At 49.5% G+C, this 70,178-nt stretch overlaps 1 protein-coding gene and 6 non-coding genes across 12 annotated transcripts; 4 read left to right on the forward strand and 3 right to left on the reverse strand.

Moving 5' to 3' along the window:
* Positions 1-6,020: 6,020 nt before the first annotated feature.
* Positions 6,021-6,092, forward strand: TRNAC-GCA. Its single transcript has one exon. It is a non-coding gene; the product is annotated as a tRNA-Cys (tRNA).
* Positions 6,093-10,191: 4,099 nt separating this feature from the next.
* TRNAC-GCA lies at positions 10,192-10,263 on the forward strand. Its single transcript has one exon. It is a non-coding gene; the product is annotated as a tRNA-Cys (tRNA).
* Positions 10,264-13,052: 2,789 nt separating this feature from the next.
* On the reverse strand, positions 13,053-13,124 carry TRNAC-GCA. Its single transcript has one exon. It is a non-coding gene; the product is annotated as a tRNA-Cys (tRNA).
* Positions 13,125-24,533: 11,409 nt separating this feature from the next.
* Positions 24,534-24,605, reverse strand: TRNAC-GCA. The gene has a single exon. It is a non-coding gene; the product is annotated as a tRNA-Cys (tRNA).
* Positions 24,606-29,446: 4,841 nt separating this feature from the next.
* TRNAC-GCA lies at positions 29,447-29,518 on the reverse strand. Its single transcript has one exon. It is a non-coding gene; the product is annotated as a tRNA-Cys (tRNA).
* Positions 29,519-32,959: 3,441 nt separating this feature from the next.
* Positions 32,960-33,031, forward strand: TRNAC-GCA. Its single transcript has one exon. It is a non-coding gene; the product is annotated as a tRNA-Cys (tRNA).
* A 5,700-nt stretch (positions 33,032-38,731) lies between these two features.
* KRBA1 (KRAB-A domain containing 1) lies at positions 38,732-60,860 on the forward strand. 6 transcript variants are annotated; one of them, XM_043464039.1, is made up of 18 exons: positions 38,733-38,963; positions 43,384-43,510; positions 44,385-44,504; positions 45,171-45,308; positions 45,900-46,049; positions 46,962-47,093; positions 47,247-47,432; positions 48,287-48,442; positions 49,046-49,270; positions 49,912-50,085; positions 50,522-50,695; positions 52,149-52,292; positions 52,743-52,925; positions 53,731-53,925; positions 54,010-54,141; positions 54,819-54,923; positions 55,357-55,602; positions 57,250-60,860. In XM_043464039.1, exons 1-18 carry the CDS (start codon positions 38,793-38,795, stop codon positions 58,128-58,130), a joined length of 3,639 nt encoding a protein of 1,212 aa, XP_043319974.1. In that variant the 5' UTR covers positions 38,733-38,792; the 3' UTR covers positions 58,131-60,860. The 6 variants fall into 6 exon arrangements, with proteins under 6 accessions (XP_043319977.1, XP_043319974.1, XP_043319975.1 ...); XM_043464040.1 differs by having other exon boundaries at positions 54,822-54,923; XM_043464041.1 differs by having other exon boundaries at positions 43,402-43,510.
* Positions 60,861-70,178: the final 9,318 nt, after the last annotated feature.

Genomic DNA, 70,178 nt, shown 5'->3' on the forward strand with positions numbered 1-70,178 from the left:
GAAGGAAGAAGGAAACGAGTAAAGTAAAAATTTTACTGAAAAGTACATGCTGAAAGGCGAAGGGCAAGCTCAGAGAGAGTCACGCCTTTGGGAAGTTTAAATCCTTTATAAGGGGGCAGTTCTACGGGTCTTTGATTTCCCTTGCCTTATTCCCCCTGGTTAATTTGTCTCAGGACCTTCCTCTTGGGTGTGCACACCTTAGCCAAGATGGATCTCAAAGTGAAGGCTTCTGGGAGGAGCAAGACTCATTCTGGCCTGGAATTATCCTCTGACTTTTGACCCCAAGTCTCTCTGAGCATGTGGAGTGTCCTCTTATCTTTTACTCAGACAGGAATTTTTTCTTCTCTTTGTCCTTGCCACAATTATTCCCTTGAGGTGTTTACAAGAGACTAAGACTGGCTACTTACCAGTCAACAGGGGGCTGATTGTAAATTCCTCAACTGAAGCCCACCTATCTCTTATCTCAGGAAATGCAAAGAGGAGGCTGGCTGATGGTAAATGTCCAACGTGGAGCCAATCTATCTCCTAACCTCAAGAGGAGGGAAAGTAGCTGCTGGCGCGTCAAGGCCCCAAGGGGGAAGCTGATGGGTGAGAGGGAGAGATTCCAAAAGTGGGAGAGACAGTTTGTAGAAAAGAAAGTTTACCCACTCCTTGGCGTGGAGATGGAAGGTGCCAATTAAAGTGAGTTCATCTGACGCCTTTGCCCACAGATCACAGAGCCTCTGGTAGAATGTGGATCTTCTCCAGCAGCATTTCTTGGTCTTAGATTTATGTTAGCTTAGGTCCATTCATGATCTAGGGGATTCCTAAATCTACTCAGCCACCTTACATTACGTTACATTCAGTCGCTCAGTCGTGTCTGACTCTTTGCAACCCCATGGACCGCAGCATGCCAGGCCTACCTATCCATCACCAACTCCTGGAGCTTACTCCAGCTGATGATCTTCGAGTAAGTGACACCATCCAGCCATCTCATCCTCTGTCGTCGCTTTCTCCTCCTACCTTTAGTCTTTCCCAGCATCAGGGTTCTTCCCATCAGGTGGCCAAAGTATTGGAGTTTCAGCTTCAGCATCAGTCCTTCCAATGAATATTCAGGACTGATTTCCTTTAGGATTCACTGGTTTTCTCTCCTTGCAGTCCAAGGGACTCTCAACAGTCTTCTCCAACACCACAGTTCAAAAGCATCAACTCTTCGGTGCTCAGCTTTCTTTATGGTCCAACTCTCACATCCATGCCTGACTACTGGAAAAACTATAGTTTTGACCACATGGACCTTTGTTGGCAAAATAACATCTCCGCTTTTCAATACACTGTCTAGATTTATCATAGCTTATCTTCCAAGGAGCAAGTGTCTTTTAATTTCATGGCTGCAGTCACCATCTGCAGTGATTTTGGAGCCCTACAAAATAAAGTCTGTCACTGTTTCCACTGTTCCCCCATCTATTTGCCATGAAGTGATGGGACCAGATGCCATGATCTTAGTTTTCTGAATGTTGAGTTTTAAGCCAGCTTTTTCATTCTCCCCTTTCACTTTCATCAAGAGGCTCTTTAGTTCCTCTTCGCTTTCTGCCATAAGGGTGGTGTCATCTGCATATCTGAGCTTATTGATATTTCTCCTGGCAATCTTGATTCCAGCTCTTGCTTCATCCAGCCCAGCATTTCCCATGATGTACTTTGCATAGAAATTAAATAAGCAGGATGACAATATACAGCCTTGACATACTCCTTTCCCAATTTGGAACCAGTCTGTTGTTCCATGTCCAGTTCTAACTGTTGCTTCTTGACCTGCATACAGATTTCTCAGGAGACAGGTAAGGTGGTCTGGGATTCCCATCTCTTGAAGAATTTTACACAGTTTGCTGTGATCCACTTGCAAACCATTTCAGTATTCTTGCCTTGAGAACTCCATGAACAGTATGAAAAGGCAAAAATATAGGACACTGAAAGATGAACTGCCAGGTCGGTAGTTGCCCAATATGCTACTGGAGATGAATAGAGAAATAACTCCAGAAAGAATGAAGAGACAGAGCCAAAGCAAAAACAATGCCCAGTTGTGGATGTGACTGGTGATGGAAGTAAAGTCCAATGCTGTAAAGAACAATATTGCATAGGAACCTGGAATGTTAGGTCCATGAATCAAGGTAAAATGGAAGTGGTCAAACAGGAGATGACAAGAGAGAACAGATACATTTTAGGAATCAGAGAACTAAAATGGACTGGAATGGGTGAATTTAGCTCAGATGACCATTATATTTACTATTGTGGGCAAGAATCCCTTAGAAGAAATGGAATAGCCCTTATAGTCAAGAAAATAGTCTGAAATGCAGTACTTGGGTGCAATCTCAAAAATGATAGAATGATCTCTGTTTATTGCCAAAGCAAACAATTCAATATCATAGTAATCCAAGTCTATGCCACGACCATCAATGCTGAAGAAGCTGAATGGTTCTATGAAGACTTCCAAGACCTTCTACAACTAAAACCCAAAAAAGATGTCCTTTTCATCATAGAGGACTGGAATGCAAAAGTAGAAATTCAAGAGATACTTGGAGTAACAGGCAAATTTGGTCTTGGTGTATGGAATGAAACAGGGCAAAGGATAACAGAGTTTTGTCAACAGAACACACTGGTCATAGAAATCACTCTCTTTCAACAACACAACAGAAGACTCTACACATGGACATCACCAGATGGTCAATACCGAAATCAGATTGATTATATCCTTTTCAGCCACAGATGGAGAAGCTCTATACAGTCAGCAAAAACAAGACCAGGAGCTGACTGTGGCTCAGATCATGAACTCCTTATTGCAAAATTCAGACTTAAATTGAAGAAAGTAGGGAATACTACTAAAACATTCAGGTATGACCTAAATCAAATTTCTTACAATTATACAGTGGAAGTAACAAATAGATTCAAGGGATTAAATCTGATAGACAGAGAGCCTGAAGAACTATGGACGGAGGTTCATGACATTGTACAGGACGCAGTAATCAGGACCATCCCCAAGAAAAAGAAATGCCAAAAGGCAAAATGGTTGTCTGAGGAGGCCTTACGAATAGCTGAGAAAAGAAAAGTGAAAGGAAACCGAGAAAAGGAAAGATAGACCCATTTGAATGCAGAGTTCCAAAGAATAGCAAGGAGAGATAAGAAAGCCTTCATAAGTGATCAATGCAAAGAAATAGAGGAAAACAGTAGAATGGGAAAGACTAAAGATCTCTTCAAGAAAATTAGAGATATCAAGGGAACTTTTCATGCAAAGATGGGCACAATAAAGGACAAAAATGGTATGGACCTAACAGAAACAGAAGATATTAAGAAGAGGTGGCAGGAATACACAGAAGAGCTATACAGAAAAGATCTTCATAACCCAGATAACCACAATGGTGTGATCACTCACCTAGAGCCAGACATCCTGGAAAGTGAAGTCGAGTGGACCTTAGGAAGCATTGCTACGAACAAAGCTAGTATGAAATTCCAGTTGAGCTATTTCAAATCCTAAAAGATGATGCTGTAGAAGTGCTGCACTCAATATGCCAGCAAGTTTGGAAAACTCGGCAGTGGCCACAGGACTGGAGAAGGTCAGTTTTCATTCCAATCCCAAAGAAAGGCAAAGCCAAAGAATATTCAAACTATCACACAATTGCACTCATCTCACACACTAGCAAAGCATTGCTAAAAATTCTCCAAGCTAGGCTTCAATAGTACATGGAACTGTGAACTTCCAGATGTTCAAGCTGGATTTAGAAAAGGCAGAGGAACCAGAGATCAAATTGCCAATAACCATTGGATCATAGCAAAAGCTAGAGAGTTCCATAAAAACATCTACTTCTGCTTTATTGGCTACGCCAAAGCCTTTGACTGTGTAGATCACAGCACACTGTGGAAAATTCTTCAAGAGATGGGAATCCCAGACCACCTTACCTGTCTCCTGAGAAATCTGTATGCAGGTCAAGAAGCAACAGTTAGAACTGGACATGGAATAACGACTGGTTCCAATTGGGAAAGGAGTATGTCAAGGCTGTATATTGTCATCCTGCTTATTTAACTTATATTCAGAGTACATCATGCAAAATGCCAGGCTGGATGAAGCACAAGCTGGAATCAAGATTGCCGGGAGACATATCCATAACCTCAGATATGCAGATGACACCACCCTTATGGCAGAAAGCGAAGAGGAACTAAAGAGCCTCTTGATGAAAGTGAAAGGGGAGAATGAAAAAGCTGGCTTAAAACTCAACATTCAGAAAACTAAGATCATGGCATCTGGTCCCATCACTTCATGGCAAATAGATGGGGGAACAGTGGAAACAGTGACAGACTTTATTTTGTAGGGCTCCAAAATCACTGCAGATGGTGACTGCAGCCATGAAATTAAAAGTCACTTGCTCCTTGGAAGAAAAGTTATGACCAGCCTAGACAACATATTGAAAAGCAGAGACATTACGTCGCCAACAAAGGTCCATCTAGTCAAAGCTATGGTTTTTCCAGTAGTCATGTATGGATGTGAGAGTTGGACCATAAACTAAGCTGAGCACTGAAGAGTTGATGCTTTTGAACTGTGGTGTTGGAGAAGACTGTTGAGAGTCCCTTGGTCTGCAAGGAGATCCAACCAGTCCATCCTAAAGGAGATCAGTCCTGGGTGTTCATTGGAAGGACTGATGCTGAAGCTGAAACTCCAATACATTGGCCACCTGATGTGAAGAACTGACTCAGTGGAAAAGACCCTGATGCTGGGAAAGATTGAAGTCAGGAGAAGGGGATGACAGAGGATGAGATGGTTGGATGACATCAGTAACTTGAAGGACATGAGTTTGAGCAAGCTCTGGGAGCTGGTGATGGACAGGGAGGCCTGGTGTGCTGCAGTCCATGGGGTCACAAAGAGGCGGACATGCAGAGACTAAACTGAACTCAGCTGTTGTGATCCACAAAGTCAAAGGCTTTAGCATAATCAATGAAGCACATGTGGATATTTTTCTGGAATTCTGTGGCTTTTGCTATGATCCAAGGGATGTTGGCAATTTGATCTCTGGTTCCTCTGCCTTTTCTAAATCCAGCTTGAACATATGGAAGTTCTTGGTTCATGTACTGTTGAAGCCTGGCTTGGAGAACTTTTAGCCATGCTTTGCTAGCGTGTGAGATGAGTGCAATTGTGCGGTAGTTTGAACATTCTTTGGCATTGCCTTTCTTTGGGATTGGAATGAAAACTGACCTTTTCCAGTCCTGTGGCCACTGCCGAGTTTTCCAAACTTGCTGGCATATTGAGTGCAGCACTTCTACAGCATCATCTTTTAGGATTTGAAATAGCTCAGCTGAATTCCATCACCTCCACTAGCTTTGTTCGTAGAGATGCTTCCTAAGGCCCAATTGACTTTGCACTCCAGGATGTCTGGCTCTAGGTGAGTGATCACACCATCGTGGTTATCTAGGTCATTAAGATCTTTCCATAGCTTTGCCTTTTTCAGAATGTCATATAGTTGGAAACAGACAGGATGTATCCTTTTCAGATTGGCTTCTTTCACCTACTTCTGCCTGTTCCTGGGGGTGGTGACTCTTCGTGGTCACATCTCTATTAACTGAAGAAACAGAGGTTGGTACGGTCATTTGTGTGCTTGACTGAGTTTACTAGAAAGTTCCCTGAACTGAGTGTCAGCCCCTGAGGGTTAGACCCTCATGAAGTGAATTTAGACAGACACTTCCATCGCCTCCAGTTTCTGTTCTTCAGTTGCCCACCATGATGGGCACAGTCATCTGACTCTGAAGGCCATTCTGCAATGTCTAGGCTTCTCCAGGCTGCTGCCCACACCCTGAGGCTATAGGCTGGGGGCAGGGCTGGGTGAGACAGGGACACAGGCTGTGTGGTTTTTGAGGAGGGAGCTGGCTGCCTTTTCTGTAGCAGGTTGATGAGTTTTCAAGCAGCAGATCTATCAGTTTCCAAGAGAGGTCCATCCTGAAGTGGTGTACATGTAGTCTGGGTGCGGCTGGATAGACAACATTAATTAAGTCATACCATCACAGAAGGGGGTATAGCTCAGGGGTAGAGCATTTGACTGCAGATCAAGAGGTCCCCAGTTCAAATCTGGGTGCCCCCTACTTATTCTTAACTTTTCCCTTTTGGTACTGCATTTCAGCTTCTTCCTTATTAGAGGTCAATGTAAAGTTTTTTGTTTTTGTTTTTTTTAGAACCAGAAAATTGTGAAGCTTTACTATGGTAGTTGGCAGTTCTTAACTTTGAGTGTAAATTAGAATCCCTTGAAGAGTCTATAAAAGTACCATTTCCCAGGCCCCACCCCAGACCAATTAAATCAGTGTATTTGAGGTGGAGCCCAGGTAAGGTAAACTCTCCCCAGAGCTCCTAGTCTGCAGCTAAGTTGAAACCACCTTTAGTAGAGATTTTAGAAGCCTTCTCAGAGTGGTTCCTTCATCCCAGCTCTGTCTGTTACTAAGTCCAAGTGAATCTGAGAGAAGAGGTGTTGAGGCAAGGAATATTTTATTTGGAAAGTGGCTGACTGAGAAGATGGCAGACTAGTGTCACAGAGTAACCATCTTGTTGGGGTCTGGATGCCAGGTTCTTTTATAGAGTCAGAGGGAGAGAAGACAATGAGGAACTAAAGTCAAAAGGCAGAATAGAGAGGGGGAGGCAGTGGAGAAGTAAAGTGAAAGGGTCTTCAGCCTTTCAGTCTTCAAAATCATCTCTGGGAATGGCCAGCCTTTGGAAGGGGTGCGTCAATCTCTTCTTTTTCTTGTAGCTATTCACAAGGTGGTCAGGGTCAGATTATCACTCTAGGAGCTGAGCAAAGGCACTTTAGTTTACAGAGAGGCAGAGGGGCATGGTTCTCTGAGGCAGGCTATTATGTGTGACTGCAGGTGGCACTAGTGGTAAAGACCCCACCTGCCAATGCAGGGGACGGAAAAGTTTCGATTCCTGGGTCGGGAAGATCCCCTGGAGGAAGTCATGGTAATCCACTCCAGTATTCTTGCCTGGAGAATCCCATAGACAGAAGAGCCTGGTGAGCTACAGTTCATAGGGTCGCAGAGTCGGATGTGACTGAAGCGACCTAACACACACACACACACACACACACACAATAACAAAAGCAACCAAAAGCAAGCCAAAGAAATAGTTTCCAACATGGAGTCAGAAGTAGCTTCTTCTCTGCAATATGTCTGCCCAGCATCTTGTGTTCTGGCTCTCCTCCATTCTTAAGGATATTGTTTGTCACTTGACCTTAAAGTCATCCTCCAGGAACAACTGCTGTTCCAGCATTTCTTGGTTTCCTTCATTTTTCCCTGTCTCAGTCCAGTCATTCTCTGTGGGACAAGGTGGAACTGATCTATTTCCAAGCCAAACCACCAGGACACATCACCCCCTGAGAGAGCCCTCCCTGCGAGGGGCTCAGAGAGTGTACAGAGGATGTGAAACACATGTGAAAGTGTAAGTTTGGGTTGTGTAATTATTAAAGACAATTTTATGTCTTGTTCAAGCTTTAAAAGTAAACTTCTGCAGAAGGGACCAGTAAATAATATCAACTATCTCAAAACAAAAGAACTCTGACTTTCTGGCTTGGAGAACAAACGTTTTGGTCTATGATCTAAGAATTCATTGTGGGTTCAGAGTTTAGCATGTAATTCAGAAGTACATTTCATGGGAATTTTATCATTTGAATTTTATCTTCCCCAACACTAACCAGCTTTTATGACCTTTCTTACAACTACCTGAAATGCATTTCATGATGTTTCAGGTTATATAAACAGCAGAAGTCTATATGGGTTAAAAATAGCCTCTCATAATAAAACTATTTGAGTGCAAGAAAGTCTTAATCTCTTTCTATTGAATGGCCGGAAAACACAATACAGAGAAATGGCCATTTAAGACAGAGCATGGTCAACTCTAGTTTTCCTTGAGACTTTGTCTAACTTGATAAGTTGGCAAATAGCTCTTTGTCTAACTTCCTGTGTTGCAACTATTCTGTTCCCTCCGATTTGTCTTATCAACATATACATACGTGCCTGTACAAACAAAACTTCTTTAATTTTCAGGGCTGTGCTTTAATTCCTCATCATTAAAGCTCATTGATTTTGTTAACAAGAGACTTGAATTTTTAAATTAGTGTTTTTTTCCTCAGGGAGGTGGCGATTGTTATTCCAGGTTCATAAGCACTGGGACTTCTGGCTTAGAATCTGGTTGCTGGTCCCTTTCCTGTCCTTGCCCTCCCTGGATGCCTCCTGATAGTGAAGGTTATCTTACTGATGGCAGCCTCCGTCTTGCCTCCTCTTGGCTCCTTTTGGTCCTGCAACCCGGCCCATCAGCCCTGAAATCAGTCTGGAACCCCACTGACCGGGGTGATTCCTTCCTTCCTAACCTTTCCCATAATGTAATGGGCTGTGTGCTCAGTCGTGTCCGATTCTGCGGCCCCTTGGACTGTAGCCTGTCAGGCTTTTTTGCCCACGGAATCTTCCAGGCAAGAATACTGGAGCGGATTGCCATTACCTCCTCCAGGGGATCTTCTTGACCCACAGATTGAACCCAAATCTCCCGAGTCTCCCACATTGGCAGGCGGTTTTGTTTTTTTTTTAACCACCAAGCCATCAGAGTCGGACAGGACTGACCATGCAGGCTGTGCATGGGAGGCAGTAGCATCCGCCTGTCTCCTGCCCTTCAGGAGGCTCCCTGGGGCCCGCCCCACCCCCAGCTGTCTCCCTCTGGCTGGGGGGAGGCCTTGTCAGCTGTGTATATAATTTCATCACTTAGCTGGGGCCTGGCCCTTCCTTGAATACCTTGCTCCAAGAATGAATATTAAAAAACTTTCTCTGCCTTTAAAAACACTGCCATCCACATTTCGATTTACAGTAAGTCCCCTACATACAAATGAGTTCCATTCAGAGAGTGTGTTCATAAATCCAATTTGTTCCTGATTCCAGCTAAGTTAGCCTGGGGACCCAACTAATACAATCGACTATCTAGTACTACATTGTAATAGGCTTATAATACTTTTCACACATGTAATATGTACATAAAAAAACAAAAAATAGAACATTTTAATTTTATAGCACAGTACCTTGAAAAGTACAGTAGGGCACTGCAACAGCTGATATATCAGGGCCGGCATGCATGTTCTCATCTTTGAAAGTTCAAAACTTGAAGGTTTGTATGTAGGGGGCTTACTGTACTGCAAAGCTCAACTAGCCTCAGAGTTGAGGTTTCCTCTAATTATGCTCAGACATCTACGCGGGGATGGGTGCAGGAGTTCTGTTTCTTGACCAAGGATCGGACCTGAACCTGAACCTGTGTCTCCTGCACTGGGAGTGTGGAGTCTTACCCACTGGACCACTAGGGAAGTCCCCACAGTAGCTTTTTAAAAAGCCCAAATAAACTTACAGCATACCTGCATTTGTCATGCAATTTGCTTTTTTTTTCACATAATGGTATCGTTAAGCATCTTTCCATGACACAGCTCTGGGCCAATTTTCTCTTTTCTTGTTGCATCATATTCCTATGACTGTATCTAATGTTTATAGCCAGTCCCCTTTCAATGGATATTTAGGTGGTTTCCAGTTCACTGCTAATACATAAAAAGGTTGCAGTGGGTCTCTACCACTCACTGTGCATTCATGAGTCTTTCTGAAAGATGCATTCCTACAAGTGGCACTCTGCTAGAGTATCATTTTTCCTAAGTAACATTTTTATTTTTACAATGGCAGCATGCTCAGTATAGAAAAGTTGAAAGAGAAAAACACACAAAAAGTTGAAATCACCTATAATTCTCAGACACACTTTCGTAACTGCCTTTTCACTTGATGAACTCTCATAAACATTATTCTATGTCTTTAAATAACTCTTAGGCATAGGCTGTGAACTTCTTTCAAGTGGGAGAAGACAAAGTCACCATGTCACAGTTACGTTGTCATCCCAGCCTGCCTGACACACAGTAGATGCTCAGTGACTATTAATACCCAAGAGGATTATCTGGATCATTTGAAATGTCTCCCCACCTGTAAAGGTCAACCAGGCTACCACGGGGTCTCCAGCCAGATGCATATAGAAGTGATGGGGGAACAAAGGCTGGTCCCTGGCACCTAGGAGGCCAGGGTTCAAAAAAGCAGAACTGACCAGGACATCCCAACGAGCAAGATGGAATACTGGTATGTCAACACAGTAAAAGGTGTTAATTATACCGCTCTACCAGGTTAGGGGGTATAGCTCAGGGGTAGAGCATTTGACTGCAGATCAAGAGGTCCCTGGTTCAAATCCAGGTGCCCCCTCCCTTTTCTCACTTTCAATCCCAAAGTGGGTCTGACATTACCTGTCCACACCCCTCTTCCCCAGATCAGGACACCTGGAGAAGAAAGACAAAGCTATTTGAACCCTTTGACTCACAACTCTTGGGAAAGACTCGAACTGAATTTAAAGGTGCTCCTTTGGGTGACTTGTATGAAAACGGAAGTGTACAAGGCACAGATCCCTGCCTGTTTCAGCCCCTCTGGCTCAGTCTCAGCTCCAGCCAGAGATTTCAACCTTCCACAGATCCGTACGTCCTCCACAGAGATGGCTGGTGTGTCTCCATCACACCCGACATGGGTTACGATGCAGAAGAATTGAACCGACAGGAGCCTCTGAATTATCTTCCTAAGCCCCTTGTGCTGGGCTGCGGGTCAGACGTCCTGGACTGAGGGTCCATGTCCCCAGGTCCTAAAGCTCCCACTGGGTCTGCTCTGACTCTCAGACCCACACAGAGCAGGGCCTGGGGAAGAACAGGATCAGCCGATCCTTCTCAGCTGTGGGATTAAAGCCAAGGAGTGAGGGGGTGGCGGAAGGACGGGCCTGACCCTCCTTGCCTCTTTTCTCTCTCTCCTCTGTGCCGCACCATTGGCTCTGGCCAGGGGAAGGAAGCTGGAATCACATTCCAAAATTAGCGACAATGTAAAAATAAGAACAGGGAAGACGCAGCTGTCCTTAAAAGCTCATCTCTTTGTTCCGGCCAAACGGAGACCCCTGGCCTCTGTGATTGTATCCAGCATTCCTCCAGACACTGAGCTGCCCTGTGTCTAGTGAGCCCAGGAGCCCTGCTCTATTGCACCCAGAAGGCATCCCCACTTGCCATCCCCTTCCGCACCATCCTCTGCCCCCGGCCAGCCATCCAGGGCCAAACCATCAGTAGAAGTCCATGGCTGCATCATGGAGGGCCTCTGGACTAAACTAAGGCCACAGTGCCCCAACTGGGATGCCTGTCGCACATGAGCCTGTGAGGTAGGAAAGCAGGATGTGCTTTCATGGATAAGAAGTTCAAGGCTCCAGGTCAGACCTCCTGAATCAGAAGGGTTGGCCATGAAATTAAAGAACTCCATTTAAAAAAAAAAAAATTTATTTATGGCTACGCCAGGTCTTTGTTGCTGCATGTACTTTCTCTAGTTGTGGCAAGTGTGGGCTACTCTATAATTTCGGTGTGTGGGCTTCTCACTGCGGTGGCTTCTCTTGTTGCCGAGCATGGGCTCCAGGGCTTGTGGGCTTCAGTTGTTGACATACTGGGGCTTAGTTGCTCTGTGGCATGTGAAATCTTCCTGGACCAGGGATCAAACTCGGGTTCCCTGCATTGGCAGATGGATTCTTAACCACTGGACCACCAGAGAAGTCCTCTACATTTTTAAATACAATTTTTGGGGCAAGATCATTTCTTCTGAATTTTAAAAAAAAATTTATTTGGTGGCACCAGGTCACAGTTGTGCCATGTGGGTTCTAGTTCCCTGACTAGGAATTGAACTTGGGCCCCCTGCCTTGGGAACAGAGTCTTAGCCACTGGACCAGCAGGAAAGTCCCCAAAGACTATTTTTAACAAACTCTGGAGAAGATCCCCAAAGAAAGGGAGAATTGGGAATCACCAATTTAGTTTTGTGTTCCATATTATAGGCTTGAAAAGAAGCCATAATTAAGAGATGTGCCTGTGCACACACGCCTGATTAATAATAGGGTTGGGACCAGATCCGCATGGTTGGTTCTCAGGCTCTTCCTGCCCTCCCACATCCCCCCCCCTCCCGCCCCCGCCAGGGCAGGGCACAAGCTCGCCCACTGCCTTCATCCACTGCCCACTTCTGTGGCCGATCCCTGACCGGGTAGGGTGAGATAGACCTCCCCCAGAGAAGACCCGAAAGGTTTCCACTTGATGTGCGCATGTGTGTGTGTGTGTGTGTGTGTGTGTGTGTGTTCAGTTGTTCAGTCGTGTCTGACTCTTTGTGAACCTGTGGGCTGTAACCTGCCAGGCTCCTCTGTCCATGGGATTTCCCAGGGATCTTCCCGACCCAGAGATTGAACCTGTGTCTCTTACGTCTCCTGCATTGCAGGTGGATTCTTTACCACTGAGTCACCTGGGAAGCCCTCCACCTGATGTCTGGTACTAAATGAAATAAACTTGTAGGGGCTTGAAAATCCAACCCTCTTAATCTGCAGTCAGAGGCCCCTCCCCTGAGCCAGGAGCCCACTTCCGACTCTTTCCTATGTGACACTGTTTCGTGATTGTGGCCTTCCCAGGCAGGGTCCTCCAGTCTCCCAGTCATTGTATTTTAAGTTTGTATTTTTTAATCTGTTACAATATTGTTTGTTTTATGTTTTGCTTTTTTGGCCTAGAGGTATGTGGGATCTTCGCTCCCCAATCAGGGATTGAACCTGCTCCCCCTGCAATGGAAGGCAAAGTCTCAGCCACTGGACCACCAGGGAAGTCTCTCCCCACCCCAGTCATTTCTGTTTCTCCCTGGTCGGCTCTATGGCCTGGCTGACCCACCCTCTTCTCACCATAAGCTCTTCCTCCAGGTTCCTCATTTGAGTGCTCAGAAGCTTCTGCTAAAATAGAGGAAAACGTTCCGGTGATGGGTTGGCAAAGAATAAGACAAAAGTCCGCCAGAAGCCATGAGAAAGGGTCTGACCAAGTGCAGTAGGGCTGGGTGTTGGAACCCATCTGGCTTTATGACAAAGGAAGAGCTGTAACCATCTCTTCCTGTCCTCCTAGAGATCTCAAAGTTGGGGGGACAGAGCTGTTTCAGGGGATAAAAGCACACTCATTAGGGGGCACCTGGATTTGAGCCAGGGACCTCTTGATCTGCAGTCAAATGCTCTACCCCTGAGCTATACCCCCTCCTTAAAGTGGCTGTGGTTTATTGCTATTAACCAGTGTGCTCCCCGCCCTCACCAGCACTCTGTCATTCCTGTTTGTCCCTGGTCTGTGCCTGGGCACCTGGCAGACGGACCTCACTCTGGCCATGAGCTCAGCTCTCCTGTGCTTGTGGGGCCCGGACACTCCTCGGCCCTGACCCGAAGCTCCCCTCTCTCAGCACCCACCTGGGGCCTCTAGACTGTGCCCTCTAGAAGCACGGGTGGGCTTTGGGTCTCCACGGCCATCTCCTCCTCTGTGGTGTTTCCCTCATCCGCGGCCAAGTCCAGGGCCTTGGCAGAGTCTGCAAAGGCTTGGGGGACACCAGGGCAGGTATTTGGCCATGAAACCTGCAGCCTCCCCAAGAGGCCCAAATGCAGCTCCAGCTTTCCACAAGAGGCCCAAAACCAGCAGGTTGGCCCGGCTGAAGAGCTGACCCCTCTGGGGTCCTAGAGACCAGGCCTCTCCTTGCCAAGCCCTGCTCTGCAGCAGGACAGACCACCCACCACCGAAGGACAGGCTCCAGCGATGTCACTGACTGATCCTTCTTAGCAGCTAAAACATCAGATGGTTGCCACCCAGAGGGACATGGAGGAGTGTGGCAAAGGTGTGTTAGGAACAGGACTCATTATTCTTTAACATGGCTAAGTTCTGGGAGGTAAAAAGAAGAAGGGGGTGGTGGGAAGAAAATATTCCTTCTTGCAGCCATCTCGGATTCCAGGCTGAAGGCACTGTTTGTAAAGCCATGGCTTGTAATTGGTACTGAGACTCCCTCCATCCTGCGCTATATCCATTCTGACCCCTTCAGGACCCTGCCTTCCCCACGGCCTCCTCCTGGGCTCCACCAGACAGAAGTAGGCTTCGGCTCACATCTGCTGCTGTTCTTCCTCCCTCTGGTCCTCGGCTTTGATGAGATCCTCCAGGGGAGGCTATTAGCTCTGATTGTGGTGGTTCAACAGGGCGAGGTATAGGATGTCGTCATTCCTGGGACATGCTGATGTTCCCTCAAACATTAGACCTCCAGAAGTTTCACAGAGTCAATAGACACCTATAATCTGGAAGATACATGGGTATTTGTCTTTCCCTAGTAAAGAGTTTCCAGGTAAACAGCTGAAAGGCGCTTTGGGGAAATATAGGAGTGAGTTCACATCCTGCGGTTGGATATTTTGGAAGAATCCTTTACTCAAGTTTACTCAGATTTCCCTTTCAAGAGATGCCGGGCCTCTGAACTGGTTCAGATCTGGGAACCGAGTGAGAGGTCAGGAATCTCCTTGTGCTACAAGTTGAGGGGGACGGGGGTGGGCCTCCCATCGTCAGCCCCAGGGACCTCAGGACTGGTCAAGCACAGCCACGGATCAGAGAGTAACCTCCAACCAGCATCTGGAGGTGAAGAGTCACTCTTTTTGAACTCTAACACCCTAGGAGCCTCCCCACTGAAATCAGAGAATCCCTCTCCACTGTAAGATCTCCAGTGAGCATCCCTGTCTACAGAGAACAGCCACTAAAATGTATTTTGAAGATATAGATGCTCCACACACCCACGCATCTCTTAAGACTTTAGCGAAGGGAATCATTGTTGTTTGAATGGGCAAGTCACACATGATAAGCAATTCTTTTGGTCTGAGAACATGGGATATCTTTCCATTTCTTTGAATCATCTTCAATTTCCTTTGTCAATGTTTAATAGCATATGTCTTTCACCTCCTCACTCAGATTTATTCCTAGGTGTTTTTTAAAATGTGATCTTTAATGGGATTTTTTTCTCTTTCTGATATTTCATTGTTAGTGTAAAGAGATGCAATAATTTCTGTATGTTAATCTTGTATCCTGCTACCTTGCTGAATTTATTATCAGTTCTAGTAGTCTTTGTGTAGAGTCTTTAGGGTTTTCTGTATAGAGTATCATGTCATCTGCATATAATAATAATTTTACTTCTTCCCATAATCTGTATTTTGATTAAGGATTTCACAGTAAATTTTGAAAGGCTTTATTTAGACCACATGTGAACTTGGTATACATTAATAAAATGGAATGATTTCTAATCTGCTAAACAATGATAAGGAAGTCAGTGGAAATATTACAATTCTAAATCTAAATGCACCCAGTAACATAGTATCAAAACATATAAAACATAATGGACAGAAATAAAAAGGAGAAATAAACAAATCCTCAGTCATAGGGTTGAGGAGACTTTACCTTTCTCAATAAGTTACAGAACAGGTAAATAATATGGCAGTAGGGTGTGGAGAATCAATAAAAGAGATGATGAACATGACCTAACTGATACACACATGCTATTTTCACAAAGATCAGGATACAAGTTAGAAGGGAAGATGTTGTCATAAGTAAAGGGGACACAAGTGGATCCTGAGGTGGCCTGCAGGATCCTCATGGGATCCTCCTGCAGGGGATCTTCCCGACCCAGGGATCCAACTCGCATCTCTGGTAACTCCTGCATTGTAGGCAGAATCCTTACTGCTGAGCCACCAGGGAAAGGGGTGGCTAGCAATGTTTTTTTTATTTTTCCCTTGGCAGTGGATACATGGGTATCTTTCAGTATTTATTAAATACTGTATTAAATAGTACCTGTAAGTTTTCTATATGTATATTTCACAATTAAAATCTATTTGCTGGTACTTTCAGACTCTGATGTTGACAGTGCATATCTATATATCTTTTCTGGAGAAAAATTTCACAATATAATGGCTTAAACATGTATATGCAGAAATCCCATGTCTAGGAATTTATGATAAAGCAAAATAAGATGAAAAACAGAGACACATCTTCAATAAGACCCTTTGCAGAGCTGTCTATAGGAGTGGAATTAGAAGCTGCATAGATACCCAACAAAGAACGGCTGGCTAAATAAACGGTAGCAGCAGCCACACAGAATACTATGCAGCGACTATGCAAGGTGTCCTGGAAGTTTTTTGTTTTATTGGCATGAAAAAGTAATCAAGACTTCTATTGTTAAAAATCATCATAAAACAGGAAGAAGAGTTAATTATTGTAAGAATATTATACGCATATTATAAACATGTATTATCTCTGAAATGACTTCTTTGCTTTTTTCCAGACAATTCAGCCTTGCTTTTTAAAACAGCAATGGTTTCAATCGTCAGTGTCACTTAAGAAATGCTTTTATCTGAAAAGAAACTGATTTGAATAAGGATTAAAATGGGTCAACGGAGACAGGTCCTGGCTGCCCAGATTTCACCTTTCTTCCTGATCGTGTTGCACAGAAGACACAGCATCTAGACTGATGTCTCATCGTGCAGTGACACCCGATTCAGGTTCTCTGACCTCATTTTGGTGACCCCAGTGGTTTTATTATTTGAGAAAGTTTTTGCATTTCTGCAGAACCAGATAGGTTTTTCTTACAAAGCTTCTGACCCTCATCCACCACTGGTCCAAGCACATCACTGCTTTGATCTTCCAGTTGCCAGAAAGTAAGAAGAGAGTTTAAACAGTTGTATCCATCTTTCAGCGAACTTCTTTTCGTCATTTAAGAGTGATTTATTGGAAATGCATCACAAACTTGCTACGACAATGTGAAAGGCAGGACCAAGTAAAACTCCAAGATTCTGAAGTCAGGTTCGAAGACTGCAGTAACAATCTCACAGCCAGGCTGGAGTAGTCAGGGAAGTGCATTTGCAGAATCCAGAACCAGCCAATCTGGGTGCTTTGTCTCTTGCCCAAGGCTCAGATTCCTTCCAAGGAGGGACCATTTGCATGACCCAGTTAGCATCAAGGCATGCCCACTTCTTAGTTATAGAAGGTCTGAGATTCCAGTCTTACCAGACTCGATCCAAGTGAAAACCGGAATGCTATTAGGATGGGGAAATGAAGGTTGAGAAGTCAGAGTACTCCCACCCGTCCACAACGTTAGTTATTATTGAGATATTTGCATCAAGAAATTGAAGAAGCGATCGCTTTGTTTGCAGTACAAGAATAGTTGTTGTCACAACTGGACATGTGAGAGGATAGAGAAATTGGGAGATCAGTGCTTTCCTAGTCTGCATTTTTTGCTTCTGCCAAATATCCCTTTGAACTCAGTACCAAGGCTCTTTCTCTTTCTGTTGTGGTTTAGTTGCCAAGTCATGTCTGACTCTGTCATGGGATTTCCCAGGCAAAAATACTGGGGTGGGTTGCCATTTTCTACTCCAGGGGATCTTCTCGACCCCGGGATTGAACCCACATCTCTTACATTGCAGGCAGATTCTTTACCACCGAGTCACCTGGGAAGCCCTTCTCTTATTACAAAACTCAGTTTATTATTAGATGTTATTGGTTGAGAAACAGAAAGTCTAAGCTACCACAGACATTCAAATGGGAGATGTCAAAGTTGTGTGTGTGTATGAGTTAAATATTTTTTTTAAAAAGCTTTGGGATTACTACAAATATAAAAACATATGTACATAGATGTAGAACTTGGCAACTAGTAACCACTGGTTCTACACAACTACTCAGGGAGACGTTTGGGTCTAAGTATTTTAATATCCTTGCCACCATTACCTGAGGAGCAGGAAACACTCCCAATAAAACCTAAGGTGTGGGCAAGATGCAGCAACTTGTGTTTCAAGTGTGAGTTGTCCTGACAGTCTCTGAAACTTTGCGGGAGTGGCCGCCACTGAAGCAGCAATTGATACCAGAAACGGGGAAAACAATGAACACAACTAGGACTGTAATTTGACAACTGTGCCTTCATTTTTCAGCAGTCTCCAACATTCAGCAGCACAAGCTGAGTTTTTCAGTGTAGTCATTGGGAAGACTGACTATCTCCACCTGAGTCAGAGAAGAGAATGTAGACATTTGAGCTTTCCATCATGTGTCTTTGAGCTTCCCAAAGCCTTCAGACTTAGCCCTTCATACCGCTCTCAGAACAACAGCTGGTCTTTAAAAGTTTGGTCCAAGAAGAGGTGATACTAAAAACCTTCAACCGCAACCACAGACACTGACCAATCAGAATGGATGCCAGTTATAAATAGCTATTAAATGCCTTCCGGATGAATAACCAGCCTCAAATCCAGACGGTCAGTTGCATCTGTGTGATCAATTACTCAGCTACTTGACCACTGAAAGCCTTGGGCTCCTAGTTTCTTGGCCCTGATGAATCAACTGGATTTCCATTTTCTTCAATCCCAGTTAGGACAGAAAACCAGTCCTACATCTGCCCTATTTTTCTTTAAAGTCTTTTGTCTGCAACCCACTCCAATTGTTGCACTACCCTAGGCACAGTGTTACAGAAAGAGAAACTGATAAGACAAGCATTGTCTGATGTTGGAGAGCTCATGTCACTGAAGGAAGGTTGGAGACATGGGTTCATGAACCAGGGATGGTCCGAGGGAAGGAACCCAGCCAGCTTGCTGGGCAACTCACACTGGTTAGGGCGCTACTGGATGGTGCTTGGGCTCTGCCAACCCTGGGATTTGTGTCACTCAGTCTACAGATAGCATGTGAGTCAGAGATGCCAGGAGGACAGAGGGAGGAAATAGCCTTGGTTTTGGCTTCTGCAGCTGTCAGCAGAGCCATTTCTTCCACCAGGGTTCACGCTCACACAATAGGGAATCCTCGAAACATGGAAAAGGGTTGAAAGGCTGGGGTAAAATGGAAAAGGAAGCGACTCATCTGCCTATAAACAAGGATCTTCTGAATCATCAATCAGATGTTTTATTCAGACACAACCAGTGGTGCCTATAAGCCTGTTTCAATTCTGAACTTTAACGAAGGGAGTTGAGTTACTACTTATGGGCAGTTACCCCACCTGGCAATGCTGCTGCTGCTGCTGAGTCGCTTCAGTCGTGTCCGACTCTGTGCGACCCCATAGACGGCAGCCCACCAGGCTCCTCTGTCCCTGGGATTCTCCAGGCAAGAACACTGGAGTGGGCTGCCATTTCCTTCTCCAATGCATGAAAGTGAAAAGTGAAAGTGAAATCGCTCAGTCGTGTCCGACTCTTCAAGACCCCATGGACTGTAGCCTTCCAGGCTCCTCCATCCATGGGATTTTCCAGGCAAGAGGACTGGAGTGGGGTGCCATTGCCTTCTCCCCACCTGGCAATGTTGTGCCACTATAGCCTGTCACCACTCTACCATGTCTGTGCCCTCCTCACCTGTCCCACACTCTCCCACCTCTGCACACCTGGCCGTGGTCTATGCCGACAGCCCTGCACTCTGTCTTCCCTCAGTCCTGGGCTGAAGGCACCAGCTGGACCCTTGAGGTTTGCCACCAGAGGTTGTTTAGCATCATACAGGCTTGTAAGTTCCAAAGGGCGTCCCCGGTGGCTCAGCAGAAATCCGACTGCAATGCAGGAGCCGCAGGAGACATGGGTTCGAGTCCTGGGTCAGGAAGAGCCCCTGGAGGAGGTCATGAACCCCCTCCAGTATTCTTGCCTGGAGAATCCCAGGGACAGAGGAGTCTGGCGGGCTACACATAAGGTCACAAAGAGTTGGACGTGATTGAATGATTTAGTATGCACACACAAGTTTCAAAATAATCTTCTAGCCACTTAGAATCACTGGATTTTGGGGTAAAGGTTATCAGGGGAGCGTCCTTCCTCAAAACAAAGCTCACATGCCCCTCATTAGTTCTACTAAGTCAGGATTTCTGGGGCTAATCTGTATTTAAAAAATTTTTAATTTTATTTTTTATTGAAGTAGAGTTGTTGTACAATACGATATCTTACAGGTGTACAATGTAGCGATTCACAATTTTTAAAGTCATACTCCATTTACAGTTATTATAAAATATTGGTTATGTTCCCTGTGTTGTACAATATCTCTTTGTAGCTTATTTTATAACTGAATAGTTTGTACCTCTTAATCCCCTACTCTATATTGCCCCTTCCTCCTGCTAATCTGTATTTTTTTTCCCATTTATTTTTATTAGTTGGAGGCTAATTACTTTACAATATTGTAGTGGTTTTGTCATACATTGACATGAATCAGCCATGGATTTACATGTATTCCCCCCTCCCACCTCCCTCTCCACCTGATCCCTCTGGGTCTTCCCAGTGCACCAGGCCCGAGCACTGTCTCATGCATCCAACCTGGCTGGTGATCTGTTTCACCCTAGATAATATACATGTTTGATGCTGTTCTCTCAAAACATCCCACCCTCGCCTTCTCCCACAGAGTTCAAAAGTCTGTTCTGTACATCTGTGTCTCTTTTTCTGTTTTGCATATAGGGTTATCGTTACCATCTTTCTAAATTCCATATATATGTGTTAGTATGCTGTAATGTTCTTTATCTTTCTGGCTTACTTCACTCTGTATAAGGGGCTCCAGTTTCATCCATCTCATTAGGACTGGTTCAAATGAATTCTTTTTAACGGCTGAGTAATATTCCATGGTGTATATGTACCACAGCTTCCTTATCCATTCATCTGCTGATGGGCATCTAGGTTGCTTCCATGTCCTGGCTATTATAAACAGTGCTGCGATGAACATTGAGGTGCACGTGTCTCTTTCAGATCTGGTTTCCTCAGTGTGTATGCCCAGAAGTGGGATTGCTGGGTCATATGGCAGTTCTATTTCCAGTTTTTTAAGAAATCTCCACACTGTTTTCCATAGCGGCTGTACTAGTTTGCATTCCCACCAACAGTGTAAGAGGGTTCCCTTTTCTCCACACCCTCTCCAGCAATTTATTGCTTGTAGACTTTTGGATAGCAGCCATCCTGACTGGCGTGTAATGGTACCTCATTGTGGTTTTGATTTGCATTTCTCTGATAATGAGTGATGTTGAGCATCTTTTCATGTGTTTGTTAGCCATCTGTATGTCTTCTTTGGAGAAATGTCTGTTTAGTTCTTTGGCCCATTTTTTGATTGGGTCATTTATTTTTCTGGAATTGAGCTGCAGGAGTTGCTTGTATATTTTTGAGATTAATCCTTTGTCTGTTGCTTCATTTGCTATTATTTTCTCCCAATCTGAGGGCTGTCTTTTCACCTTGCTTATAGTTTCCTTTGTTGTGCAAAAGCTTTTAAGTTTCATTAGGTCCCATTTGTTTATTTTTGCTTTTATTTCCAATATTCTGGGAGGTGGGTCATAGAGGATCCTGCTGTGATTCATGTCGGAGAGTGTTTTGCCTATGTTCTCCTCTGGGAGTTTTATAGTTTCTGGTCTTACATTTAGATCTTTAATCCATTTTGAGTTTATTTTTGTGTATGGTGTTAGAAAGTGTTCTAGTTTCATTCTTTTACAAGTGGTTGACCAGTTTTCCCAGCACCACTTGTTAAAGAGGTTGTCTTTTTTCCATTGTATGTTCTTGCCCCTTTTGTTGAAGATAAGGTGTACACAGGTTTGTGGATTAATCTGTATTTTTAATAATGTCCCTAAGTAATTCCAGTGCAGTCAAGCTGGGTAACCTGTGATTCACTGTGTCCTCCACAATGTAAATTTTATAGAAGAGGAACTCATTAGGAAGTGAAACACACACAGATCATTAAAGACAGAACTATGAGGAGCCTGGTGGGCTATAGCCCATGGGATCGCACAGTCGAACATGACTGAAGTGACTACACAGGTACACCGTGATCTGTGTCAGAGAACACAAGGAAGCTGACAAGGACCATGGGACCATGGTGACTGGTGGTGACTCACGGGACAGTGGTGGAAAACGCTAAATAGGGTCATCTATCTGTACCTGGTAATAAGGAAAGCTACCAGCAGGGGGCACCCGACCTCTTGATCTGCAGTCAAATGCTCTACCCCTGAGCTATACCCCCTTACCTAGATGAAGGGCCTCCTTAGCTTATTTCACTTGTGTTGCCACACCAAACAGTTTCATAGTGTGCTATAAACTTTGTTCATCCCCAATCAGACTGTGGACATTGGACCCACCACAAACTGAGTAGAGACTGACTTCTGTCCATGAGTTCATCTTTTTTCCATTCCCTAGAGACTCCACACTTGTCTAATAGACACTTTTCCACCCTCTAGCCACAAACCGAATTTCTTCAAAAACTGAAGTCTCATCTTCTCCCCTCACTCAGAACCTGGTGAGCATTGTAGTGGGGGAGAGAAGACTGTAAGAGCCATAGTTGTATCAGTCAGCGATGCCCACGGTAATGCTTCAAGACAAATAATCCCAGGATTCTGATTCATGCAACAATAAGCATTTATTTTCAGGTTCATAGGGCAGCAGCACAGATGCCAAATAATGATGGATCTCAGCTGGACTTTACCTGGTGACCCTGCTTCAAGCAGTGGGTCCATCTGTGCTTGGTTTCTCTCTGTGAACTGGGCTCGGTTTTGCTCCCTGTCTGTCATTCCAGAGTCCCAGTTAGAGGAGTAGCAGCTAGCAGGGGAAGCTTTCTCTTGGAAATGGCAAAAATGCAGAAAGTCAAGTCCGACGACGCAAGCAGATCACAAGCCTCTGCTTGTATCATATATGCTAACATCCCATCAGTCAAAACAAGTCACAGGACCAAGCCCTGAATCAAGTGCAGGGAATTATACCTCCTTCTAAATGTGAGGATCTGAAAAGCCTTGTGGCAAAGGGCACAGACAGAATAAGTGAACAAGGCGGGGGAAAAGTTTAATCTACCATGGTCTGCCCTCTTGGTCATAATTATTTACAGCTCTACCACATGCAAAATATACTCAGCTTTATCCCAAGTCCTCAAAGTCTCATTCAATCAGACAAAGTTCAGGATCTACATTAGGTCCAGGTGAGCCACCTGGAAACCTATGACAAGTTATCCACCCCTCACACAGCCCGAACCCAGTGACAGGACAGTGTAGACTTGCAGTAGTAGACCACTTGCAGCAGACTTACTGCAATAAACATCTACATTCACAGACTGGACAAGATAGGAAGCAGATATGAGTATGCAGAAGAAACCACCACGTGCCCTTCTATCTTTGGGTGCAGCCAGAGCCTCCTTGGAGACACCGATTTCAGTACTGGCCAGTCTGATTCACAATAATGTTGCATTTATTGTTGCATCCATGGATTTGAAGGAATCAGCTAGTCTAGGTTGGGCTGGGCTGGGTGAGTGGGCTTCAAGCTGTGGGCCAGCTGGCCTGGGCGCCTCTCAGTGAGCGGGGCTCAGGGTTGGGTCTTGTGTGCTCATTGAGGGGCCTGGCCGAAGGAGAGAAGCTTACAGGGTAAGCCTGGCTCAGGGTAAGGGCGGAAGTGTGAGGGCAAACCCAGCCTTGCAAGGACATCTCAGGGTGCTGCTTGCATCATATCTATTCACATCCTGTTGGCCGAAACAAGTCATATGGTGTGCCAGTTATCAATTTATTGCTGCTCAGCTCCAAATTCACCCTTCCATACCTGCTGTGGGATAATGGACTGGGTTCTTTAAGTGTTTCTCCTATAAGTGAGCACAATATTAACAGTTGTCAGTAGAAGGTGCAGGAGGGGCACTGCAGGAGAAAGGGGTCCTCTGCCTAGGTCCTGCTGCAGGTGTTTGCCCCTGGCCCTCCTGTTGCAAGTTGGGCAGTGGTGCGGGTGTATAAGGACACCTGGTGATGCTCTGCCCCAGGTACACACCCAGAGGACGAATCACTTGGTGACCTTGCAGTCCCAGCTGGGCGGGTGACCACTCCTATACCTGCCAGTCACCCCCCCACCCACCACCCCATGCACCTGTCTGCCAGCCTCGACTTGCCTCTGCCCAGAGGTCTGGTTTCACATCCTCCAGTGCGGACACTGCATACTTCAGGCCTCACACCTCCACACGGCTTGCCTGTGTCCCCCAAGGCTGCTTCCTGCTTGCCTGGAAACCATCAGCCGGTCTGGTTGGGGCAACCTGGTGAGCGGGCCACAGTCCCACCTTCCTCAATGAGGTCTGAATCCTAGCTTTGATGAAGGGTTCCCCTTCCAAATTTGCCCTTGGCTGAGCACTTCAACCCAAGGATACCTTTAGGTTTTCTTTGTACTTTTATGGGGCTTCCCTGGTGGCTTAGATGATAAAGTGTTTGCCCACAATGTGGGAGACCCAGGCTTGATCCCTGGGTCAGGAAGATCCCCTGAGGAAGGAAATGGCAACGCACTCTAGGACACTTGCCTGGAAAATCCCATGGTCGGACACAACTGAGCAACTTCACTTTCTTTCACTTTCGCACCTTTATAGTTATTCCCCCTTCATAGCACAATCATTCTTTATTTTAAACGTCCCTGTTTAAATTACTGTGCAGTTTCTGTCTCCTGATTGGCCTAGACTGATACCTGCAGCAGAGCCCAGAGCAAAGGGATGCAGATCACACTGGCTTCTGCAGCAAAGACAGGTCACAAAACAACAGGGGTGGAAAGGATAGAGGGGAATTACAGCCAATAGGTCAGTCTATCTGACTTCACTCTGACACAGGAGAGAAGACACTTGAAAAGACAATAAGTTCTGGGGAAAAGCCATTGTCAGGGAAGCCATTTGGCAATAAAACAAGCTACCAGGGGGCACCCGGATTTGAACCGGGGACCTCTTGATCTGCAGTCAAATGCTCTACCCCTGAGCTATACCCCCTTGGCTCACAGTAGGTTCTCATTACCTTACTTCAAGTGTGTTACCACACCCAAGCATTCCACAGCTACTATAAATTCTACTCATTCCTCACTGCCTCTGAAATTGGCAAAGCCACCACTGGAGGCCATTCTTGGGCCATGAGTCTACCTGTGCAGCCCCAGAGGCCCTGCCCTTATCTAAGAGGTACCTTTCCATTCTAGTTGCAACCAGCACTGTAGGCAGCAGGGAAGGAGGCACCATGTTTGAGAACTAGGGCTTTTACGGTTGAAACCCTGTCCCCTCCACGTCCTTCCTCCCTTCCCTCCTCCCCTAGCTCCTCCGCCCCTGCCCCCTGCTCTGCACCATCCTTCAGGCCTCAGCCTCCTTCCTTGCCTGACCCTCTTTCCTTCCTTGACCCTCCATCGCACACTCTTGCTCTTCCTGCCTGGTTCCCACCTAGGGGGTGTTCTAGGGGCTGAAACCAGGGGAGATTCGCGGAGAGGTGGCGTCAAGATCCTCTGGGGAGCACAGTAGGGGAAGCTAAGACCAGGTGTTCAGTTCAGTCACTCAGTCGTGTCAAACTCTTTGTGACCCCATGGACTGCAACACACCAGACCTCCCTGTCCATCACCAACTCCAGGAGATTACTCAAACTCATGTCCATGGAGTTGGTGATGCCATCCAACCATATCATCCTCTGTCGTCCCCTTCTCCTCCTCCCTTCAATCTTTCCCAGCATCGAGGTCTTTTCCAGTGAGTCAGCTCTTCGCATCAGGTGGCCAAAGTATTGGAGTTTCAGCTTCAGCATCAGTCCTTCCAATGAATATTCAGGACTGATTTCCTTTAGGATTGACTGGTTTGATCTTGCAGCCCAAAGGACTCTCAAGAGTCTTCTCCAACACCACAGTTCAAGAGGGTCAATTCTTCGGTGCTCAGCCTTCTTTATAGTTCAACTCTCACATCCATACATGACTACTGGAAAAACCATAGCTTTGACTAGATGGACCTGTGTTGGAAAAATAATGTCTCTGCTTCTTAATATGCTGCCTAGGTTGGTCATAACATTTCTTCCAAGGAGCAAGTGTCTCTTAATTTCATGACCAGGTGTAAAGGCTGTTATTTGAGGGCCCACAGGCCGGGACCAAGGGGCCCTGGTGTGTGGTCAGAGATCTTTCCTTCTGGCCTGTGGAGAGAGAGCCTGGGTCCCGTGTCTGCCTGTCCCCATGCAGACCTCCAGGCACTCCACAGCGGGTCCACACAGAGGAATATTATTCTGTGATGAAAAGTAACTAGCTATCAAGCCACAAAAAGACATGGAGGAACATTACATGCATATTGCTAAGTGAAAGAGGTCATTTTGAAAAGGCTGTATAGAGTACACTTCTTACTAGATGACATTCTGGAAAAGGCAAAACTGTGAAGACAGCAAACAGATCAGTGGTTGCCTGGGATTGGGGTGGGAGAGTGGGATGAATAGATATGGCAGGGGAATTTTTAGGGCAGTGAAATTATTCTGAAGGATATTATAATTGCGGGTACATGACATTATGCATTTGTCAAAACCCACTAAACTGTACAATACCAAACGTGAACCTTAATGTTAACCATGGACATTGGTTAATATTAATGCATCAGCATTCATTTGCTGTTTTTAAAAAAGGTCACACTAAATCAAATCTCTTACCGTTATACAGTGGAAGTGACAAATAGGTTCAAGGAATTAGATCTGATAGACTGAGTGCCTGAAAAACCATGGATGGAGGTTCGTAACATTGTATGGGAGACTGTGATCAAAACCATCCCCAAGAAAAAGAAATGCAAAATGGCAAAATGGTTGTCTGAGGAGGCCTTACGAATAGCTGAGAAAAGAGAAGTGAAAGGCAAAGGAGAAAAGGAAAGATATAGCCATCTGAATGCAGAGTTCCAAAGAATAGCAAAGAGAGATAAGAAAGCCTTCTTAAGTGATCAATGCAAAGAAATAGAGGAAAACAGTAGAATGGGAAAGACTAGAGATCTCTTCAAGAAAATTAGAGATACCAAGGGAACATTTCATGCAAAGATGGGCACAATAAAGGACAGAAATGGTATGGATCTGACAGAAGCAGAAGATATTAAGAAGAGGTGGTAGGAATACACAGAAGAGCTATACAAAAAAGATCTTCATGACCCAGATAACCATGATGGTGTGATCACTCACCTAGAGGCAGACATTCTGGAATGTGAAGTCAAGTGGACCTTAGGAAGCATCACTAGGAACAAAGCTAGAGTACGTGATGGAATTCCAGTTGAGCTATTTCAAATCCTAAAAGATGATGCTGTGAAAGTGTTGCACTCAATATGCCAGCAAATTTGGAAAACTCAGCAGTGGCCACAGGACTGGAAAATGTCAGTTTTCACTCCAATCCCAAAGAAAGGCAATGCCAAAGAATGTTCAAACTACCGCACAATTGCACTCATTTCACATGCCAGCAAAGTAATGCTCAAAATTCTCCAAGTTAGGCTTCAACAGTACATGCACCAAGAGATTCCAGATGTTCAAGTTGGTTTTAGAAAAGGCAGAGGAACCAGAGATCAAATTGCCAACATCTGCTGCATCATAGAAAAAGCAAGAGAATTCCAGAAAAACATCTACCTCTGCTTCATTGAGTATGCTAAAGCGTTTAACTGTATAGATCACAAAAAACTGTATAAAACTCTTTAAGAGATGGGAATACCAGACCACCTTACCTGTCTCCTGAGAAACCTGAATGCAGGTCAAAAAGCAACCGTTAGAACCACACATGGAACAATGGACTGGTTCCAAATTGAGACCGGAGTACGTCAAGGCTGTAAATTGTCACCCTGCTTATTTGACTTCTATGCAGAAGACATCATGCGAAATGCCAGGCTGGATGAGGTAAAAGCTGGAATCAAGAAATATCAATAATCTCAGATACACAGATGACACCACCCTTATGGCATAAAGTGAAGAGGAACTAAAGAACCTCTTGATGAGGGTGAAAGAGAAGAGTGAAAAAGCTGGCTTAAAACTCAACTTTCAAAAAACTAAGATCATGGCATCCAGTCCCATCACTTCATGGCAAATAGATGGGGAAACAATGGAAACAGTGACAGACTTTATTTTCTTGGGCTCTAAAATCACTGCAGGTGGTGACTGAAGTCATGAAATTAAAAGAATCTTGCTCATTGGAAGAAAAGCTATGACCAACCTAGACAGCATACTAAGAATCAGAGAAATTACTTCACCAACAAAGGTCCATCTAGCCAAAGCTATGGTTTTTCCAGTAGCCATGTATGGATGTGAGAGTTGGACCATAAAGAAGGCTGAGCACCGAAGAAATGGTCCTTTTGAACTGTAGTGTTGGAGAAGACTCTTGAGAGTCTCTTGGACTGCAAGATCAAACCAGTCAATTCTAAAGGAAATCAGTCCTGAATATTCACTGGAAGGACTGATGCTGAAGCTGAAACTCCAATACTTTGGCCACCTGACTTGAAGAGCCGACTCACTGGAAAAGGCCCTGATGCTGGGAAAGACTGAGGGCAGGAGAAGGGGACGACAGAGGATGATATGGTTGGATGGCATCACCAACTCCATGGACATGAGTTTGAGTAATCTCCTGGAGTTGGTGATGGACAGGGAGGCCTGGCGTGCTGCAGTCTATGGGATCACAAAGAGTCAGCCATGACTGAAAGACAGGACAACAACACCACTAATACAAATTTAATAATGGGGCACGTGGGAGGGGTCAGTTGAGGTGAGGAGATGGAAGGGAGCTCTCTGTACTTTCTGCTCAGTTTTTCTGTAAAATTAAAACTACTCTAAAAAACAAAGATTATTAATTTTTTAAGGTGACAGCAGTAGGGTTACTTGGACTATGAATCAGAGACCTCGTGATCTGTGTTTAAATGATCTAACTATGAGCCATTATTATCTAAAAAGCACCTTTCCACCCATAGGGCTATCCTGAACCGTAGCACAGCCAGTCACCCAGGTATTTGTGGCTTCCAGAACCTGGGGGTCTGCCCCAGGGCAGAAGCACGACTTTCCCACTGCATCTTCTTCCCACCCTCTCCCTCCTTGCTCCAGGCCCTCTCGAGGGCACTGGCTTTGATAATCATATGTGCATGCTAATCATATGTGTGTGCTAAGTCACTTCAGTCATGTCTGACTCTTTGCAACCCCATGGACTGTAACCCGCCAGGCTCCTGTGTCCATGGGGTTCTCCATGCAAGAATACTGGAGAGGGCTGCCATCCCTCTTCCAGGGGATCTTCCCATCCCAGGGACTGAACCTGCATCTCTTAGTCTCCTGCATTGGCAGATGGGTTCTTTTAGCACTTGCACCACCTGGGAAGCCCATGTTCAGGCAAAATGCCCTTGAGAATCATCCAGTATCATCTCCCCCCAAGTGTGTCTGACCAGATAGTGCTGGTCGGGTAGGTATTTGTTGTTTTTCAAATAAAGGTATGCGGATTCTTCCCCGGAGCCTGTGGGGCACAGCTGCTAATTCAGTTGGCTCCTTGGACCTTCCTAACTCACTTGAAAAGAGAAATAGTAATAGTAATAGCAATTGGGAGAGCTGACCAAACACACACAGCTCTCCTAGGGTCAAGACAAAGCCTCTAACACTGGATGAGGAAAACTTCCAACCATTTCCTGAGTCAGAAGATGACCTTTCCTCCCTTTCCTCTCCTCTCCTCACTCCTTCCATGTTCTGTTTGCTAAGCCCCCTTAGAGGAAAGTACCCTCATTTAAAAAAGCCTGCCAACAAGTGGGGTGGTGGATGGAGGTGAAGGTTGGTGGTACTGAGATCTGATCTACAGTGACCATGTGTGTGGTCCCCAGATGGAAAGAAAATCAACAGGGGGCACCTGGATTTGAACCAGGGACCTCTTGATCTGCAGTCAAATGCTCTACCCCTGAGCCATACCACCAGGCCATTCTAGGCTCTGAACTAGTACCAGTTTACTATGTCATAACACCCAGGTATGCAGTTGATGGCAATTATCATCCATTCTTCGAGCCAGTGGGAACCTGTAGAACGGCATCCCTCAGTAACACCCTCTGGTCTCCAACCTCCCCTGTACCTCCCACAGAAGTGCTTACTTCTTGGATGATTTCTCTACAGAATATGTCAGCTGTTTTGTGTTTTTTCTTCTGTGTGAAACTAATTATCTCATCCATATACTTTTTGTCCTGTGGGTTTATACCTTTTTATTGCTTTATTATAGTTGTTGTTTTGTCGCTAAGTGTGTCTGACTCTTTGCAACCCCACGGATTGCAGCACAAAAGGCTTCCCTGTCCTTCACCATCTCCCCGAGTTTGCTCAAACTCATGTCTATTGAATCAGTGATGCCATCCAACCATCTCATCCTCTGTCATCCCCTTCTCTTCATGCCCTCAATCTTTCTCAGCACCAGGGTCTTTTCCAGTGGGTCAGCTCTTCGCATCAGGTGGCTTGGTATTAGAGCTTCAGCTTCAGCATCAGTCCTTTCAATGAATATTCAGCATTGATTTCCTTTAGGGTTCACTGGTTTGATCTCTTTGCAGTCCAAGAGACTCTCAAGAGTCTTCTCCAGCAATCACAATTCAAAACCATTAATTCTTTGGCGCTCAGCCTTCTGTACGGTCCGACTCTCACATCCATACATGACTACTGAAGAAACCATAGCTTCAACTACACAGACCTTTGTTGGCAAAGTGATGCTCTGCTTTTTAATATGCTATCTAGGTTTGTCATAGCTTTCCTTCCAAGGACCAAGTGTCTTTTAATGTTGTGGCTACAGTCACTATCTGCAGTGATTTTGGAGCCCAAGGAGATAAAGTCTGTCACTGTCTCCACTTTTTCCTCATCTACTTATCATGAAGTGATGGGACTATATGCCAAAATCTTAGCTTTTCTGAATATTGAGTTTTAAGCCAGTTTTTTCACTCTAACTGTTGCTTCCTGACCTGCATACAGGTTTCTCAGGAGACAGGTAAGGTGGTCTGGTATTCACATCTCTTTAAGAATTTTCCACAGTTTGTTGTGATCTGCACAGACAAAGGCTTTAGCATAGTCAATGAAGCAGAAGTAGATGTTCTTCTGTAATTCTCTTGTTTTTTCTATGATCCAGTGATACTGGCAATTTAATCTCTGGTTCCTCTGCCTTTTAGAAACCCAGCTTCAGCATCTCGAAGTTCTCAGTTCATGTACTGCTGAAGCCTAGCTTGAAGGATTTTGAGCATTACCTTGCTTTCATGTGAAATGAGCACAACTGTATGGTCATTTGAGCATTATTCAGCATTGCCTTTCTTTGGGATTGGAATGAAAACTGACCTTTTCTAGTCTTGTGGCCACTGCTGAGTTTTCCAGATTTGCTGACGTACTGAGTGCAGCACTTTATTTATCATAATTAGAAAAATGTTATTTTAAAAAATTGTGTAAGTGAAAATATAAGCACAAATAAGTAAAATTAAATAGCTGTGTAGCCAGACCCATGCATATGTTTCAAAATTTTTAAAAATTTGATACTTTGGTGAGAAGAGCAATTAAATAATAAAGTTGTCTTTACTGATACTTTATAGCATTATAAAATAAATTTTTTAGGTATAAAGAAAAATAACTTCCAATCTAGAATTCTGACAGGACTGGGTGCATTCAGGGTGCTATGACTGTAGACTCAATCTAGAATTCTGAACCCAGGTAAACTGACATTTAAGCAAGAGGACAAAAAGACATTTCAGATGTGCCAAACCTAAGAGCATTAACTGGATCAGAACCTCATCGAACTAAGGAGAAAGAAGGGAGATGAACCCAGAGAGAAACAAGGAAATGCAAAGCTGAAGGATGACACCCCTAGAATACTTGGAGCCGCCTTCTCTCCTGAGCTACTTGCCTTTGTGGGGCCAAAGATACTCTCCCATCCTCTGTTTCCCCATCTGCAATATAGGTGTAATCATACAACCCCCTGGGCTGAATTTTTCTGAGGCAGACTGAGATCTTCAGCTTGAATTGGCCTGCTCTGGATGGAAGAGGTGGATCTCTATGACTCCCTTGAATGAGTTTTCCCCATATTGGCAGAAGCTTCTTTAGATTTAGTTTCCTGAATGGTAAACTGGGAAGAGAGCTAATCCACGACAAAGAAGACCCTCCCAGGGGCTCCCAGCAGGCAATGGGAGGAAAGGGTGGGGGGGTCTCAGGATATGGGTCTTTGGTGGAGTGGAGGCACCAGGGCTCAGTAAACACAAGATAAGGCAAGGGTGAACAGGTGCCCTGGGTGTGGCTGCGAGTGTGAAAGGGCCTGGTCGCAGATGTGTGGATCTAGAGCAGCGGTTCTTAAAGCATGGCCCTGGACCCCCAGCATCAGCGTTACCTGAGAATTTGTTAATCAGAAACTTTCAGGGGGAAGCCCAGACATCCCTGTTTTAACAAGTCCTCCAAGTGATTTTGATGCACCCTACAATTAAGAACCAAGGGTATAGAGCAGAGTTCAGAGGATGAGCAATCTGATCGTGGTCCTTGGTTTTCAGCCTACCTCTGCCCACCAGCTCAGTCTGACCCTGGGGCAGGTGCTAGAATTCCTAACCCAGCCCTTCCTGGGGGTTCAGTACCTAAGTCTTCCTGCAGGTGGCGCACAAGGGAGCCGATATAGATCTGCGACAGGTGTTTCTCAAAGTGGGATCCCCCAGACCCTCTATAAGAAGCTTGTTCCTAACCCCACGTCACATCTGCATGTTTGACAAGCTCCCAAGATGATTCCTGAGCACAGGAAATCTGAGGACTGGCCCGAAAGGTGCAGCATGCACAAGGTCAAATTCTGGTGTCCCCATTAGCTTTTCTTTGTGGTCCTTAAATTGCATGGCGTTGTGTGCTCTGCTAAGGCCACATTCTAGTTCCCCTGATGGTCCCAATTCATCATTAATCTATTAAAACACTCCTCTTCTGTAGCCCTTACATTTTTTGACTGATAGAGGATAGGGAAGAGTGGAAGATAAGAGACTGATTGACTTAATTATAAGGTCCTGAACACTAAGTCAGGAGAAGTGGATTCAGGTCCTGAGTTTATCTGTAAGGAGCTGTGTGTGCTTGCGTAGACCAGTAATCCTGAATCTCTGTGTTCAGATGCCCATTGTGAAGGGCATAGACCAGTGACCCTGAGGGCCTTTCCTGCCATAAATACCAGGGTCAGTGCTTTTCCAGAAGGAGCAGGGAGGTGGTTACAGGGAGGGGGGACCTGTTGCTTATTTCTCATCAAGGAAGTAAAATTACAGTGAGGCTGGCTTGGCAGCTTTGAGCAGGCCCAGCCTGGTGAACATCTTATAGCAAAAATTTATAAGAATTTTGGGCGTGGCTACACAGGTAAAAGGTAGTACTAAGGCATCTACTTGCATCAGGGGGTATAGCTCAGGGGTAGAGCATTTGACTGCAGATCAAGAGGTCCCCGGTTCAAATCCGGGTGCCCCCTGCTGCCCTTCCCTTTTGCCAGCTGGAGCTGGTATTGAAGGTTCAGCTCCTTCCCTAGTCCAGGGCCTCAGGAGGCCAAGTCTTCTCAACCTGGGGAATCTGGGGTAACTGAAAACCCTGTCTCTGAACAGGACAAGCCTAGAGGGACACGTTCCTCCAGCTATGACTTCTTATTTCACTTACCTCTGGTCTTGTTCTACACAGGCTTGTTTCCACGTGTTTTCATTGCCCTAAGTCAGTGCTGTGTTGGTAAGTGTTTACCAACCCGCTCTTGAGGGGAGGGGGAGCATTGGTTTGCAGTGTTTTCCAGCTTCACGGTGTAAATAATCTCACCAAATCCAATGTCAAGCCACAAACACAAGATCACCGATCATGGTGTTGGGAAGACGTGCTGACAAGTGAGTCTCTGGTGTGAGTAGGTCAAGCACAGCACTGCTCCTGACCCATCTTCCCTATGGGGCAGGGGCTGTTTGACCCCCACGCTATCCTCACAAAGCTTACAGAAATAAAAGCAATGGCTATCATAGAGCCATCCACTTACTCAAGATGGATTTGTGTTCAACTTGATGCCAGACACAGCAGAGACAGATATCAGCAGGAACTATCTGTGGTGAGCAAGGGAATCAAATGAAGAAATGGCCAACTGAATGTAAGGATAAGTAGAGAAAAGAAGAAGGGTGCTAATTTAAAAGAAAAGGGAAAAAATAAAAGAAAAGGACTTCTGTAACCAGCAATATGCCAGACTTGATCTTCTAAAACTCCTCCTACCTCAGAATATCCAGAAATGCAAAGTAAAAGAGAGCAAATATCCATTAGTAGGTCTTGCTGAGCTCTCACGGCAGTAAAGATGTCTTAGGAATAGGGGTGGAGGGTGAACTAAAATCCTGCAAGAAGGTCTGTGGTGGTTGTGGTGAGATCACCTACTTGCCTGAGCCTTAATAGGCATCTCAGTCCAGGAAATTAGGTTTTTATCCCCTCTAGCCACACCATTAGTAAAAGGGTGGATTAGCAAAACACCAGACAAGAAGACAAGGGGTCTTTTTCTTCTCAGGAGGAAGAAAGCATCTCCCCTGAAAATTCATAACCAGAAATTTACTCCCACATATGTTAGGGCTTTGAATTTTCAGTATCTGCATGGTTCAGAAACTTCTGAAGCTGAAAGTTAACATAAAAAGTGCACTCAGGCTAACAATGATTCTGGAGTACCCAGAAGAAGCAAACACAAACTCTTAGGGGCATGCCTTCAAGAGATCACACAGAATTCTACTGATGAAACCTGGATTAAGATGAGTTCACAGTTCAAAATAGTAAAATATATGAGGAATCCATCAACCATGAATGAAAACCATTAGACAAATAAAGAATGTCAGATAGCAGAATTATCAAACAGATTTATAAATTAAGTATGGTTAATGTTATTGAAGATATAAAGAATTGAATATATGAGAATATATTATTTTTAATGAGATGAAGGAAATACATTTAAAATAAAAAGTACAATAGTTGAAATTAATAGTTTAGAGCAATTTAGACAGAGAGAGAGAGAGAAAAGAGAAATCTGGGAATGAAATAGGATAGAAATCTTAGAAAAAATTACCAAGAACAAAGCACAGAGGTATGAAAGAATGCAAAACATAAAGGAGTGGCTAAGAAGGAGAATAAAATTGAAAGTTCCAACAAATATCACATATGAATTCTACAAAGAGAAAAAATAATGGAGGAGAGGCACTATTAAAAGATATAATGTTTGAGAATTTCCCAGACTTGTACAAAAATACAATGCCTCAGATTTAGGAACCAGGAGTTCCAAGAAAGATAAATAAAAATAAATCCATACCTAGGTACATTGCAGAGAAACTTCATATTACCACAGACAAAGGATGATTTTAAAAGCAGTCAGGGAGAAGGCAATGGCAACCCACTCCAGTACTCTTGGCTGGAAAATCCCATGGATGGAGGAGCCTGGTAGGCTGCAGTCCATGGGGTTGCTGCGAGTCAGACACGAATGAGCGGCTTTGCTTTCACTTTTCACTTTCATGCATTGGAGAAGGAAATGGCAACCCACTCCAGTGTTCTTGCCTGGAGAATGCCAGGGACAGGGGAGCCTGGTGGGCTGCCGTCTATGGGGTCACACAGAGTCGGGCATGACTGAAGCGACTTAGCAGCAGCAGAGAGGACAATTCTTGTGAGAAGGAATAACAATTAGACTGACAGCAGACTTTTCAACAGAAGCAATGAAAGTTGGAAGACAATGAAATAAAATATTAAGTGTGTAAAAGTAACTGGAGCTTCCCAAGAGGCTCATTGGCAAGGAATCTGCCTGCCAATGCAGGAGACGCAGGAAACATGGGTTCACTCCCTGGGTTAGGAAGATCCTCTAGAGGAGGAAATGGCAACCCACTGATGGAAAATCCCATGGACACAGGGGCCTGGTGGGTTACAGTCCATGGGGTGGCAAAGACGAGGCACAACAACAAGAGTAACTAACTTAGAATTCTCTACTTAGCTCAAATGCTACTCAAGACTGAGAGAATAATAAGGTATTTAACTGAAATAATTTACTTCTAACATACCTATCTTTGCTATAAGAACTCTGAAAAGTTGTACCTCAGAAAGAAAAACACATAACCCAGAAGAAAAGAAAAAGAATAGAAAAAATAGTGAATGAAGATACTAGCAACCATGTTGGTAAATCTAAACAGCATAGATTGTACAAATTAATATACTAAAGTCCTTCTATTGTTTGGAAGGAGAGTGAACTGTAAAATATAATTAGACTATATTAAAATAAATATGTGTATAAAATTTTAAAGAGTAACCTCTAAAAGCATAGAAAAGGAAGGCATAAATTTCAAATCAGTAGAATAAAAAAGGTGAGTAAAGAAAAATTAATCAATCCAATAGAAGGAAAGAATGGAGAAAAGGCACTGAAAAAAACATTATCAATAGATAGCAAGAAATAAGATGGTAGAAATGAAGTAAAACATATTACTAAACACAATAAAGGTAAATAGACTACTTGCCAATTAAGATAGAGATTGTCATATTGGATTATACAATAACAACAAAATCTAGCTGCATGCTCTTATAAAACACACAACTGAAACATAAATATCCAGAAAGTTTGAAAGTAGGATGGGAAAAGATATATTAAACAAATACTATCAAAAATAAAGTTAATGTAGCAATACTAAGTCAGGCAAAACAGAGTGTAGATTACAAGTATTTTTAAGGATAAAGAGAATTAATTCATAATAATAAAATAAACACTTTCCCAGGAAAATACAATTCTAAACTTGTAAACACAGTCTCGAAATATGTAAAGGAAAAATTGTCAGAATTACAGGAAGAAATTGACAAATGCACAATATTTATAGGAGGTTTTAACACACCTTTCTCAGTAATTGATAGATCAAAAGTTAAAAAAAAAACGATATGGAAGACATAAATAACACAACCCAAGCTTGATGTAATAGAACTAACTTGATCTCTACACTCACACACACACAAATACAAGTACTCTTTTGAAGCAAACATAGAACACTTTGAAACATTTATTGCATAACTTGAACACAAAGTGCATATCAGAAAATCCTTAAAAAATCAGCATCACATACTACTTTTTTTTAATGCAAGGCAAAACTCAGTTACAAAAATATAACATAGTTAAAGACTTATACATTTGGAAACTAAAAAATACTTTAAAATAACCTCATAGATAGAAAAGGAAATAACAAAAATCAGAAAATATTTAAATACTCAAATTGATTGTGGCTGTTTTCACAAAGAGAAGTAGACAGCATCTCTACAGGAAGCTAGCTATTAGGGAAAACTGTAGCTGGCTAGTTCACCAAAAGCCAATTCACAGAATGACCAGAGAGCCAAAAGCAGAATATATGAAAGCTAAACCACTGAACATCGAGCTGCTGAAAAACCAATCTGAATTATTGAAAATCTTTAAAACTTTTGTTCCACTTCATTCCTCCCTTTGTTTGTGTGCAGAACTGCCAAATAAACACTGATCTAAATTTAGGACAGTTCTCCACAATCATTTTACAAGGCAGATATAGAAACCAAGGTGGATGTCGTTATGGGGTGGGAGGTACAACTAAAATTTAATGGTAGGAAAGACGTTTCTCAGTCACTGGGAGAACTGGCCATTTGCAAATTGATTTTTGGCAAGAGGATCATTCAGCACATAGGATGTTGGTGAATTGCTTTAAGCAATTGCTGACCCAGAATCTACAGTTGGGGCCCCAGCCTGGTCAGGTAAGGGGGAGGTTGAATCAAAGAGGTACCAAGCCTGTACATGCTAAAGGAAATATATCTTTCTTGGGTAGAGATATTACTTTTTTTTTTTTTTTTAAGTGAAGGGATTTTAACGTTTATGGATTCTGAAACTAAGGGTGGCATGTGGGATGAGCTGAGAGAAGGGATACCTACCAGGAGGAAGCTGATCTCAGCAAGGAGGGCCCTAGGCACCAAGCAGAACTGAGGTACTTACCAAGGGGCGCTGTGGCCTTGAGGAATCCTGAGAGCAGATGTTGAACTTGAACCTGTCTTTTTCCACTGCCTGACACCTTGTGATATCTTCAGATCTTCAGGACCCTGGGCTACACAGACCTGGGTCCTGTGTCAGTATTCCCTGGGTGTGGAGAAGGGGGCTTTGCCCAGGGAAGGGGCTGGACAGTCACTGAGGGTGTTCTACCCACCTGGTCTTTCCTTGGAGGCCAGACCAAGGTGGGCAACGTTGTACCCTGAAGCTCTGGGAGGTCATACGCAGCAAGGCCAGCGGAGACCCACGGAGGTTAGACCCACAGGGATCAACACTGGGATTTCTGGGCAAGAAATTCCCTTTCTCTGAGTCCAGAGGAAGAGAACTGTCGGGGCGCAGGCGTGGGGAAGGGCTCTCCCGGATGCAGGCGTCGCCTCCTGTTGGACCCCGGCTTCCTCGGCCCCTGCAAACCGAGGTTTAGCCCCACGAGCCCACCTTCTCTAAGCTGTCCTAACAGGGGTCCACCAGACCGGGGATGAGGCCCAGCCGGGCATCGTCTCCCTCGGACCGAGTCCACAACTCTCCCCAGCCCCTCTGCGTCCTTTCTGACCTGGAGAATGGTGGGCTCACGCTCCACTCATTCAACACATTTATCTGAGGGCCTACTAAGTGTCAGGAATGTCTCCAAATCAACAAAACAGAGCAGCAAATAGTCACACAGTACAGTGGCTCCCGGGTCAAGGCGAGGGTGAGCGCGGGAGCGGGGGGACAGACCTGAGCGCACGCCGGGGTCTGGCGGCCACTCCGGCCCATCCACCACTCAAGTCAAGGGGTCCAGCCTGCAGCCCCCTCCGCCGCTCTCGGGGTCCGCTTCCCCCACCCCTTCCCTAGTCACGGTCGGTTTGCGGGATGCGTCCTTCGGGAGAGACGGGTCGCGTTTAACCCGAGCATCCCCACCTGGCGGATAGGAATCGCTCAGTAAAAGTTGGATGCAAGAAAGGATGGATGGATGGATGGATGTGTGGATGCACGGGTTTAGTCCGGCAAGCATACTGCGAGCTGGCCACACAAGGCGGATCCCGCGCCAAGCCCCTCCCCTGGCAAGCTTCACCGGGTCTAGGCTGAACCAGCGGGGAGAGGGCGCCGCCAGGCTCGCCCCGCCCTCCCCTCGCCCCCCGCCTTCCAGGCCGGCTCGGCGGCGCCTTCTGGGAAATGTAGTTCGCGCCTGCGCCCGGAGGGCCGCGGGGGCTGGTCCCCCTCTCCTGGGATGCAGTGCTCTGGGCTGCTCCGGACGCCCACCCGCCCTGCCCCCTCCCCTGCGGCCTGCGCCCAGGAGCCGGATTTCCTCCTGCGCCGACCTGGATCGCTGACCGAGCGAGTGCTCGCCGCGCCGTGCCGGAAGTCGGGAGCGGAGACTGAGTCCGGGATGGCGGGCCAGGTAAGGCGAGCCCGGACCGCGCCGCGCGAGCCGGGACCCCGCCGGCAGCCAGGGAGGACAGACGATCGCCTCGGCCGGGCCTGCCCCGAGCGGCGCTGTGCGGGCCTCGAGGGCGGAGGGCGAGCCTGGGACCCGCCAACTTTGGCCGGGCGAGGTGCGTGGGAGTGGGGGTGCGCAGGATTTGGTGCAGGGAAGTCCAGGATCCGGGACGCCCCCTCTTCCCTTCTCCCCGTCCCCGCTGTGTACGCGGACTTGGAGCTGCAGCTCCATCTTTGGAAACTCCTTTGGGTTAAGCGTCACCATCTCTTGGCGTGGCTTTTTATTATAAATTATCCTGGGAGCGATGGGCATGGAGGCCCAAGGAGAAAGAGTAAATCTGGGCACTTTCCTTCTTGTTAGGATCCTGGGATCCCGGCTGGGGGAGGGCATGAACAGGGTCCCAGGTTTTTAGCCATTAGGTGAGATGTGTAGGTTCGAGAGCTACAGGGGGAGCCAGCCCCATCTGTCATAGCCCGGGACCAGTTTGTTGGGTGCAAGTTGTGTGCAGGGCGGTGGAGGTGCTAAGAAACATGATGGTACCAGTGGGGAGTGGCTGGATGTCCTTTTGGGGGTCCTCTGCAGCCAGCTCTGTAATTGTGGCTCATGAGCTTGGGCCACTGTCAGGCAACTGTCGATTCCACGGTTTGAGGGCCCAGGAGCGGTGGTGATGAGGGGCTGGGGCAGTCTGTGGCCAGGCAGCGCAGCACTGTGCGGAGACCTTGATGGCATTAATGCCGCACGAGCTCCTGGGAGAAAGCGAGAAGCCAGGCAGATTAGGGGGCGACAGAGGGTGAGATGGTTGGATGGCATCACCGACTCAATGGACGTGAATTTGAGCACACTCCGGGAGACGGCGAAGGACAGGGAAGCCTGGAGAGCTGCAGTCTGTGGGGTCGCAGAATCGGACACGGCTGAGCCACTGAACAACAACCGGCAAGTTGGCGGCTGTGGGAGCAGGGGCAGTCTCCTCTTCAGATCTGGCCGCATGGTTAGGAAGCTGAAGGACACCCTCCATCACCACCCCCGTCTCTGCTCAGATGTGCCCACGGGCCCATGCTCAGGCCTCCTCAGACCTCAGTTTTCTTTTCCATTCAGCGAGGGATTGGATCACTGATTGTTCAGATCCGATGTCCTGGGGTGTGTCCTCACACTGTGTGTCTTCATGGAGAAGGTGCCTGGCCGTGGCCTTGGGGGCTGGTAGGTCACCGTCAGATGGAGAGGAACAGGGTGCGCCTCCTGCCTTCCTGTCTAACGTGACCCCCAAGTGCCCAGGGGCTGTGGGAGCAGAGCCCACAGGTCGGGGCGGCAGAGCTCAGGGTCTGATCGGAGGCTCAGGACTGAGCCTGAAGCATGCCAGGAGAGTGGGTTTGCTCTGGGAAGGACCTGCAGGCCGAGTCTGTGGCCTGAGGGTTTGCACATTGTGCTCGCTCCCTACCTTTTTTGTGCATGCGCACACACACACACACACACACACACACACACACACACACACACACACACACACACACTCCTCTGCTTTTTTCTGGGTGAAGGCGGCTACCGATAGAACCACTTACCCTGGCCACAGTCAGTTCCCATTCCCAACTTTGTGGGACAAGAGTTTATCTTTTGGCTGAGGTGGCGAGTGGCCTGGAAACCATCTCTTCCGGATGTCTAAAAGAGCTGGTATATTTAGCCAGGAGACAAAGAGGCATTTGGGGTCAGGAGTGGTGTGTGTAGCTGGAGGTGGCCGACTGTGACCTACCGGTGGATGTGAGGCAGACAGATTTGGCTGCATGAGCAGGAATCACAGCACTTACCACATCCCAGCATTTGTTCTGGGCACTTTTCTTACAGTAATTCATTTACTCTTCACAACATCCCTATGAGAGAGGTTCTTACGATCCTCCTTTTATAGATGAGTTTACTGAGCCCAGAGCTAAATGTGAAGCAAAGCAGGGATTGGGATTCCAGCCACCTGGCTCCTGGGGTCACGCTCAAACCTCCACACTATGCCTGTTTGTGTCCCAGAACTTCTAATGCCAGATTATGCCAGCCATAGGACTGTGGTGAGCCCCCACAGTTGCTATGGGTATTCAAGTAGAAATTGAAGAGCCCCCTATTGTAAATGGAAAAGAAAAAAAAAAAGTGAGTTAATCACTCAGTGGTTTCCAACTCTTTGCAACCCTGTAGACCGTAGCCTTCCAGGCTCCTCTGTCCATGGGATTCTCAAGGCAAGAATACTGGAGTGAGTGGCCATTCCCTTCCCTGGGAGATCTTCCCCACCCAGGGATCAAACCTGCATCTCCCTGTGGCTCCTGCATTGCAGACAGCTTCTTCACCGTGTGAGCCTAGAATAGAAGTTGGCATTAAATGCTCACTACCCCTTAAAGGTATTCTGCAGTTGTTGGTGATTTCTAGTTCATAGATGTGCTACGGTGGACAGCTCGCCCCTGGGGGGAGGAGAGGGTCCCATTTACTGGAGTAGTTTTCATTTCTGGCAGCCCAGGCAGGTTCTGCCCAGTATCCAGCCAGTGACTGGACAGCAGCTCTTCCCCAGCCCTGTGATTCTAAACTTAGAATGTGTCAGAATCATCTGGGAAGCTTGAAGATGTTAACTTCTGTGTTTTGAAAGCACTGAACACAATCGTGATTTAGTTGAACTAAGAGAAGGTGAGAAATTCAGTCCTCAACAAAGGTAACTGTGAACCTAATATGAACCTAAAAGCTCTTTTGTGTTTTCAGTTGTTAGGTAGTAAATTCTGATGGGAGAATAAGGACGCAGACTGTTTACCGGGTTTGCTAAATAGTGAAGCTGTCGGTTGACGTGAACTAGCTGGTCAAGAGAATCGCCACTCGTCTTTGCTCGGTTCCCCACCTGCTGCTACAGCCAAGGCCGTGCTATTAGACTCAGCCGTTTAGCAGTGGCTTCCCTGGCGGCTCAGATGCTAAAGAATCTGCCTGCAATGCAGGAGCTGTTGTTCAGCTGCTAAGTCATTTCCAACTCTGCGACCCCATGGACTGCAGCACACTAGGCTGCCCTGTCCTTCACTATCTCCTGGAGTTTACTCAAACTCATGTCCAATGAGTCAGTGATGCCAGCCAACCTTTTCATCCTCTGTCCTCCTGCCCTCAGTCTTTCCCAGCATCAGGGTCTTTTCTAATGAGTAACTCTTTACATCAGGTGGCCAAAGTATTGGAGCTTCAGCTTCAGTCCTTCCAGTGAATATTCAGGTATTAGGAAGATCCCCTGGAGAAGGAAATGACAACCCACCCCAGTATTCTTGCCTGGAGAATTCCATGGCCAGAGGAGCCTGGTGGGCTTCAGGTCATGGAGTCATAAAGAGTTGGACACAACCGAGTGACTAATACATACACACACATTTATTTGTACTTATTTATCATTTATTTGTACTCAAGAGCCATCCTGTCTCCTCCATCACCATCTTAAAAAACTTGTTATAACACGGTGAATTCTGGGCTGGCTGGAGTTCCCATCCTGGAGTCAACCTTTTCTTGGACCTGAGCTACAGGGCACGAGACTCTCTGTATTACCTTCCCTGGATTGCCATGAAAGTACTTTCACAAAGTGGGGGTGGGGGCTTAAACAACAAATTTAATCTCTCACAGTGCAAGAGGGGTGAAGTCCCAAATCAAACTGTTGGCAAGCCCACGCCCTACTGAAGACTCTAGGAGAGGATCCTGCCTTCCTCTTCCAGCCTCTGGAGGCGCTGGGCATTCCTTGGCTTGTGGCCCCATCACTCCTGCCTCCCTGGTCATGTGGACTTTTCCTCCCTGTGGGTCTGTCTCTGCCCCTCTTCTTATAAGGACACAAGTCATACTGGATTAAAGTGAAAGAAAGTAAAAGTGAAGCCTCTCAGTTGTGTCCGACTCTTTGCGACCGTATGGACTGTAGCCTACCAGGCTCCTCTGTCCATGGAATTTTCCAGGCAAGAGTACTGGAGTGGGTTGCCATTTCCTTCTCCAGATATTGGATTAAAGACCTACATTATTCCATTATGACCTTAGCTTAACTAATTACATCTACAGCGACCCTCGTTTTGAGTAAGGCCACATTCTCGGGTACCGGGGTGAAGACATTAGCATACCTTTATGGGGACACAGTTGACAGCGACCCTAGTGTTGAATAAGGCCACATTCTTGGGTACCGGGGTGAAGACATCAGTGTACCTTTTGGGGGACACGTCTCTTGTCCTGTTGCCCCTTTGCCCATTCCCACATGTCAGGTGCTCACCCCGTGCTCTCGCTGCCCGACCTCCCCTGCCCCCGGCGTGTCCACCAGGGGACGCGGGCTGCGGGCTGGGTCAGCACGCCGAGGATAACTCCCGGGGCGGTCTTGCTAGGAGGGAACGAGCCAACTGCCCTGAGGTTGTGCCCACAGGTGTCGATCGCCTTCCAGGACCTGGCTGTGCGGTTCTCTGAGGACGAGTGGCGGCTGCTGGGGGAGGGCCAGAGGGCGCTCTACTTGGACGTGATGCGGGAGAACTACGACACGCTGGCCTCCCTGGGTGAGGAGCGGGCGGGGCCCGGCGTCGGGTGGGAGGGTGACGGCACAGCATCTCAAGGGCCCAGGGTCGCCCGGGACCTCGGGCGGCTCGTGGGGCCTTAGTCTTTGTTCACACAGTGAGGTGGCATCTGAGAGCCTGGTGCTGAGCTGGGGTTCACCTCTCGGGCCTTCCATGCCTTTGTTTCTGTGGATGGTACCAAGGGTCTGGGTGTGATTTGGTGGGGGTGCCAAACAACTGGCACAAAGGCCCTGGTCTTGGAGGTTCTGACGGTCCCTGGGGTTTGGGTGGTCACACAGACACACATATGTACACACATGACAAGGGTTTGGGATGGTTACACGAATATGTGTACATGGTCAAATGGTCACACGAACATGGTCACACACTCATGTGTACACATGCACACAGGGATTGGGTGGTCACGTACACACATGTACATGGGGTTTGGGTGGTCACATGGATAGACATGTACATGCATGTTCATGGGGTTTGGGTGGTCACACAGGCATGTGTGTACACATGTACACAGGGTTTGGGTGTCACGTGTACACATGTACATGGAGTTTGGGTGGTCACATGGGTAGACGTGTACACACATGTACATGGGGTGTGGGAGGTCACATGGATAGACATGTACATGCATGTACATGGGGTTTGGGAGGTCACGTGGATAGATGTGTACATGCATGTACATGGGGTTTGGGTGGTCACACAGAAACACATGTACACTCATGTACATGGGGTTTGGGTGGTCACACATACACACATGTACACAGGTGCCTGGATGTCTGGGTGCCTGGGCCTCTGGTGTGATGATGTAGAAGGACGGAGGCTGGCTTCCACTCCCGGTGATGGGCCCTCTTTTCTTTCCCAGGGACGGCGGAGCCGCTCCCCCTCTCGGCCTTCTTATCTCCCTCAGAGCCTGGAGGAGCGGTGGGGGCCCGGAGCCGTGCTGGAGACGGGCAGGAGCCAACCCAGGGAGGAGGCCCCCTGGGTGAGTAATCTGTGCAGATGAGAGCCCCTCCGGGGTCCTGATCCCCATGGGTCACCTGGGCCCCGGTGGACTCACTCGTGTCCCTCCTACCGTGTGGTCGTTGGCCCCTGGCTTCATCCCCTACAGGACACCATGACCTCAGCACTCCCCACCTCGCCACACCCACCCTTCCCTGACCTTTCATCCCCGACCCCTCTGGACCAGGAGCCTGGTATACTGTTGCTTATTGCGTGAAGTGCTCAGAAGAAGCCTGGGCTCACCCTGAGAGAGTCTTCGCCCCTCAGGCCCCCTCCCCGGCCACCCGAGCAGAGCCAATTGCAGCCCTTGAAGGTCCAGAGAGCTCGGGCGGGTGGATGTGGTCCAGGGGTTGGCAGGAGAGGCAGGAGTCTGGATGGTGGCCGGAGATGGGGAGGCAGCCCTGCTTGGCGTCCCCTCCGTGGCCCAACAGGGACAGAGGGACAGAGCAGAGAGGAGCTCTGTTACCCGCAGCCCCCTGCATCTTGGTCCTGCCGTGCCCACACGCGGGGCACCTGCCCTGAACCCAGGTCCTCTTTGCGGACATCAGTGTCTCCTTTGCGGCCCTTCCCGTAGTGGGAGGATTACATGAGATGCAGCGCATGCTGACTGATGTTGGGGGGGTGGGGGTTCACTGTGGTCTCTTGGCAGGAGGAGCCCCCCAGCACAGCCTGCACCTCAGCGCCCTGGTGCAGCTCGTGCAGGAGATCCCCGAGTTCCTGTTCGGGGAAGGCAGCCCCGAGAGTAGTGGGGGACCCAGCCTGGATGGGGCGGCTGCGAGCCCTGAGGGTGAGTCCGACGGTGGGCCCCGCTGCGTCCCACAGACGAGTTCAAGCTGCCAGCCCGGCCCCTGGGTGGAGTTACCCGTTAACATGAATGGCCAGGTGGCAGGCCGGTGGCCTGAACGGACCCGGACAGGGGAGAGACTGCGGCCTCTGACTTTCTCTAGTGGTTTCGCCACGGCTTCATCCATCCATGCCCTTGGGGCCCCCGTCGCGTCCTGCCCTACATGGCGGGTGAGGCCGTCCCTGTTCTGTAGATGAGTGCCCAGTGGCCGAGTCCCCCGCAGCCTGTGCTCTCCCCATCTCACCAGACTTCTTCCTCCCCCAAGCTCTCAAGGCCCTCCCGCCTCCCCAGGAGTCTGTCCCCCCCAGCCCCAGCCTGCAGGGTTTCTTTGCGTCCCCTCAGCTGATGGTCAGCTGGGGAAGATCTTAACAGAACAAGGCCACAGCCTGCATCTACATCTCAGAGCCCAGGGATGACAAGGCAGAGGTTACTGACATAATGGTCATTGTTGGTGGAACGTGGCAAGGAAGGGCCAGTGTTGGGGCATTGTACCTCCCGCCAGGCTTAATTCCAGTGTCCCCCCGCCCCCCGCAGCTGTGACGGAGGACACGTGCCCTCTTCGAGACCTGCTCCGCTGCCTTCCAGATACACCCGTGGGCCGGCTTGGCCTGGCCGCCACGCCCAGCGGCAGCTCATCCAGCAGCACCCCGGGAGCCGGGGGGCTGGGGAGCCCCCGCCCCATCAGTGAGTAGGACCCAGTGCAGGGGGCCCACACCCTCTTGATTCTTTTCCAGGACTCGGTTTCCTTTATAACTGGGTCCAGCTCCTCGGTGGGGCAGGGGGCGGTGTGTGGAGCAGGCCTGGTGCTGGCCTCTGTCTGGGGACCAGCGAGGATTCAGGATGCTCAGCCTCACTCGCGGAGTGCTGTGGGCACTGCGCCTGTGGACCTGACTCTCAGACCTCTCATCAGGGCAGCCCTGACAGTGGGGGAAGACAACGCTGGCCTTTGGAATTTCTCTGGGTCTCAGTTTATTTTTAAAATGCTTGCAGATTTTACATTTGTCTGAATATCTATTTTTATCTAAACTATTTTAAATTAATATGGCATAAAGTAGCCAGTGCTAAAAAAAAATACCCTGTTTAGGGGCTTAACCTTGGTGATCCAGTGGTTAAGACTCTGCCCTTCCAATGGAGGAGGTGTGGGTTCAATCCCTGGTCAGGGAACTAAGATTCCACATGCCAGGTGGCCACCAAAAAAAAGAAAAGCATGCCCCATTTAGCCTGTAGTTTCAGGTGTCAGCTGGTACCTTTGCTCTGGGGTCCAAGGTGTCCAGCTTTGAGAATTGTTGAGTGCAAGGCTGGGGCCTGACTTGCTGAGGCAATCAGAGGCTGCCATCACAGGAGGGTCCCCGGGGCGAGCAGTCTTGTGTTTACATTCACACCGGAAGGAAATGGGGAAGGACTCTGCCACCCTTGGGATGGACTCTGGGAACAAGCCCATTGTAGCTGGCAGAGCCACCAAGTTCCCAGGACTCAGCTGTCCCTCAGGGAGCAGTTAGAAGCTGGGGAGACCCGTCCTCTGTGTGTGTGTGGGGGAGCGATTTCTCAGGGTGTGGAGCCAGGGCTGGAAAGGCCTGCCTGTCTCTCCTGCAACAGAAACTGCCAACAAGCTGTGGCCCGCGGAGGAGGGGAGCCCAGGAGCCCCTGGCCGGGAGCCCAGCCCCACCACCGGCAGCCAGGGCAGTAGCAAGAGCTGCAGGAATCTGAAGAGAGGGTCCCCGGGGGCAGGTGAGAGGCCGGCTCTCCTGAGGGTGGGGCTAAGGATGGGGGGCGGGTGGGGAGGCATTGTGTGGCCCCCACCTGGGCCTCCTGACGGCCCTACCCGGCAGACAGCATCCCTGTGGTCACGGGTGGGAAACCTGACCGCGGCTGGCCTTGCAGGAGCTGCGGGCATCTCTCCTGGGCACAGCCCCTTGCAAGGCCTCATCAACTGCCTGAAGGAGATCCTCGAGCCCGGGCCCCAGGGCCCCGAGGGACCGCGGAGCTCGCCACCACCGCCCACCCACAGCCTGGGTGCCTCCCAGCTGACCAGGGCAGAGCTGGGGCCTAAGGGCCCGCCCTGGGCCGGTGAGTCCCTGCGGACCTGTCTCCTCCGGCCAAGGTTTCTGAGCCCGTGGAGAGCTCCAGTCACTCTCTGTAGATACTTCTCTGTAAATATGACGTCTTCCCTAAGGATACTTGCCAGCTTGGCTGCTCCAGTATCTCTGGTGTCACGTTTCTCGAGCCAGATGGCTGTGATAGGGGAATAGCATGGTCAGCATCATCAGCTCGTAGAAGAAAACTCAGAAATAGATTTTGCCCTGGATTCTTATGGGTTCTTGACTCATCCTAAGGTGGGACATCTGAGAATAAGAGGCTGAGGGGCACTTCTTGTTGACACTACGCGGGATGCTTGGGATGGGCTTTAGGGATGGGGGTGATATGGTGGGGGCTGGAGCCTCAGCCCTGAACTGTGAAGCCTCGTAGCCAGGCAGACTGTGAAAAGCTCCTTGAGGCTTCGAGCCTCAGTTTCCCGTCTGTAAAAGGGGTAACTGTTCTCACCTTAGAGGACTGTCCTGAGGCTTAGGCGCACTAATAATGTGTGTGTGAGTGAGTGTAAAACGCTTGGGCCTCCTCAAATTAAGTTCTGTTCAAGGCCAAGAGAACTGTCTCCAAGTAGTGAGCCAGGCCACCCACTTCTTTCGTTCGTTCTCAGAGCAGAACCTCATCTTCCTTTTACCCAGCCAGCTCTGGGAGGTGTAGCCAGGCATTTTTAAACCAAGCGCTAAGACAGTGGCCCCGCGCAAGGCTGAGTGAGTTGCAAGAAGACCCACATCCCCAGGTTTCCGGCCTTGGACCTTTAACTGATCCCTCTTTCGGTTGTTGTCACCGAGACTGGGGTCACCAGGTTCAGGGGGTCGTGTGTTCCTTTTTTCCTGTAGTGAAGACAGAGGCGGCCTCAGGAGATTGTCCCCTCCAGGGCCTGCTGAACTGTCTGAAGGAGATCCCTGAGGCTCGGGACAGGCATCCCAGCCCCTCAGGAGCCAGCGACCCACGGCTGCGGGAGGACCCAGGGGCCTGGAAAAGGAATTCTGGAGGTAAAGGCCGCCAGCTGGGCAGGGAGGCCCCTGGGCATCACTTGCTTCCTTTCTCTGTTCCAAGCAGACCTTCCACTACCAGACACTCGGGCCCACACGTCAGCATGTCGGCTGGAGTGGTCAGACGTTGGGGCTCGTGCTATAGAAGGAGCTGGGCGTGTGGGAGGTGCATCAATGTGCAAATGTTCCAGGTTGGCTCTTATAGGAGGAGCTGAGGGTTCCAGAAGGAAGGCGGGAAGGGCTGGGAGGGAGAGACAAAAAGCAGAAGGCAGAGCTCTGGGCAGTGCACATTCCGGGGCTCTTTCTAATGTGGAGGTTCTTGTGATCGTTTGGGTTCACCATGGGTCATCGGTGTTCCAGAACTCCTGATAGAGTCGTTTGGAGGCGGGCCTGCTGGCCTCGGAAGCAGGACCCTGACTTGGTGCTCCTGGGGTGGGCTGGCTTGGCAGCCCTTGGTAGAAACCTCTAGACGTGGAGGTGGGATTTGGTCCATCTGCTGGTGGTTGGGCAGTGACTGTCTTGGAGCTGAGATGGCTGTGGAAGCTGGGGACCATGGAAACCCCATCCTAACCCTATAGAGACCTCATGAGGGGCTTCCCACAGGACTCCGACCCCTCCAGACCCCTCCTCCGGGGCCTGGGCCTGGAGCTGTCAGCGTGCTCTCTGCAGTGAAGGTGGAGGACAGCTGGCCCCAGGGACCCCTGGAGCCCACATCCTGTCAGCTCAGCAAGCGGCCCCACGGCCCCTCTGCCGCCAGCAGCCCCAGGAATGTCAGAGACACCGCCCCCGCCCAGGTGCGGGTGCCCAGCTGGGGCCCTGCAGCTCAAGGTGAGGCCTGGGCTCGTCTGCTCAAGTCCTCCCGGGTGGGGTTCTCAGGCCCCCACCAAGGTTCTGCCAGCCCACAGGGAAGGGGCACCTGGCTTGTCTCATGGGTGGACAGAGGTATCCGCTTGGCCTTCCTTCCCAAGCGGTTGTGGTGGTGGTGGTTTAGTCGCTAAATCGTGTCCGACTCTTGTGACACCATGGACTATAGCCCGCCAGGCTCCTCTGTCCATGGGGTTTTCCAGGCAAGAATACTGGAGTGGTTGCCATTTCCTTCTTCAGGGTCCCAAGTGGGTAATCCCGTCCCTTAATCTCCTTCCTCCTTAACCCAGGCCCTTGGCCAGGGAGCCTTCCATTAGAAGGACCTTGGTTTTGCAGAGAACCCCCAAGTGTCGGGAAGCTGCCCACTGCCGTGGCTCTCTCTCCACCTGCCCCGTGCCTGGGTACAGCTGGCCTTGCTCCCCCAGACTGGGGAGCAGAGAGCCGATGGAAGCTGGCATAGAGGGAAGGGTGTCCTGCCTGGCAGACCCCACGCCTGGTGCGGGACTCGCCACCCCTGTGGAAGGCAGGCAGGCCGGGCAGTCAGCTGGGGCTGGGCCGGGAGGAAGATGGGCCAGAGATGGTGACGGGCCATCTCCCCGTCCCAGCCGGCAGCGCCTCGAGCTCACCCCTGGAAGCCCTGGAGGCCTGTCTGAGGGGCATTCCCCTGAGTGGGTCGTTACCTCCCCAGCCGCCGGCCAGCTTTTGGTCCCGGAGCCCCCAGCCAGGAGACCCCGGGTCTCAGAGGCCCGAGCTGCCGCGCCGCGGACCGCACAGCAAAGGTAGCCTGTGCCGTGGGCTCGGGGTGGCGTTTGTCCTTATGCACGGCACGGGGTCAGTCGGGGGGAGTGCCGAGGATGCCATCAGGTACCCCCTCCTCATCCCGGGCCAAAGGTGGGGTGCACATGGCCCTGTCTCCCAGCCCCATCTCATGCCTGCCCCCCAACAGCCCCTGCGTTTGGTGGAAGCCAGTTAAACTCTGCCTCCTGCCACCTCTGAGAGCTTCCCTGACCCTCTAGGCCCCCGAGGCCAGCAGTTGGGTTTATGTGGGTTAACAAGCTACTGGCTTTTAATCAGGGCCATGAGCACCCTAACCTCAGGGGAGATCGCACGGGAGAGGTGTTGGGGCAGGGCTGGGCACCCATCCGCAGCCCAGCGCCCTGGGGACCTCTTGGCCTGCGGTTTCCCCTCGATGCCAGCCGTGCCGTTTCCCCACAGAGGTGGTCGTGGGGCCTCTGCCGCCTCTGGGCCTGCAGGGCTGCACAAGAGACAGCCCGGCCCTGCCCCTGGGCTCCCAAGGCACCCCCAGCAGCTTCTCGTCATCCAGCAGCTCTGACGGGGACCTGGATTTCCAGACCCCTGAGCGCAGCCAGGGGCATCGGCCGGGAAAAGGTGAGCTGGCCGGCCTGAGACTGGGAGTGGGTCCTGGGGAAGGGCGGGGGGCGGCCCTGCCCACCACCACGCGTCCTATCCGGCCAGTGTCCGAGCCAGGCCTCCACTCCCGGTACGGCTGCAAAGAGCAGACCTGTTTTGGGGGGCAGGGGTCTGTTTTAGTGACTTGGCTCAGAAGAGGCAGAACAACACCCAAGATCTCTAGAAAGCATTTGATGTTTCTTACTAGAAGCATCAAATACTTCCTCATCCCAGCGTCGAAGAAGGCAGTGTCTGTAACATCTGCCTGACTCTCCAACTTAGGGAAAATGTGTAAAGCCATCTTAGACTGTCTGTATGGTGCCTGAGCCCCCCAGGTCTGTCCGTGAGGGGACCTTGCGGGGACCTTGCAGGACCTCAACCCTTTTCTCCACCTGAACAATCCCAGGGTTCCCTGTCTGCCTTGTGCATGGACACCTGGTCCCCCGGGACTCACCTCTGTGTCCTGGCCTCACGCTGTCAGTGGAAAGGCCTGAAGCCGCCCCCGGGGCTCTGCGCTGGGCCCTCCAGAGCCAGCAGATGGGCTTGGCGCCCTGTGTTCCTGCACGGGCGAGCGTCCTCGCTGCTACTCCGCCGAGCTCCCCATCTTACCACTTCCCTTTGGGGCTGCATGGGCCCCCTCCCCTCTTTGCTGCAGCTGCTGTGTCTGTGGTTCCTTCTCTAGCGTTCTCTATTGGCAGACCTGGTTTTCTGAGTCACCCAAACAGCAGGCGACTTCACACCGCCTTGTGGATGCGTCCAGCCCGGCCTCCTAGCTCTCCCTGCGCTGCCCCAGAACCCCGCAGCGTCCGTGGGGAAGCCATGTGCAGGGCTCTTCTCGAGACACTGAGGTCCCAGCCCCATGATGCCCGGAGTTCTGGCAGCTTCTCTCTTCTCCCCCTCTCTGCCTGACGCCCGCATCAGCAAAGATGCTTTTCAGGAAAGAGCTTGACTGAGATGTGGAAGGAAGGGGCCTTTCCTTTATCTAGAATTTCAGTTCATGTAGTGGCTATAGCTTTTCCAGCGCTGTCACTCGAAATAGGATTTCTGCAGTGTGTTTTTATCCTTGAGTTGAAATGCATTCACATTCTCCTTCTTCACTTGCTGCATCTGTACCCTTTTCCCTCTTTGAGTAGTCACGTGAATAGTGAATAGCTGATGACATTCCAGCCTCGGGGCCCATCTCCCCCATCAGTGGCCTGCTGGCCTGCTGACCGGCTTCTCTCTGTAGGCGGTGAAGATGAGGAGGCCTCTCCCAGGGCCACCCAGAGACAGGGCTGACACGGGTCTGGGCCAGGTCTCCGTCTGGGTGCCCTGAGCCAGCGTGACAGGCCCTGGGCTCCAGCTGCAGTGGACCCGGGGCTCAGGCAAGGCTCCTGGGGTTTGCAGGCCTGAGCTCTGGCCGGCTAAGACCATGAGTGTTGGGTTTTTACAGGAAGCCCCATGGGGACCTCCCCGCTCCAGGGCCTGGAGAACTGTCTCAGAGAGATACCTGCGCCCCGGCCGCAGCCGGCCTGGCCCTGCTCCTCGGCCGGAGATGGAGGGCCACGGCGAGCGGAGCCCAGGAACTGGGTGGCAGGTAATGTGGGTGGGCCCACGTCCCGGTCTGAGGTGAGACGACCTTCTGGAAGCGGCCTGGCCAGAGGCTCGTGGGAGGCCACAAGGCCAATAGCGCTGCTGTCCTGGGTGGAGGGGCGAGCCGGGCCTGGACACCCAGCCCCCCGGTGCTGCTCCGAGTCCAGCCCTGAGCCGGGGCCTTGGCAGCAGGGAGTCTGTATCCTGGCCTTGGTCTCTGGCACGGCGCTGAGCTGTGGGGGCTCCCGGGAGGCTGGGTAGCTGGGTCCAGGAATAACGAGATCCTGGAGGGTGAGGATGGCCCTGGGAACATCCGCAGGGCTGGGGCGTGTCCCACTTCAGTAGCTTCATCCAACAGTTGACCGAAATTTGTCTTCTGAACAGCGCCTCCCTGGCCTGCGTGCTACCTCAGGGCTCCCAGGCTGATGGGCCTCTTGGCTTCTCATTGAAACAGGACTGAGGGGCGAGGCCTGTGAACCAGCGCACCTGGGACAGCGTGGGGGCGACGTGCCTGCCAGGAGCCTCCGACTGGCCAGCCCGCAGGCCCTGGCCTCCGGGGCCCTGTCCACCTGTTCCCCACAAGGCCCCAGAGAGCTCGGGGCGGCCAGGCCGGGACAGTGGAGGTGGCTTCAAGAAGGTGAGCAGGACTCTTGCCCAGGGACTCGCCAGCGTGTCTCCTCCCCTCTGCGTAAAATCTGTGATGAGAGAATAGACCTCCACCTTCCCCTTCTATTCCTCCACTCCTTTGCTGTCTCAGCCATTCCTGGACTGCTGGCTGCGGGGTGTGTGTGTGCGTCTCTGAAACCCTGCTGGCTGGAGCGCTCCAAGGTGTGCTGAAAGCAAATGGGGAAAGCAGTGCTCTCATCCAGAGACTGGGTTTCTCTGGGCGAAGGACTGGTTATTTCCTTAATACTAGTTGCCTGGGGATGGAGGCCGGTGGGGGCTGGAGTGGGGGGGGTCTCCTGCTGCAGTTCAGTTGAACTTACAGCGGAATCCTTTCCTAGATTTGCTGAAGTGGGTGGATCAGGCCTGACCTCATTGAGAAAGTTCAGGTATTTGTCATACTCCCACCAGGCAAGAGCTGGTGGACTTAACTGAGCCTCTCCGCAGGCTGCTGGTCCTGAATGAACACAAGTAGAAAGGGCCGCCTGGCTTATGAGCCCCAGAGCCTGGCTGGAAACAGACTGTTAGTGGCCTCCAGGGTCTTGAGGCTTCTGGAAGTTTCTGCCGCAGCCTTCCAGAGTGGCTGGGGGCCAGACCAGCATCTGGCTTTGCTTCCCTCCGCTTCCCGTGGCCACGGGATGCTGTTCAGGCTCCCCCAGAGCTTGTGTGGGGCTGAGCTGGAGGGGAACCAGCTCCGCGGGCCGGCCCACGGAGGCCGAGGCCCTCCGGCCTGTCCTCGGGTTCCTGGACAGAGGGCTCTTTGATTGCCATTTGCCCAGGGCCAGCCACCAAGCCTTCCCCGCTCCACTGCCTGGAGAACTCTCTGAAAGGGATCTTGCCCGGGGGGCCCTTGCGCTTTGCCTGCCTGGCCGGCCTGGGCCCCAGCCCCTGCTCCAGCTCCAGCTCAAGCATCAGCAGCTCAGAAGGAGAAGACCCAAGGCCGGAGCCCGAGCTCTGGCAGCCCCTCCTGCAGGGTGAGCTCTCTGGGGGGAGAGGGGGACCGGGAGCCCGGCCCCAGCGTGTGAGCGCCACCCTGACCCCGGCTCTATTTGTGCCAGAGAGGGACCACCCTCCCAGCGGCAAGGGCCTTGGCCCCCCGTCCCCACACCATGGCGGCCCCCGTGCTGGCTGCAGCCCTGGAGAAGGCTTGAGGAGATGTGAGCCCAGGCACTGCTGTGACCTCAGTGCAGGTGAGCCCGGGGTCTCCAGAGGGGGGAGGGGTGTGTCCCCCAGGAGGGCCACAGGTGCAGGGACAGTCCCACTCATCACTTGGCCTGACTCTTGCTGGAAGGCTCTCTGCCTTTGTCACGCCTGAGTTCCCTGTAGGACGAGCCGTGTCCGAGAAAAGAAGGTGGAGATGTTGAGGCCCCTGGGGCCCCAGGGGTGTCAAACAAGTGTGTTTAAAGGCCTGGTAATCAACTTGGAAAGTCAAAGTGTCCATCGCTCAGTCGTGTCTGACTCTTTGCAACCCCATGGACTGTAGCCCACCAGGCTCCCCTGTCCATGGGACTCTCCAGGCAAGAACACTGGAGTGGGTTGCCGTGTCCTCCTCCAGGGGGTCTTCCCAACCCAGGGATCATACTCGAATGTTGTGCTTTGCAGGCAGATTCTTTACTGTCTGAGCCACGAGGGAAGCCCAGTAAACTTGGTATATATAATAGGAGAAGGAAATGGCAGCCCGCTCCAGTATTCTTGCCTGGAGAATCCCATGAAAAGAGGAACCTGGCAGGCTACAGTCCATAGGGTCGCAAGGAGTCGGACATGACTGAAGCGATTTAGCATGTGTGCGTGCATATATATATATATATATATATGTATCATGCCTCCTTGCTTCTCAGTCCAGTCCTGACCCAGTGATCATTCCCAGCAGGAAAAGCAGAAGAGAAGGTGGGAGGCGGGTCCCACTCGCCCTGGAGAGAAGTGTGCTTGGAGACCCTGGGACCGCCCGGCCCCCTGAGCTGCACTGGAGGAGGTAGGGGTGGGTGGGTTGCCAGGTCCAGGAAGGGGGGCCCCCCTGCACTCAGGCCAGTGACTCCACCCAGTCCTTGGCCTCCGAACAGGCCCTGGCTGGTCCCCATGTTCCTCCCTGCCCGTGGGCCTGACAGGAGACAGCAGAGTGGGCTGGGCATGGACCCCCAGAGCCCCCAGCATGTCCCTGGAGGAGCCTTACCAGGGGCTGGACCTGCGGGCATGGCCCTCTCCACCTGCTCTCTCCAGCCTCCTGGGAGAGCCAGAGGCATCGTGCTGGAGCTGCAGAGGATTCTGGAAACAATGTCCACCCTCACTCAGCCCGCGGGCCCCAGCCAGCCATTCAAGCAGAGATGGGCTTCCTGGCGAGCCCAGTGTAACTCTCTTGCACCTCATTTCACCAGTGCTTGAAAGTTGAAAGTTTTGTTTTGTTTTAGGCCGTGTCCAAGTACCCCCCGTCAGTGTGGCCGTGGCGGAGCCATGCGTGTCCACACCGGAGATGCTCAGTGCTCTTCCCGCACGATCTGCTGTGCATCCCTGCCCTGCCGCTCAGCTGGGGAGAAGGCCGGGGCCTGGGCCCTGCCAGCCTCCTGGGTCAGCCCATGGGCTCCAGTCCTGGAAGCCGACTGCCGGTGAAGAATCCAGGGGCCTCGGGCCTAGGGACGGAAGACCAGGTGTGACAGGTGAGCTGGGGCTCCCCTGGCCCCTCAAGTATCGGGAGCCCCGCAGGCACGGGGTGGGGGTTGCAGTTGGGGCTCAGTGTCTGTACGGTCACCCCTCCCTCCTTCCCCGCTGCTCAGCTCCTTCTGGCGGGGTGGGCCAGGAAGAACCCCCGGGTCACAGCCTGGGGAAGGCTTTCTCTGAACAGCCTTCCAGGCTCGTTTGGGTCATAAGTTGGAAGAGCCTCATGTTGAGTCCACTTCAGCTGGCTTATTTCATTTCAGGGTTTTCCTATAGGACTAGCTGGCTATTTTATGAAAGTACACAGACGCTTCTTAAGGGCAAAACGAACACTGAATAGATACATCCAGAATCAAAGTTTGGGGTTTGAGGGGACTTTAGCGACCAGGTAGGTAAAATGAGGGGCAGTAGTGAGTGACCAGGTGGGAAAGTCCCCAGAGATGCATTCTGTATCACCGACCCCGGGAAGCTCTTCCAGACCACGGCAGAAGCGGGTGGGCGGGGCTCGGTGCCTGGTCCTCTCAGGGCCGTGCACCCCGATCCTCACGCCTGAAGCCTGTGGTGGGGGCCCCGGCGTGTCGTGGGCCTGGCCTGCCTGGAGATACAGCTGTTTATCAGGAGTGCTGAGCTGGCCTGGGGCCGTGGACCTGCTGCCCCGCCTTGGTTAGAAGGACAGCCGGGACAGCAGCACTGCTGCTGACCCTTAGCCGAGATCCTTCCTGAAGAATGTGGCCGGGCAGCGTTTGTGTCCTTGGGCTCCAGTCTCCACTTTTGCTGTTTGAAGTCCCGGGGGTCCTGGGAGATGCAGGCCGGAGCTGGTCTGGGGACTTAGACTTGTCTGGAGACCAGGTCTGTCCTGCGGCTCCAGGTGGTAACGGGGCTTCCTTATGAGGCTGGCCTCGGGTGAAGACCAGGTCCAGGAGAGCTTCGGGTGAAGGAGTAGGTGACTTTTTTTTTTTTTAAGTAAGTTAAGTCTTAAAGTCCTATGTCTATAATTTGATTAGGGAGGGTAAAGGTCAGGAGGGGGTGGGGACCACTGTGGTTTGCTTATGACTAAGACCTGGATACTAGGAAAGATTGAAATCAGGAGAAGGGGACGACATAGGATGAGATGGTTGGACGGCATCACTGACTCAGTGGATGTGAGTTTGAGCAACTCAGGAGATGGTGAAGGACAGGGAAGCCTGGCGTGCTGCCGTCCATGGGGTCACAGAGAGCTGGGCAACTGAGCGACTAAAGAGCAAATAGCACTGGGTGCTGATGCGGCCCCCTTTGTCCCCCTGCTGGAAACACCTGGGCCTCTCTAGACGCTGCCCATGGCCCTGCCTCCTGGCGGCTTCTCGAGACCCTGCCTGCTGAGCCTCCAGAGCAGAATTAGCTGCTCTGGGGCAGCGGTAGGGCCCCACCAGTCCTTTTCCTAGGAGGTGGGGCGGTCACTGTCCTAAGCCAGCTTGGTTTCCGTGGAGACCCGGCCTGTGATCTGTCTCGCCTGTGAATTTGAGGGGCAGCCTTCCACGTCGCCCAGCCTGAGTCACCAGGACCCTTCCTTCCCTTGGTGGGTGGGGTGACAGACACGCCAGCTGGAGGGACTCGGGGGAGGGAATGTCCTGGCAGCTGATCACACTCACCGCCTCCCGCTCTGGTTTCAGCCGGGACCGAAGGGGGGCCCCTTCCAGGGGGTGTGCCCCAGCCAGACCCCACAGCCGCCGTCCCTGGGGCCTCGCCTGGCACCTCCCCGCGGCCGCCGTGCCCCTGTGGGACTTCCCTGCAGCAGGAGCTCCGCAGCCTGGGCGCCGCCCTCTCGGAGAAGCTGGACCAGCTGGCCGGGGCCCTGGCTGGCCTGGCTCAGGAGGTGGCTGCCGTGAGGACCCAGGTGGACCGACTCGGGCGCCGCCCGCGGGGCCTGGGGCCCAAGGGCCTCCCCCGGGGCCCTCGCTTGGCCAGCGGCCCTGCCCACAGACACCCGCCCTACTGGAGGCACAAGGGCCCCCCCAGGCCGAGACCGAAGATCCTGCGGGGGGGCCTGGCCGAATGCTGCAGGGCCGGGGACCCGTCACCGGGCCTGTCCACTGGGAGGCTCCGTCGGGTGCCTCCAGACACCCCCGCTGCAGAGCCCCCGGGGCCTGGCTCCAGCCCTCCCCAGCAGCCTCACTCCTCGGCCTGCAGCGGCCCCGCTGTGCAGACTGTACGTCACCCCCTTGGGCACCCCGAGGCCCGCCAGAGCCCCCCTCCCCTTTCACTTCTGGCTGCCCCGCCCCCCCAAGTGGCTGCTCCGGTGGGCACTGCAGAGGCAGAACCACGCGGTTCGGTGGCTGCCCCACCCAGGACCCCAAAGTGGCCCAAAGATCCAAGTGGCCTGCTGGTGGGGCTCCAGAGAGCCCTTGAGAGCGAACGGTGGGGTGGGGAGCACAGGGACCCAGCGTGGGGACCCCCTAACCGCCACCTTCGTGGACTCAGCCCCGCGGAGGGTGCCCCACCTCCGGCTACTTCGCCCCACTCCAGCAGAACCTTCCCCACATTGGGGCCATGAAGGGGGCCCCCTGACTTCAGGGTGACCATTGCTCAGGGAGGCCACCGTTTGGGGGGCTTGCGTTCCCCAACCACGCCTCTGACTTTCTTGACTCAGGTTCATTTAAGTGTCGCTTCCCCCTCTGGCCCTTGCCACCAGAACTGCCAAGGCGGGCAGAGGGGTGGTGTGCACCCACGTGTGTGTGTGTGTGCCATGTGTGGGCACGCCGAGTGTGCCCGGGGTGCCCTGAGCCGCTGCAGAGGGGCCACGAGAGCACCTCATCTCAGCACCTGCCTTCCTGGCCTCAGCGCTGCGGAGCATGGCGCCTATCTTCCTGGTCCACGGGGGCTTAGCTTCCCTTTGGGGCAGGTCTCTGCCCCCTGGACGAGGCTGGAGGTACCAGTGTGCATTCTGAATTATTGAAGGTGGTTGCCAAGGGGAAGAAGGGCGCTCAGAGGGGCCGCACCAGAGTGTGGCTGTGTGGCTGTCATCGGCACTGGGGACAAGCTGGCTCCTGCCTTCCTGCCTCCTCCAGAGAATCCAGCAGCCTCCCCGAAGTTGGGGGAAGAATCCCACCGACTTCCAGGGAGAGAGCAGCGCGCGAGTTGGCTTCCTGGGCCCGTAGTGACAGTCTGCAGTGGAGCCCGGGAGCCTCCAACAACGCACACTTACATCCTCTCAGTTCAGAGGCCAGAGGTCCAAGGCGCAGGTGTCGGCAGAGTTGGTTCCTCCTGAGTCTGCCCTCGGCCTCTCTGCGGGGCCGGTCCCTGACTGTCGTCGCGTCCCCAGGGCGCTCCCCCTTTGCTCATGCCCCTCAGTGTCCCTTTTGTCTAAGGACGCCATCTGCAGGCCCTCCCTCTAACATGATCGCTTACGTAAAGACCTCATCTCTAACTCGGGTCTCGTTCGTGGCCCTGGGGTTGTTAGGGTTCCAGTGTGTGACTCTGGGGATGGGGGTGCACAATCCAACCCCGACTCACATGAGGGAGCGAGCTCATCTTGGTCCTGGTGGGAGGAGGCAGCATGACCAGGGTCACTAGGCCCGCTTTCCTGGGGCCACCGGGCTGCCCTGGGCCCCACCCCTCCCTCGGGGCATCAGGAGTGACCTGCCTGTCGTCACTGCGTTTCTGATCTTTTTTCCCGATCTTTGCCCACCGAGCCCTTACCTGATCTGAGGAATCCTCGGGACGGTCCATGCGCTCTGGGAAGGCCCTGCCCGGCTGTGCCGTCAGGGAACCAGGCCCGAGCTGGCTTGGGACCCAGGGGGGCTGCACTTGTCCCCAGTGCCGTGAGTGCTCAAGGCGGGTACCCATTGGCTGGTTTGCCCAGCGCCCCCCTGAAATCGGATCTTTGGGGACACAAGCCGGGCCTGGCTTGTGCTGCTCATGGTCCCTGTGGAAGGAGCAGGCACTGATGCCGACGGCAGGAGAGCCAGGGGCCGGGTGAACAGACCATCGAAAGGGGGTGTTAGAATGTTTCCAGGACTGGAGTAAGTCCCTCGATGACCGTCTCAGAAGCTAGGTGTATGAGATCATGTAAGTAGATTGTTTAAACACACAGCCTTCACAGCTAGCCACAACTTGAGGAAGAATAAGGAACAGAAGAGGTCTAGGCCTTCCACCTAGAAAGACGAATCCAGCTGCCTCCAGGCTGTGTAGGGAGTGACGCTCGGCCGTTCCAGAGCCATCGGGAGGGTCTGATGGAATCAGCGCTGTGGACCAGGGGTTTGAGCTGAAAGGAGAAGGGCTTGTCCGGCCTTTTGCTCGCCCTCTGTAGGAGTTGGGGGTGGGGGGGTGGTGGCCTGCCCGACAGGCCCGTGTGACATTTTAAGTCTCGGTTTTGTGGGCTTTGCAAATACCAGTCTGCATCGCCCTGCACCGCAGGCGCGGAGGAGCACAGAGGCTCAGACAGGGCGAGGGGCTTGCTGGGGGGTGCACAGCCTTCCTCTGGCCGAGTTAGGACAGTGCGTGCCCTGATGCCGCCCAGGCCAGGGGGCTCCCAGCCCGGCTGGATGCTGTGGGAAGTTCAGGTCCTTTTTTAAGAATGTGGAAAGTCAGCCATGAAGTGAACGGTGAGAGGTTCCGTGAGCCGCAGCCGTGTTCATCCCCCAGGTCCACTGCCACGCGGACGACACCCCTCCCAAGTCATGAATTGAAAAGCCTTCTAGAACCACTGATTTGGTGACAAACCCATTGGCAGTTTAGGAGTTTGGTCCTGTGTCTGTCTCCATCTACTTGGTGAGGAAGTGTGGTCACTTTGGTAGGAGAAACCACGGACTGTTGTGAACTCAGGAATTCCCGGGGTCAGGAGGTGGGGGGCAGAGAACCTTCCCTCCCCCGGCACTCACGCACATGAGGGTCCCCTGTGTCCTGACCCCCGCCTGTCAGCCGAGGCCACTGAGAGGCAGCAAAGCGGGAAGGTCCTGCCTGGGCGGATCAGGGCAGGCGCCCACAGCCTCCAGATGACCCCCCAAGGGTCCGGTAGAATGGGGGGCCTTAGTCCCCTGTCTGAGACACCGCATGATGTCACCACTCTTTGGAAGGAGCTCATCAGGCGGGCGGACCAGGCTTGCTCTCCACTCTCTTGTGTCCTTGTGTTTTAGATGTGGCTTCTGTAAACAGCCTCCTGTTGGATTTTGTCTTTTAATCCAACTTGGCAAATTTTATTCTTTAGTCGGAGCCCTTAATCCACTTCTGTGTAATATTATTGTTGATATATTGAGATTTGAATACACCATCTTATTTTTGCTGGTGTTTGTCTCACTCGTTTCGGGCAGGGTCTTCTTTCCTGCTGACAGTGTTGTGGGTTTTGAGTCATTCTTAACCTCCTTGACGAGCCTCAACATTTAAAGAACTAAAAGGGGAAACATTCAAATTTACAATCTTATTTGGGAAGTTTTAGCATAATTTTTCTTTTTAGAAATTGGTTGGATAAAGCAGGAAGGATATGGAAAATTTGAGCAAACCATTTCACAAAATTGGGTTGACTGGTGAATAGCTAGAATGTTGCACCACAGGACTACAGAATATTCCTTTTCAAATATACATAAAACAGTTTAAAAAATTGACCTTATACTAAGCCCGAGAGCAAGTTTAAACAAACTTAAAATTATTAGAATTATGTAGAGTATGTTTTCTGGCCCTACTTTAGATTTAAGCTAGAAGCAAATAACAAAAAATGAAAAATTCTTATATATTAGAAAAGGATTATTCTCCTGAATAATCTGTGTCAATGAGGAATTCATAATAAATATTTTGAACTGAACTATAAGTACCACGTATCAAAACTTGTAGGATTAAGCTAAATTAATACTTTAAAATGGGTAGGCCTAAGTGAGTACAAAAAAAGGTAAGGCTGAGAATTTACAAAGAGGACAATAGAGGAAATCCCCCCAAAGGTTAAAGAGATGTACAGGCAAGAGAAATCTGGGGAGATACAGGTGCACCCATGGCTGATTCATGTTGATGTATGGCAAAAACCATCACAATATTGTGAAGCAATTATCCTCCAATTAAATTAATTTTAAAAAAGAGTAGAAATTACTGAAATAGGATACACACAAATGTATATAGGGCCTTCCCTAGACAGCATACTAAAAAGCAGAGACATGATTTTGCTGACAAAGGTATGTATAGTCAAGGCTATGGTTTTCCCAGTAGTCACATACGGATATGACAGTTGGACCATCAAGAAGGCTGAGCGCCAAACAATTGATGCTTTCATACTGTGGTGTTGGAGAAGACTCTTGAGGGTCCCTTGGACTGCAAGAAAATCCAACCAGTCCATCCTAAAGGAAATCAGTTCCTAAATATTCACTGGAAGGACTGATGCAGAAACTGAAGCTCCAATACTTTGGCCACCTGATGCAAAGAGCCGGCTCACTGGAAAAGACCTTGATGCTGGGAAAGATTGAGGGCAGGAGAAGGGGATGACAGAGGGTGAGATGGTTGGGTGGCATCACCAACTCAATGGACAGGAGTTTGAGCAAACTCCGGGACATAGTGAAGGACAGCTGGTATGCTGCAGTCCATGGAGTTGCAGAGTTGGACATGACTTAGTGACTGAACAACACAAATAGATATAATTAAGAAAGCCAGAAATTTTGGTTTTAACAAAACTAATAAAATTAACCAGTTTGTGGCATGATTCATCACTTAAAAAAAAAAAAAAAAGGCAGAAATCACCCATCTCAAGAAGGAAAGAGTTGATGTCACTGCAGATTCTGGTATAGGCTTTATGAAGATAAAGATATTGCAAACTTTGCCAAAAATTTGAAAACTCAAACAACTTCCACAGGAATACAACTTACCAAGAGAGACTTAGGAAGACATAGCAAACCTGACTAGTCTCACGCCGTTGGAAAAATTGCATTGGTGATCAAACACCTTCCCCAAAATGATAGACCTAGAAAGCTTCACTGGTAAGTTCTACCTCATTTAAGGAGGTTATTTCAGTAATATGTAAAGTATTCCAAGAAACAAAAATATAGAATACTTGGACTCATTTTGTAAAACTAGCATAATCTTGAAACCAGAACTTGAGAAGAACAGTACAAGAGAGGAAAGTCACAGGCTGATTTCCAAAAATGTTCAAGGAAGCAAAAATCTCAGAGTATTATCCAACAATGCAGCAGTTTATAAAAAGAAAGAAACATCACGACTGAGTTGGGTTTATTGCAGAGATACACAGATGGTTTTAACATTTGGAAATCACTAGTCATAACCCATCATAATAAGAAAGGTCACATGATCAATAGCTGCCTAAAGATCATTGATAAGAGTCTACATCCATAAATACTCTAAGCAGACTGGGCTTCCCAGGTGGTACTAGTGGTAAAGAACCCGCCTACCAACTCAGGAGACGTAGGGGACATGGGTTCAAGCCCTGGGTCGGGAAGAGAGGAAGGCATGGCAATACTCCAATATTCTTGCCTGGAGAATCCCATGGACGGGGGGCCTGGGCCATGGAGTGGCAAAGAGTCGGACACAATTGAAACACTTAGTTATGGACACGACTTAGCACATACAAGTCGTGCAAAGTGAGGACGGACAACACTTAGAGCAGAGAAGATGGAGTGTCGGGTCCAAGCCGGGTGGACACAGATGCTCCAGGACGAGGAAAGAATGTTTCTAACTTCCTTCCTATAATAATATGATATCCTTTCAAAAGGACATTGCTTTATTTGATAAAGATTATCTACCCCCCAAAAGGGGGGGATCTTACAGCAAACATAATGCATAATGATGACATATTGAACAAGAAAAGAAGGCTGACTTTCACACTGTAACTCAGCACTGCAGTGGATGTCCCAGGCAGGACAGTGAGCAAAGAGGAGGTTTGGAGACTCAGAAAACAAACAGGAGTCGTTTCTCACAAGTGACAGGACTCTACACATAGACAGTTGAAAAAGAATCTATAGATAACCTATTAAAATTAATGAGAGTTTATAAGGTAACTGGCTAAAGACCAGTACATGAAATGTTGTATTTGCATGTACCAACAGCTGGCATTTAGAAAAAAATTTTTAACTTTAGTAAAAAATTCAAATATCTAGGAATAAATCCATCAAAGATTTATATGGTGAAAACTGCTGAGCACTTTTTATGAGTTCCTTCATTCCTCACAACAGTTTAGATAGCTGTAAATACTATTATCTCATTCTTATTTTATAAATGAGGAAACTGAAACACAGAGAGGTTAATAAACTTGCTCAAGGTCACACAGCCACCAGGGGATGGAGTTGTGCTGGGAGCTTGGGTTATCTGGCTTCAGAGCAAAGTTAGGCCTAAAACATCCAGAGCAAGGGAACACTGGAAGCTGCACCTTCACATATGAGGCAATTCAGGGAGGAAGAAAAAAGATTTTTACAACTACTAACTTGAACATTTATTTGTACATTATTTGTTGACTGTCTGCTCCCCACTCCCAACTGTAAGCTCTATGAATGAGGGTGGATACATATTGTATCTCTGTACCAACACTGGGTCAGGGACATAGTAGGGCTTCAATCAACATGTACTGAAAGCCTGGATAATGTTCTTATTTGGATTTGAGACACCAGAGAACAAGGGTATCGATATGAATACATTGAAATTTCCCAAGAGTTTATAGAACCTCCAGATTCTAATGGACACTGTGAGCTTACACCATCAACACTTGGGGTTCAGCGCTGTGTTTCTGTTTCCCCCATGTTAACAGGTTGTATGTGCTTAGTCACTCAGTTGTGTCCAACTCTTTTGTGACCCCATGGACTGTAGCCCACCAGGCTCCTCTGTCCATGGAATTTTCCAGGCAAGGATACTGGAGTGGGGTGCTATTTCCTTTTCCAGGGGATCTTACCGACCCAGGGATTGAACCAGTGTCTCCTGCATTGGCAGGGGGATTCTTTACCACTGCACCACCTGTTAACAGGCTGGCCACACTTTATTACAGAAAACAAATTAGGAACTTTGTTTCCTGGTCCTGGAGCATCTGTGTCCTCCCAGCACGGGACCTGACACTCCATCCTCTCCGCTCTAAAGGTTGTAAATGTTTCTGGCTTGGCGGTGATCTGGACTTTAAGGTGATGAAGGACAAGGCCCTAGAGCAGCGGCCCTCATCCCTGGGCACACAGATTCCATTGGTCTGGAGTGGGCCTGGCATTGGGGCCTGTCTGTCTGTCTATTGCTCTGTCAGTGCTTGACTCACAGGCAGTGGTGAGCAGAAAAGGAGGCTCTCCTTAGTCTGGGGTGCCTCTCGCCGTCCATCACCTTGCATGGGGACCACTTGCTCTGTCAAACCAAGGCAGAGTGGCTGCGTTTCTGGGAATTCCAGTTTAGGAGGCAATGGCTGGGATCTGGTAGAAGGGGCATCCGTCCCAGGGCCTCGGAGCCACCTGCAGGGAAGAGTAAGAAATTACAGATCAAAGCTGCAACCAGTGTAGTCCTAGGGCTGAACGGAAGGCTGAGACGCCATGACCTCGGCCCCTCCTATTGCCGAACACGTTGAAGGACACCCTCAAAGCTTCCGCTGCCCACACATGAGGTCATCCTGTGTGTGCTTCCTGGATGTAGGGTGAGTCCACGTCTTACTGTTGCCAGGCCTCTCTCCCTTAAGCAGGGCTGGATACTGCGGCCACCTTCCTGGGGTCGGAGGTTGGGGTTGAGGGGGCGCAGGTTGGAGTTGGGGGGGCGGGGTCAGCATCCTTCAGAGATTCTGCCTGGCCGGCTGAATCAAGTCCTAGGCCTCCCGCTGGTATCCATAGCATTCCATGGGCTGGTCTCGACTTAGCCGAGCAATCTTATCACGCACTGACTTCTCTCCAGAACTGACACTTCAGCCAGGCTCCTTCCGCATACCTGAGCCCAAGCATTCACTGTTTTCCTTGCTGTTCCCCCTGCCAGAAATATCCTTTCTCAATTTTCATGTTTTATTTTACAAAGTCCATTGTATTAGCAAGGGGCTTCCCTAGTGGCCCAGATGGTAAAGAATCTGCCTGCCAATGCAAGAGACACGGGTCCTCTCCCTGGTTGGGGTTGGCAAGATCCCCTGGAGAAGGGAAAGGCAATCCACTCCAGTATTCTTGCCTGGGAAATCCCATGGACAGAGGAGCCTGGTGGGCTATAATCCATGGGGTCACAAAAAGCCAGACACAAGTTAGCGACTAAGCAACAACAACAACACTGGTATTAATAAATCCCAAAGTTGTTAATAAAGCCCTCCAGTGTGATTCCTGCAGCCAGAAGTGAGTCTGTCCTGAGTGTTTAATGTGACTGTGTGAACCATTTCACATTACAGTTCTAATCACTGGACTATTTCCATGCAGCTGAGGCACCATCATTTGTGTGGACATATTTTTACTGCTGGTGTTTGACTTGCAGTGCCCCAGCTTTTTTCCTGTTTTGAAGTCCCCTGAAACAGGATCACTGAATATGCATTTTAGGGCTCTGGACAGGGAAAGTCACATGGTTTCTGAAAGACGTTCAGCACTGGCAAAACATATCAATTTCACAAAGTGTATCATGTGGTATAGTGGAACTGATATGTTTCCCTTTAATTTCAAACCTTCAGAAAATGTGAGAGAAAGGTACTGTGAAATCCGAGCATGCTTCACCTAGAATTCACCAGTTGTTATTTAGCTACAGCTTGGGACTTTCCTGGTGGTCCAGTGGCTAAGATTCTGTACTCCCAATGCAGGGAGTCTGGGTTCAATCCCTGCTGGGGGAACTAGATTCCACATGCCACAACAAAATCCCATGTGCCACAATTAAGATTTGGTGCAGCCAAATAAATTTTAAAACAGAAAAAACTTAGCCACAGTTGCTTTACATCTCTCTCTCCATACATACATACAATATATATATATATTGCTGAATCATTCATAAACATAGTATCATGGTATTTCATTCATCATGGAATACATTCATCATGATATTTCTCTGAAATATTTCATCATGTATACCCTAAGAATCCCTGGAGGAGGGCACGGCAACCCACTCCACTTACCTGGAGAAGCCCATGGACAGAGGAGCCTGGCAGTCTACAGTCCATGGGGTCACAAAGAGTTAGACATGACTGAGTGACTAACGGGGGACTGGACTGATACCGTAAGGACAAACTTTTCCATAATCATACTACTACAACCCCCAAAATTTAACTTTGACATATTATATCATTGCTTAATGCAGTCTATATTCAAATTTCCCCAGTGGTCCCAATAATGACTTACAGTTTATCTTTGTCCAAGGTTCAACTAAGCGTCATGCACTGCATTTGGTTGGCCCGTTTCTGGTCTTCTTTCATCTAGAACCTCTTCTGCACTTTTTTCTTCCATGACACTTTTGTCTTCCATGCACTTTTGTCTTCCATGACACTGACAATTATTTTTTCTCTTTTCAGTGAAGCATATAATTGATTTACAATGTTCTGTTAGTTTTAGGTGTACAGCAAAGTGATTCAGTTATATATATACATGTATAGCATATACATATTAATATATATATTTCAGATTCTTTTCCATTATAGGTTATTACAAGATACTGAATATAGTTTCCTGTGCTATACAGGAGGTCCTTGTTGTTCATCTATTTTATAGGTAGTAGTATCTGCTAATCCCAAACTCCTAATGTATCCCTCCTCCCACTTCCCTTCTGGTAACCATAGGTTTGTTTTCTATGTCTGTGAGTCTGTTTTGTAACTAACAAAGCTCATTTCTACTATTTTTTAAAGATTTCACAAATAAGTGATAGCATTTGATATCTTTCTCTGTCTGACTTACTTCACTTAGGTATGATAATCTCTCGGTTCATGCACGTTGCTGCAAATGCCTTTGTTTCATTCTTTTCTATGACTGAGTAGTATTCCATCATGTATATCACATCTTCTTTATCCATGCATCTGTCAATGGACATTTAGGTTGCTTCCATGTCGTGGCTATTATAAGCAGTCCTGCTATAAACATTGGAGTGCATGTATCTTTTTGAATTAGAGTTTTCTCCAGATATATGCCTGTATATTTGGAGATATCTCCAGATATATGCCCAGGCATGGGAGTGCTGGATCACATGGTACCTCTAGTTTTTTAAGGACATTGACAATTCTTCACAGGTCAGAGCATTGTCTTGTACAACATCCCATTATCTGAATTTGACTCATTATTTCTTCATGACTGATCTTGAGTTCAAGATGCTCATCCAGTCCAGGGGGTGCTGAGTGCCTTCCATTGTGTTACACCAGGCCTTTTGGGGTCTCCAGATGCGGGGAAGAAGTGGGGGAAGGAGAGGCTTCTGCTGAGAACCACAATTTCCGACCAGCAGAGCGCCCCTGGCTCATGGCGGCGGGCACATGGGATACACAGTCTCCTCCCTGAGCCTGGGGAAAGGATGCGGATCCAAGCAGAGGGGCCAGGGAGGGGTCCTGAGCCTTTGTCCACATCCCTGCCCCCAGGAAAGGGAGGGGCGGTGCCGCCCAGGGTGTGTGTGGGGGGGCACCTAGTGGTGTGGACCACTGTGGAGCTGGGGATGGGTGGCTACTGGCCCTCGTGTTGCGCAACCCCCAGCCCTGCCAGCCTCCCCGGCCGTGTGGGGCCAGCCGGGCGAGGGGCAGCCTGTGTGCCCGCTGCAGGCACAAGTGCAGGGGGGAGGCTCAGCCGCCACCTCCAGCCCCACCCCTTCCCATGTGCACGTTAGGGGGCCTACTGTTTACCCGCGGCTGGCACGTGCTGACGAAAGCTGGTCTGCTGTGGGGATCAGACTTTTGTCTGATGCCACGAGGGAGGGCGCGGGGAGAGAGAGAGAGACGGAGAGATGCCTCCACCAGGAGGGACACCGCAGCGTCAGAGTACTTGGCTGGTACGTGAACTTGGGCCTTGGACTGTGTGACCTACTCCTGGTGCCCCTCGCATGAGCTACATGCCCCAAACCTACACACGTTTCTAACCGGCAACTTTTCTCCTAAAATCCATCCCGTTCTCTTTACTCTCCTGTCACCATGGCTCTTCACTTGGGGCCTCTCCACCCTGGCTGCTACCTCTGTTTGTGAAGCCCTCTATCAAGACACATTCGACAAATGTGCCTCTGACCCTGGCCTGACCTTCAGCGGCAGCACGCACTTGTCACTCACAGAGAACTGGCCTGTGCCAGCCCAGTGCCCCCTCCCTTTCCCCTACTGACCAGCGAAACCAGCCGTCCACCCAGATGTTCCTGCCTGCTGCGGGGACTTCTCTCAGGTCAGGAGCTCTCAGTCATCCCCACCTTCCTGCTCGCCGCTCTGCAGATTGCTCCCAGTCAAGGTGCTCCCTCCCTTCCCCAAAGAAGGAGCCAAACAGTCCTGAGAAGATGGGGACTTCCCTGGGGGTCCAGTGGCTAAGACTCTGCAATCCCAGTGCAGGGGCCCGGGGTTCGATCCTGGACCAGGGAACTAGATCCCAAATGCCTCAACCAAAGATCTCACATGCCACCACGAAGACCCCTGAAAAGAAAACTCCAAAACAGATGGATGTGCCCTAACCCACCCCCACGTGCCCAGGTTTTATATATCTGCTGACTGACTCAGCCCCACCACCCGCTCCAGGCTCCTGGGGCCCTTCCTACCCCCATCAGCATCGATAAAACTTCCTGTCTCTGAGGAGAAAACAGAATGAACAAAAACATCACTGGCTACCACTCACTGAAAGTGAAAACCACTCAGTTGTGTCTGACCGTTTGTGACCCTGTGAATTCTCCAGGCCAGAGTACTAGAGTGGGTAGCCTTTCCCTTCTCCAGGGGGTCTTCCCAACCTAGGGATCAAACCCAGGTCTCCCACATTCCAGGCGGATTCTTTACCAGCTGAGCCACAAGGGAAGCACTCACAATCATGATGCTCCGTGAGGACTTAGGTCGGAAAGATTTGAAAACAGTCCTGCCTCAAATGAGTTTTATAAAATAAGAATTAATGTGCTTTTTAATTAACATTAGGTAATTTCAGACCCAGAATGCACCAGGCCCTGTGCTCCATCAATTATGCACTATTCCGTTTCCTCCAGTGAAGCATCACTTTGTCCTCATTTTGCCGAGAGGAAGTGGAGGCTTAGTTAAGTCACCTGCTCAGCTAGGGAGAGGAGAAGGGCTAAGCTGGTGTCAGACAAGCTCCCCCCGGGTCCTCTCTTCCCAGTCATTGAATCACATCCTTTAAGAGTGGAGAGCCCTCCCTCTTGTTGCTCAGTCCTGCCAAGGGTCTCCTCTTCCTTCACTGGCCCCCCTCCAGGGAAGGTTCTCCTTCTCTTCCATTTCTTGCTTGAAGCTGCCAGAGGCCAGTCTTTCTGGGGAGGGAGGGCTGCCTCACCTGAGGACTCTCCCATGTTTGCCTGGAAATGGCTCCAAGTGGTCCAGGAAAGGATCCTGGCTGCAGGGCCTCAGTTATCATTTCTGTCCTTGTGGTATCATGGCTGCTTTGGTTTGGAGGATGGTTCTGGAATTGATGCTTTTGAATTGTGGTGCTGGAGAAGACTCTTGAGAGTCCCTTGGACAGCAAGAGATCGAACCAAAGGAAATCAACCTTGAATATTCATTGGAAGGACTGAAACTGAAGCTCTGGTACTTTGGCCACCTGAT

This window comes from Cervus canadensis, chromosome 3 (assembly GCF_019320065.1).
Source record: "Cervus canadensis isolate Bull #8, Minnesota chromosome 3, ASM1932006v1, whole genome shotgun sequence".
NCBI lineage: Eukaryota > Metazoa > Chordata > Mammalia > Artiodactyla > Cervidae > Cervus > Cervus canadensis.

What these genes read in the sequence shown, in the direction of transcription:
- KRBA1 (XM_043464039.1), top strand. Translation starts at nt 38,793, where the DNA reads ATGCAGTGCTCTGGGCTGCTCCGGACGCCCACCCGCCCTGCCCCCTCC. An exon ending in CTGGGGCCCTGCAGCTCAAG is followed by an intron (nt 49,271 to 49,911) that starts GTGAGGCCTGGG and finishes TCCCCGTCCCAG; the next exon opens with CCGGCAGCGCCTCGAGCTCA. An exon ending in CGGAAGACCAGGTGTGACAG is followed by an intron (nt 55,603 to 57,249) that starts GTGAGCTGGGGC and finishes CTCTGGTTTCAG; the next exon opens with CCGGGACCGAAGGGGGGCCC.